Source organism: Beta vulgaris, chromosome 4, assembly GCF_026745355.1.
Source record: "Beta vulgaris subsp. vulgaris cultivar EL10 chromosome 4, EL10.2, whole genome shotgun sequence".
Classification (NCBI taxonomy): domain Eukaryota; kingdom Viridiplantae; phylum Streptophyta; class Magnoliopsida; order Caryophyllales; family Amaranthaceae; genus Beta; species Beta vulgaris.
In genome coordinates, this window is record NC_079205.1 from 59,200,384 (window position 1) to 59,272,472 (window position 72,089).

The 72,089-nt window shown below is 34.2% G+C and overlaps 6 protein-coding genes, 2 non-coding genes and 1 pseudogene across 23 annotated transcripts; 6 read left to right on the plus strand and 3 right to left on the minus strand.

The window, feature by feature from the left end:
- Positions 1–16,654: 16,654 nt before the first annotated feature.
- LOC104890399 (uncharacterized) lies at positions 16,655–17,626 on the minus strand. Its single transcript, XM_010675871.4, has 2 exons — positions 17,422–17,626; positions 16,655–17,312 (listed from the first exon to the last, which is right to left on the minus strand). Exons 1-2 carry the CDS (start codon positions 17,603–17,605, stop codon positions 16,927–16,929), a joined length of 570 nt encoding a protein of 189 aa, XP_010674173.3. The 5' UTR covers positions 17,606–17,626; the 3' UTR covers positions 16,655–16,926.
- A 2,650-nt stretch (positions 17,627–20,276) lies between these two features.
- Positions 20,277–20,382, plus strand: LOC125497171 (5S ribosomal RNA; annotated as a pseudogene).
- Positions 20,383–38,354: 17,972 nt separating this feature from the next.
- Positions 38,355–43,875, plus strand: LOC104890398 (putative pentatricopeptide repeat-containing protein At1g12700, mitochondrial). Its single transcript, XM_057394470.1, is given in 4 exon segments — positions 38,355–39,032; positions 39,035–39,799; positions 39,802–42,736; positions 43,586–43,875. Coding segments are annotated over 3 exon segments (1,833 nt in total). The 5' UTR covers positions 38,355–38,500; the 3' UTR covers positions 40,338–42,736; positions 43,586–43,875.
- A 2,720-nt stretch (positions 43,876–46,595) lies between these two features.
- Positions 46,596–46,668, plus strand: TRNAA-AGC (transfer RNA alanine (anticodon AGC)). Its single transcript has one exon. It is a non-coding gene; the product is annotated as a tRNA-Ala (tRNA).
- Positions 46,669–46,856: 188 nt separating this feature from the next.
- Positions 46,857–51,222, minus strand: LOC104890396 (pentatricopeptide repeat-containing protein At1g09190). 15 transcript variants are annotated; one of them, XM_048643509.2, is made up of 5 exons: positions 49,196–51,139; positions 48,828–48,947; positions 48,317–48,500; positions 47,992–48,205; positions 46,857–47,370 (listed from the first exon to the last, which is right to left on the minus strand). In XM_048643509.2, the coding sequence occupies exon 1, from the start codon at positions 50,955–50,957 to the stop codon at positions 49,497–49,499; it is 1,461 nt and encodes a 486-aa protein (XP_048499466.1). In that variant the 5' UTR covers positions 50,958–51,139; the 3' UTR covers positions 46,857–47,370; positions 47,992–48,205; positions 48,317–48,500; positions 48,828–48,947; positions 49,196–49,496. The 15 variants fall into 15 exon arrangements, with proteins under 15 accessions (XP_048499466.1, XP_048499469.1, XP_048499465.1 ...); XM_048643512.2 differs by having other exon boundaries at positions 48,317–49,891; positions 49,991–51,222; XM_048643508.2 differs by lacking the exon at positions 48,828–48,947 and having other exon boundaries at positions 48,317–48,496.
- Positions 47,251–48,554, plus strand: LOC104890395 (uncharacterized). Of its 2 annotated transcripts, none has more exons than XM_048643513.2 (4): positions 47,251–47,391; positions 47,504–47,565; positions 47,928–48,159; positions 48,350–48,554. In XM_048643513.2, the coding sequence occupies exons 1-4, from the start codon at positions 47,328–47,330 to the stop codon at positions 48,490–48,492; spliced, it is 501 nt and encodes a 166-aa protein (XP_048499470.1). In that variant the 5' UTR covers positions 47,251–47,327; the 3' UTR covers positions 48,493–48,554. The 2 variants fall into 2 exon arrangements, with proteins under 2 accessions (XP_048499470.1, XP_010674167.1); XM_010675865.4 differs by having other exon boundaries at positions 47,934–48,159.
- A 2,167-nt stretch (positions 51,223–53,389) lies between the features above and the next one.
- LOC104890394 (uncharacterized) lies at positions 53,390–60,492 on the minus strand. Its single transcript, XM_010675864.4, has 10 exons — positions 60,175–60,492; positions 59,973–60,053; positions 59,842–59,869; positions 59,645–59,727; positions 56,809–56,841; positions 55,013–55,091; positions 54,843–54,895; positions 53,983–54,043; positions 53,769–53,851; positions 53,390–53,653 (listed from the first exon to the last, which is right to left on the minus strand). Exons 1-10 carry the CDS (start codon positions 60,193–60,195, stop codon positions 53,561–53,563), a joined length of 615 nt encoding a protein of 204 aa, XP_010674166.1. The 5' UTR covers positions 60,196–60,492; the 3' UTR covers positions 53,390–53,560.
- Positions 60,493–60,503: 11 nt separating this feature from the next.
- On the plus strand, positions 60,504–60,575 carry TRNAP-CGG (transfer RNA proline (anticodon CGG)). The gene has a single exon. It is a non-coding gene; the product is annotated as a tRNA-Pro (tRNA).
- A 2,124-nt stretch (positions 60,576–62,699) lies between these two features.
- On the plus strand, positions 62,700–69,618 carry LOC104890393 (protein disulfide-isomerase like 2-1). The gene is made up of 11 exons (XM_010675863.4): positions 62,700–62,967; positions 64,111–64,195; positions 64,963–65,060; positions 65,170–65,225; positions 65,956–66,073; positions 66,290–66,317; positions 66,407–66,495; positions 66,644–66,800; positions 66,910–67,034; positions 67,166–67,265; positions 69,240–69,618. The coding sequence occupies exons 1-11, from the start codon at positions 62,816–62,818 to the stop codon at positions 69,306–69,308; spliced, it is 1,077 nt and encodes a 358-aa protein (XP_010674165.1). The 5' UTR covers positions 62,700–62,815; the 3' UTR covers positions 69,309–69,618.
- Positions 69,619–72,089: the final 2,471 nt, after the last annotated feature.

Below are 72,089 nucleotides of genomic sequence, written 5' to 3' on the forward strand. Positions count from 1 at the left end.
TCGCCCGATATATCCAAGTATTAAAAACTCATCTTTGAATCAGATTCATGAAGCGCAGTGGCATGGTGCAATAGTGAAAGACTGAAAGTGGTGGGCCTTGGAATATGGATTTCCACCTAAATTTCATTAGGAATGCTCGGCAAAAATAAACACTTGAATTTTATATTAATAATTATATTGATAATATTTAAAACATAAATATTGATTATTATTCGGTAATCTATATTATATAAATCAAACTCTTTCATTCTATTAATATTCAATGATTTAAACATGGTACCCAAATTCTTCCACTTTATTTGAACATAACCTTGTCTTTTTTATTATTTACTTCCTTCAATATATGAACAAATAAATAACTAAAAAGACCAATAAAAAATTGATTTAAGAAAAACATATCTAAAAAAGTAAAAATAATTATAAATATCTATTCGAATTAAATTTTTTGTAATACTAATGAATAATGAATCTAAAAAAAATGTTAATATGACATACACGTAAAGGCATTCCCGCTAAACATCTTAACAAAGAAGTGACCTTTGTCCGATTTTAGTAGCTAAAAATCTAACTCAAGATTGGCCAAAAACTCTTTAAATCACCTTGCCACGCTGTTTTCTTGAGCATTACAAATTCAATCACTATAATTCATTTCTACAGTTCTACCAACTAACTTTCAAAATCCCAAAATTCAGTTAAACAAAGTCATCAAACAATAAACAAACACATTCTGTTGTAGTTTCTACTTTCTACTCTCCAATGGAACCACCACCTGAACAACCGTGTTCCAGTACCAGTAGCACCGCCGCCAATTTCGCCACAATCGACGAAAACCCCTCTCCATTCTCCAATCTTCCGAACAATGTTGGCCATATCTTCATGACGAACCAAAACCAAGAAACTCATTTTAAGGTTCCAAATCTTGACAATAATAGCGACAGTCCTAAACTCTTCCTTCGTCAATCTTGTTTCTATCTTATTTATCCTCCTATTTCTGCTGATGGTGTGCCATGGTTGGTCCGAATGATCAAACTCGGGCCCCGAAAATGGCAACTGATCAACCCAGTAATTGATGAAATAACGCCCGATTACTTCATTGCTGATCCCCCCATTACTGCAAAAATCAATCTGTCGGATTTTCGGGTTCTTGAACTTGCTAAATCGTTCTGTTTAGTTCGTAATTTGAATTATGCAACCATACCTGTATCCAAGAAAGTTGTGGGCGGGATGGTTCGATATCGAGACTCGAGTGATGAGAAATTTACTGCCTTGGTGCAACTTCAAGAAAATGAAAGAAGTGATGAGGTATTATTATGGAAATCAGGGGATCAACAATGGACCAGAATTCGAGTCGGGCCTACACTTGAACAAATAGAAGAAAAACTGCAATGCCAATTCAAGATACTTGATATGGTATTTCATAATGGGAAATTTTATATCTTCTATAGTACATCAATAAATGAATGGGAAATTGGTGTTATCGACCCAGATAATAATAGTTGTTCAATATTATCTTATCCATTGCAATTCATCGGTTACAAACCGGAAGATGAATTTGTAATGATGCAATACATCGATAACATAAGGTTAACATCAACTAATGATGGATTGTACTTCTTTTACAAAGAATCAATGTCCGCGTTCTTGATAAAGGATAATGAACTAGGAGGAGAAGAAAAGAGTTATTGGGAATGTGAACGTTTGTATAACTTAGGTGATCAGACATTCTTTCTTGGATTTGGTGATAATGTTTCATTTGCACTTCAATCTTCAGCTGAGAAATTACCACAATGGGAGCCTGGTACAATTTGCTGGTTTGATAGAAATGATTTTATTGTTGATTTAGATGGACATGGTGTCGAAAGAAGGTTTCGGATGCCGGATGGAGTTAAGAGTCTTAGGAGTGTGGAGTACCCATACTACCATCTGTATTTCACGATGGCCATTACTGATGAAGAGATAAGAGGGCATGTTTCGACATATCGAGCCATGACAAGGGAGAATCAAGAAATGTATACTAGACTCTTCTTTCCGCCTCCTAATTGGGTTCGTTGGTACTGTCCTACCCTTGATGTTGAGGTTAAATTAGATGGCTTACAATTTCATGAACTTGGTTATAATCGTTAGTTGATGATACAATGATGATGATGAGGATGCATAGGAAGGAGTATCCATTTAAGAATTAGTAGTAGATTTTAGAAGATTGTATTATTTGGTTTACAAGTTAAATGGTGAATACGAAGTTGTCTTCTGTTGCGATATGAGGACTTTAATATAGGTAAACTGTAGATAGAAATTCATCTACTTGATTGATAGTTCATCTTGGTTAAGAGTTAGTAATCGAAGTTCTTTCAAATTAGAGACTCTGACTTTGGAAGGATGTTTACTAGATCTTGTAAGAAAAATGAAATTAGAAATTTTGTGTTGCTACGTGCTACGGTGCTAGAGTTTTTAGTGTTAGTAGTGGAATAAACAAGGTTGTACGTATTTGAAGATCAGTGATAGTATATCTCTTTTTAGTTATGAAAAAAGTTTTTTTTGTTTTGTTTTGTTGCATCGATACTGTGTGTGTTTACTTTGCATTGGGGTGAATTCTTGTCACTAACCCAAATTTCAAAGCAATTTCATTCTAATCTCTAACTTTTTGGGTGGGAAATATTGTTAGAAAATATTGTTACATAAAAATTTCAAATGGAAATACAATTATAAATAAGTTTTCCTGTATGTGCAATCCATACAAGAATATGGAGGGGAGAGGATAGGAAGAACAAGATTTTGTGTTTCAATCATTTTCATTTTTGTTTTCAGTGAATATAATATACTAAGCTACATATTAGAGATAAATGGAAATTGACCAAGTCCAATAAGCTAGCCTCATGCTACACTGGGCTCGGTTGGAATGGGCGAAATAGAATTCGTGTTGGACTCATACCAAGTTTCTAATATGCGTGAATATGTATCGTCGGACGTACTTAAAGAGGCAAAGTCAGGTCGTGTTATATCGGCAGGATCCTCTTCATAATGCCAAGATATTCCTTCGGTTGAGAATGAGTGAATCAATAGGGGATTCAACCCATATTGTGCTTGTGTGGGTCTTGCTTAATCTTAAAAACCATACCCATGAACGGCCTATGGTCCACCATCGTGTCGTATCGACCTAGCTAGTGCAAGTTGTAACAGTCAACTTTTTGTCAGCTCGATCTATTCCCAACTCTATTACATACTCCAATAACGATGTGTAACTTAATCGTTAGTAGTGGATGTGATGTTCACGCATGCAACAATTACATAACACAGAAGTTTTCATATCAACATCGCACGATTTTTATAAGATTGTCTAATAGGTTGTTTAGAGTGACTTTTAGTACATACAAAAATAGACCCAAAATATTCTTAATTAGAAGCTTTTTTGCATGTACAAAAATTATTAAAAAAGACGGTTTAATTTTAATATAAAAGTAGACCTAGTCACTAAATGTATTATACTAGTCACCGAAAGAAATTAACTTAGTCACTATTGGACTAATTTTCTTTTTAATATTGGACTTACCATTGTCTAATTTTAATTTAAAAGTAGACGGTCTCTTACAAGAGAAACTCTTACATGTAAACTTGTTTATTCTTTCTTTAGAATATGCTCAAATGCTCTTCAACTGTTGATACGCATTGACATGAATACTTGTGTGTCTCTGTACTTCGGTACAATTTCTATATTATGGACCTAAACACGCAATTACCAATCTTTGCTCAAGGTCACTACTTTATTTAAGACGTTCCCGTGCTTAATAGTAGGAAACTAGGAATAGACATAATTGGGAAATCTGATAATGCATGTTGCAATATATATTTGATGACAAAAGTAATCAAAATTTAAGAAAAATATATGCAACATTTTTAATCTACAGAAAGGGGACAATACCCACTTAGGATGCGTTCTCTTCAACTTAAAAAAATTAAGTTTTAGGTTCAATAAGTTCAGATAAGTTGCAATCAGGTCCAATCAAGACAATAAGTTCCAATTAGGTCTAATAAGGTCTAGTAAAATCTAATCAGGTGCAATAAGTTTCAATCAGGTCTAATCGGGTCCAATAAGGTCCAAATAGTCAATGTTCAATAAACATTTGTATTATTGTCCATTATTATATTATTCATATCACTATTAGCTAATTATGTTATTATTAGAATTTTAATTAAAGTACCACAATAATTATATAATATTATAGTTGTATTATTGTCTATAATTTTATTAAATATTTGTATTATTGTCTATCATTTTATTATTCATATTACTATTAGCTTATTATGTTATTATTAGAATTTTTTATTAAAGTACCACAATGTATAATATTATACTTGTATTATTGTCTATTATTTGATTATTCGTATTACTATTAACTGATTATATTATTATTAAAAAATATTATAATCATGGTCAAATAAGGTCAAATTATGTTAACATTTTGAGGGGTAGTATTTACGTTAGGGGTAATATTTATGTTATTACTCGTCAATTTTTTTTGTCTTTTTTTTTTTTTTTGGTGAACTACGGATGCATTACATAAATAAAAACGAGTTTATGGCCGCAGCCTTGTTACAAAGTCTGTCCATAGGTGCAAAATATAACTAGGGGGGGTGGGGATAATCCTAGTTACATTAATATCTAAAACATCTTTTCTTCCTTCCTTAGCTAGTTTATCCGCGACGGCATTGTACGTCCTTGGGCAGTATTGGATCTTCATTTGCTGGAAATATTGGCTGTGATCCCTGCATTGCATAAGAATGTGATCAAGCATGTGAGGTGAGTGGTTAGTTTGTGCCATTAACGCAATTGCTTTGGAACAGTCCGAGAAGATATTTAGGTGGGTTGTTTCTTGCTCTTTGGCTATCGATAGCGCATACAATATTCCCAATAGCTCCGCGTGAAGACTGTCATTTGCGTAAACTCTACGCTGAAAGCCCGAGATCCAATGGCCTGCACTATCAAATATAAATCCAGCAACACACGCTGGGTCCGAGAGGCTAGAAAAGGACGCATCAACCATGATGTGAGACCAAGGGGGTGGGCTTATACTTTGACGGGGAGGAAAAGGTAACTGATGGTTAGAGGGTGGATGGGCCTTGATGAACTCTAATGCATTTCGTGTAGCTTTTTGGATAGTGATGCTCGGTGATGGGATGATCGTGTTTTCAAAAACTTTTTTATTTCGCTGCACCCAGATTTCCCAACAAATGAACGCGAAGAGAGTACCTGTTGGGATATTGTAAACTTGGTGGTGGCTTTTCAGATTTTGGGCTAGCCAATCCGTGGTGTTATGGTCCTGAAGGTTGGCCTGCTGCCACACTTGTGAGGCTACGCTACAGTCCCTAAGTGCATGGAGGGAGTTTTCATCTCGGTGTGAACACAATGGGCACAAAGGGGACGTGCTTATCTTTCTTTGATTAAGGAGTGCGTTTGTGGGTAGGCGGTCCCACCAAGCCAACCACAGGAAAAATTTTATTTTTGGAGCAGTGTGACTTTGCCATAGCCAGTCTAAGTTTTGGGAAGGTTTCCTAGGATTTGTGAGGGTTGTATAGGCTTCCTTAAGGGAGAACTTATTATCACTAACGAAAATGGAGAGAGGGAGATCGGGTTTTCGAAGACTCATGGGGGGGATTGGAATGACGACGATACGGAAGGCAATGAAATCCGGAAGGGGGTAGGATAAGAGATTTAAGTTCCATGTGTTGTTATTCCACAACTCGCACACTCTTTGTGTTTGGTCCATTTTTTGGAGCGGGTAAGGTCAAATAAGTTCCAATTGGGTCCAATAAGGTCTAATAAGTTTCAATGAGGTCAAGTAAGGTCTAATAAATTCCAATCAGGTCTAATAAGTTCCAATCAGGTCAATAAGTTTCAATCAGGTCCAATAAGTTCCAATAAGGTTCAATCAGGTCCAATAAGTTGAATCAGATCCAATCAGGTCTAATAAGTTCAGTTCAGGTCCAATAAATTAAGTTCAAATAAGTTCAAGGTTATTCAGGTGAAGAGAATGCACTTGTATTATTGTACATCATTTTATATTCATATCACTATTAACTGATTATGTTATTATCATAATTTTAGTTAAAGTACCACAATGATTATTGTATGAATAAAACTAGTACCGCAAGTGCACAGTGTACGATATAACACAAATAGCAAATACGGGCCAAACCCACAAGGATATTGTTATTAAATCGTATTACCCACCTACTTATATGAATTTAGCCACTTAGAGTCAACTACAATTACTATAGCAAGAAATCATCTATTAGGAATAGAGCGAGAAAGTTAACTAAGACTAAAACTAAAAGTAAAAATATAGCAAATGCTAAAGAAACTACCAAATCAAATCCAAAGAGAAACCAAATAAAAATAATGATAGAACACCACTAGGAACTAAACTAATGAACTAACAATCAAACTTATCCATAGGAACCATTAATCATAATGTAAGTTGAGATAAGACAAACACAACAACAATCCAAATATCATAAAGCCCTTAAGATTCAAATTATAAGACCAAAGATCGTGGTGAATGAAGGAAGAGACTAAATGACGCAGCAAATAAATTAACCAAAAACAAGAGCAGATGAAAAATTAACTTTGATACTGCGTGCCAAAGTTCGCAATGATTTACCAATAATTAAAAACAACAAACTAGAAAATGATAAAGCAAAACTAGAACAAAATCAATTAAAGCAAGGAACGAAAATACTAGAGATCTTCAAATTAAACTAGAAACAAGAATCTGAACCAAACTATTGTATTTTCGCCACTGTCACCCACGGAATGATTAACAACCAAGTCTAAATTAAAAAAAAAAAACTAAACCTAAACTATTGTGAGAAACTGAGAATGTGTTTCTTTTTGTATACTGCTTTTTTTCCCTCCTTGCTGTTGCTGCCTCTTTTATGGGATTGATTAGCAAGCCCTAATACTCTTTGCTCAGTCAGTTATGTGACTTATGTCGGTCAAGCCCAAATTAAAGTTGGTTTATTTTACACAAATAAAAGCTGCTACGTTGTAGTGCAATTTAGACCCACTAAATGATTGATTTAGCTCTTTTCTATCTCACACAAAGTTGTAGGGCTCTAACTCAAATTTCCATAGCCACTTAAATCGTCTCGTTTCGACTTCGCATGAGTGAGATATGGCGAATATACGACAATACCCCTGCACATTTATTTCATAAAACACGAATTAAACACATCTTTAGACCTTTAGTATAAATTAGTGATCACTTAATAAATAAAATAGATATAAATACATATTTTCAGCACTAAAATAATAAACAAGTGACCAAACCCAAACTATTACAAAAGTATAATATTTAGCCCAGATAACTTAACAGACGACACTAAAAATATCATATTAGAGGGTATAAATATGCAAAAATAAGCACTCATCAATTATATCGTATTATAATTGTATGATTGTCTATTATTTTATTAAATGTTTTTATTATTGTCTATTATTTTATTAAATATTTTTATTATTGTCTATTATTTTACTATTCGTATTACTATTAGCTGATAATGTTATTATTAAAAATTTTAATTAAAGTACCAAATGTATAGTATTATACTTGTATTATTGTCTATTATTTTATTATTCATATTACTATTAGCTGATTATATTATTATTAAAAAATAATATAATCTTGGTCAAATAAGGTTAACAATAATAATCATCATAATTACAATATTTTGCAATTCGTCTTTAAATAACTAGAGATAACATGTTTTCACAAGCAACAAGTGAGAGATGAAACTGGAGTGAGATATAAGGAGTTAATTAATGAATTCTACAACCTTCAAGTAAATGAAAGTGGAGTGAGAGTTGACGAGTTCTACTAGTTTAGTCATAAAACTGAAGGGGGTGACAGAGTTAACGAGTTCTACTAGATCCAATAAGGTCTAATAAGTTTCAATCAGGTCCAATAAGGTCTAATAAGTTTCAATCAGGTCCAATAAGGTCTAATAAGTTTCAATCAGGTCCAACATGGCCTAATAAGTTACAATCAGGTCAATAAGTTTTAATCAGGTCCAATAAGTTCTAATAAGGTTCAATCAGGTCCAATAAGTTGAATTAGGTCCAATCAAATCTAATAAGTTTTATTTGTGTAATAATAATGTAATTCTTTCTCCATCCTTTATTTTTATTTCACATTACCATTTAATTAAAACTAGTTTTTAGTTCCAAACTATGCTTCGGTTAATTGTATCTTTTATTTATCAATATTTTACTTTTAAGTAATAACATATGCTTCTGATCACGGGATCAAATCTTGGTTTAGTGGTTAAGACATTAGTATATATACTTGTGATCACGGGATCAAATTTTATACAATGCATTTTCTATTATTTTTTTATTATACGTGGATTACATCGTATGGATCAAATTTCCTCCACTTTTTTTTGTTTTTGTTTTTGTATTTGAGATATATAATTAGCATTTTATTGACTTTTTACAATATTAATATAACTTAATCTAATCATATACTTTTTTTTTAGGAGACTAACCATATACTTTTTACCAATAACAACAACTATTATCTTAGTATATATTATTTCTAAAATCTTAAATGACTATACTTTTTACAAATAATTAAATTAAAAATATCTATAATTGAAGTATGGCCAGCATTAAAAAAAGTTGATATGATACCGCTAAAATATAGGAAAGATTGTATTATAGTCAATCATCTCTCGCTTAGTATACTCTTCCAATTTCTAAATTCGTGCTTAACATAGTACTCGCACTATATATACACCCAAACCATTAAATCCACCTGTCATTTACATTTCGTTCCTTTCTTGTCATTCTTGATGCTTGTAAATCCAATTCCCTGAATTCATTCATTCCCAATTTGTACCAACTAATTTTCCCGCTTAAATAATGAAAAAAGAAACACCAGCTGAACAACTGTGTTCTAGTAACACCGCCGCCAATGCCGCCGCCAACGACGACGAAAACCACCAAAACACCTCCTCCCCATGGTCTAATCTTCCAATATTCATAATGTTCAATATCATGCAATTCCTTGATTTCGAAACGGATAGTTTTCGGATTCGATTGGTTCACCCATCTTGGAGATTCGCATTGGATCAACTTCGCCAACGTAAAACCCATTATTTGAAGGTTCCAAGTCTTAGCAATGGCGGCAAACTCTTCCTTCTCGAAAGCCGATTCTACTTGATCTCTCCTCGCAACGCTGCTGATGGTCGTCCATGGTTGGTCTGAATGCGTAAACTAAGACCCAATAAATGGCGCCTGCTTAACCCAGTCAATGATGAAATTATGCAAGATTACTTCATTCCTGAACCACACATTCAAGGCCAAGTAGATTTTTCCGATTTTTGGGTTCTTGAACTTGCTAAATCCATTTCTTTGGTTGATAGCTTAGATTATACTACATATCGCATTCTCATATCCAAGAAAGTTGTGGGTGGACAGGTATTATTCAACTCAACTTACAAATTTACTGCGTTAGTACAACTTGCAAATGAAAGTGGTGATCATCATGATCATGATGATCAGCTACGTTTATGGAGATCAGGGGATAAAAAATGGTCCAGAATTCTAGTCGGGCCTACATATGAACAAGGTCCTCATGACTCATATGAGAAACTTGATATCGCATTTCACAATGGAAAATTTTATGTCTTCCGGTTTATCCGATCATAAGAAGAATGGGAATTTGGTCTTATCAACTTAGTAAACAATTCCTTAGTATTATCTCCAATGAAATTCATGAATAACAACGTTAACCCATAAGATGATTCTTGTTAAGTTTAGGTTAATGTTATGTGTAATCATCTCATTATTCATCAATCAAGTATATATATACCTCCAGCATCTAGGAACCCTATTAGGGATAACATGTTATCCCTCAAGTCTATCTTAAACATATAAAGATAATTCCTAACACCCTCCCTGAAGTGGGAGCATGCAAATCACGAATGCCCAACTTGGACAATAAAAATTCAAACTGAGCCCTACCAAGTGCTTTGGTAAAAATATCGGCCAGTGAAACTTAGTAGGAACATAGGACGGACTCACAAGACCTTCAGTCACAGCATCACGAACGAAATGACAATCTGCCTCAATGTGTTTTGTACGTTCATGAAACATCGGATTCTGTGCAATATAAAGCAGATTGGCTATCACAATATAGTCGCATGCCTGCAGGATGTTCAATTCCGAGATCACCTAATAACTGCTTCAACCACCTTAATTCACACACAATAGCAGCCATCGAACGATATTCTGCCTCTACAGATGATCGAGAACCTGTAGGGTGCTTCTTAGTCTTCCAGGAAATAGGAGAATATCCCAACACTACAAACCACCCACTCACAGATCTCCTAGTAATAGGACAACTAGCCCAATCTGAATCACACCATCCCTCCAGGCGTAGATCACTGTCAGAACGAAATAATATGCCATGTCCTAGATTTTTCTTCAAATATCGAACTACGCGTAACACAGCCTCCCAATGAACCACCTTAGGCACCTGCATAAACTGTGATAAAATGTGAACAGAGTATGCCAGATCAGGTCTCATAACAGCAAGATATATCAATCGGCCCATCAATCTACGATATTTCTTCGGATCATCAAACACAGGACCCTCTGCCACAGCCAGCTGATGGTGCTGCTCCATAGGAAACTCTGCAGGTTTCGCCCCAACCCTGCCTCCACAATGATATCCAATGCATACTTCCTTTAACTCATAAAAATTCCCTGTGGCCCCCTGGCAAACTCAAGATCAAGAAAATATTTCAAAGCTCCCAAATCCTTCATTTTGAAACATTTCCCAAGGTAAGCTTTGAAGTTCAGTAAAGCTTTTTTTATCATTTTCTGCAATAATCATGTCATCCACATAGATGAGAACATTCAACTGAATATTATTCCTAGTAAACGTAAACAAGAAATAGTCAGAATAGGACTGCTTAAATCCATATGTTTTCAAAGCAGTGGCCAATTTTTGCAAACCAACATCTAGGTGCCTGCTTCAAGCCATACAATGATTTCTTCATCCTGCACACTAGATTAGACTTATGTCCCTGAAAGCCAGGTGGAATTTTCATGTACACTTCTTCCTCCAAATCTTCATGTAAGAAGGCATTATGGACATCCATATGATGAATGTCCCATTTCTTGACTGATGCAACGGCCAGGAAAGTATGAACAATAATCATTTTTGCTACTGGGGTAAACGTTTCGTTATAATCAAGCCCTTCCACCTGATGATGGCCAAAGATAACCAATCGTGCCTTCAGTCTCTGAAGGTTTCCTTTCTCATCCATATTTTTTTGTTACACCCACTTACTCCCAATGCCTTTTTTCCTGGAGGAAGTGGTTGTAATTCCCAGGTGCCCTGATTTTCCAGAGCTTGTATCTCAACTCCCATGGCCTCACGCCACCCTTCATGTTTTATGGCATCTTTAAATAATTTTGGAGGATCCCTTGAAATTATAGCAGCTAGAAACCTGCGATAGTTAGCAGAAAACTGTTCACAGCTAACATAATGTGTGATAGGATAGGGGTACCTGAGGACGTTGTCGAAGCAGGTGCCTGAGTTGATAAACTTTTCTTTTTCACTACCGTATGAGTAACAAAATCCTGTAACTTTTTATTCGATATTTTGGTTCGTTTTCCTCTTCCCAAATCCTCCACATCTCCTGTTCTACACCCTCCCTGGATAAGGGCTGGTTCATTTCCCATTGTAGGCGCCACCTCCGGCCGCCCACGTTGGAGGTTCCGCCAATCCCGGCGTCGCCCCACCCTCCGATCCCCAAGAGGACCAACCACCGATCCTGGTGTGTCCACAAGAGGCATACTCATCTCCTCATAATAAACCACATTATCAGGAACTGCAGGTGACACAGGTACAGGTGCAAGCTCACTAAAGGGGAATTTATGTTCAATGAATTTCACGTCGCGGGAAACAAAGTATTTCAGGGTGTCTAAATCATATAATTTCCAACCCTTTTCAGTATAAGAATATCCCAGAAACACACACCTTCTGCTCCTACTAGTAAATTTATCACCCCCATGTGAAATATTATAGGCATAACACAAACACCCAAAGATCTTGATATCGGTCATGGTAGGGGCTTATCAAACAAGCACTCATAGGGGGTTTTATAATTAAGGACGACAGAGGGGGTTCGATTTATCAAATGACAAGCTGCCTGCACACAATCCCCAAAAATTTAAAAGGAAGATTAGCCTGAAGTCTCAATGCCCGGGCAACATTTAAAATATGGCCATGTTTTCTCTCCACTCTACCATTCTGTTGGGGGGTTTTAACACATGATGTTTCAAAGATAATTCCTTGTTGCAAAAAATATGGTTTTAGGCAATTAAATTTTGTGCCATTATCACTGCGCACATATTTAATTTTCTGGTCAAATTGGCGATCAATCAAAGCCACAAAATGCAAGAACATTGTTTCAACCTCCAATTTATTATATAGCAAATAAGTCCATACAGAACGAGAATAATCATCAACTAATGTCAAAAAATAAAATGCACCACAAGTAGACTTCGTTCTATAAGGGCCCCACAAATCACAATGAACTAAATCAAACATCCGACTAGCTCTAATATTACTCCTAGGAAAACTTGTTCTAGGTTGATGAGCACGAAAACACACATCACACCCATCTTTATTGCAACTACTAACATCAGAAGGACTCACACACGGTAAATGCCTCAAAACTTTCTCCGAAGGGTGACCCAAACGCTTATGCCAAATATCAATAGATGCCAGGCCTTCCACAACATTGATTTTCACCTTTGGAACGCCCCGGAAAAAGAAAAGTTCATCTTCCCGCTCACCCGCTCCAATCAGCGTCCTCGTCCTGCGATCCTGTAATACACACAATGTTTTAGTGAACTATACAATTCTCCGAATCTACTAACTGCGGAATGAAAATCAAATTACAATCCAGGTTAGGAACAAATAAAACATTATATAGTTTCAGATTTCCAGGAAGTATAACATCTCCCTCATCGGTACCTTCCGCAGAACTACGATCTGCCAAACCGACTGGACATCCAGGAATTTTCCATACAACACATAAATGCGAAAACTTTCCTGTCACATGATGTGTAGCACCCGTATCAATTATCCACAAACACTCACCAGTCACACGATCTGTCGGTTTAGGCATGTTCAGCAAGTCTAAGAGATTCTGCCAGTGGTTAGGCGAGATGCCTGCCAATCCTGCCCCAGCAGGGTCGCATGGTTGAGAGGCAGCAACCCCCCCACCACTGGACTTGTCTTGTGTACCGCCGCCCGCCACCGCTTTATTTGCGCGGGCTGGTGGTGTGCCGCGACCCCCACGGCTGCGTCCTGTCCGGCCACCCCGCTGCACCGAGCCACCTCGTCGGCCTCGTGGGCGGTCCCCCCACCACTCGGGGTATCCAATTAATTCAAAACATCCACTGCTCTCATGGCCTTCAAGATGACGGTGAGTGCAAACCAGCAAATCCGTAGGTAAACGTGGTTTAGAACGAGCATCAAGTTTAAAAGCCAAGGCGTCACTTGGCGTGGAAGAAGAGCGTGGACCCCGCAAATGCTCCTCCTAGGCTATAATCTGATAGGCGCGAGCAACCGTGGGAAAAGGGGTCTGCGCGAGAAGATGGGAACGAAGAGGCCCATAACAATCATCTAGGCCAATCAAAAAACGATGCAGACGATCATCTGCACGTTGTTGTTCAAGGAACTGAACCACCTCACAGGACGCGCCCCCTCTAGAGCAATGAGGCGCCACTTCCTATGAGAACAACTCGTCCCACAGGCGAGTCAAGCGGCCAAAATAATCGGCCAAAGTTTCCGTCTTTTGCTGCTTACAATCACTAATCTGCGATTTTAGGTGACAAATCCGGGGGCCATCCGAAACACAATAACGTTCCTGCAAATGAGCCCATAATTCATGTGTCGTTTCATAGAACGAAAATGAGTTGCGAATCGATGGAGAAATCGTGTTGAGGAGCCACGACACAAGCATAGAGTGAACAGTGCTCCAGTCAACCAATTTTTCGGGGGTCGTAGGCTTGGGAATTGTTCCCTGCAAGAAGCGTAATTTTCATTTAGCATTCAGAGACATGCGAATTGCACTTGTCCATTCATCAAAGTTGTCATCTTTCAACTGAATCGGAGTGATTAAGTTGCCTGGGTTATCATTTGAGCCAAGAAAATAAGCGGGATCGGGTTTGGGAATGTTTGTTTCGATAGATTTGGTCATGGTGGTGAAATTTTTTTCGAGAAAAACGTTCTATTCTTCGGTTTGTTTGATGTGTTTTGGTTTTTATTTTATTTTTTTCGATCTATTTTCGTGGGTGGAGAGAATATTTCTCAAGTTTGGCTCTTGATACCATGGTAAGTTTAGGTTAATGTTATGTGTGATAATCTCATTCATCAATCAAGTATATATATACATCTTGCATCTAGGAGTCCAATTAGGGATAACATGCTATCCCTCAAGTCTATCTTAAACATATATAAAGATAATTCCTAACAATTCTTCAATTATATCTTCAGCATGGCAATTCATCGGTGCACCAGTTTGGGTCTATACCTTGAAGTTAGCATCATTGAACAATGGATTATACATCTTTGTCGATGCAACAACGTTATTAGAAGATGGTGAAGGAGGAACGAGAAATATGATGGTGTTCTTGATGAATGAGAATCAAGAAGAAGAAGAAAGAGTATGGAGATGAGAACTTTTGTCAAACATAGGTGATCGAATATTCTTCATTGGATTTGGAGATGATGTTTTATTTGCACTTGAATCTCCAACTGAAAATCTACCACAATGGCATCCTGGTACAATCTTTTGGGTTCTTAGTAGGGGTGTAAGTGTATACCATGAAGTAGGCAGCTGGGATCGTTCATATTATCCAATGCCCGCCAGGGCGGAGTGTCTTAGCAGTGTGGGTTATCCGTATTACCATGTGTATTTCATGATGGCGTGCATAGTAGGAAAATCATAGAAGAGGGTGTGTTTGGTTATTTGGACAGTTTCAAATGGAGGAAGATGAAGAGCTCATCTATACTGGACTCTTCCTTTCCACCCCTACTTGGGTTCAATGGACTTGTCCTAGCCTTCACAATTGTCAGGTTAGGTTAGATGGATTGCAACTTTCTCCTCTTATTCATGATATCGTATATGATGCTGGTGATGGTGATGGTGGGGAGGAGGATCAGTAATTCAAACCTAGCTAGCTAGTAGTACTAGAATAAAAACATGTTGTATTGTAGTTTTATTAGTGGATGATGATAGATGATTGATGATGAGATGATGGCATGCATGTCTTGTTATTAAACCATAGGTAAATTCTAATAACTTTAGACATCATGTGCTTGATACTTGGTACTTCATACTTGATTGTTATTAATACACTAGTCAAATATAGTTGCTAATGCTGGATCTTAGTTGGATTTAGTAACTTGAGATTTTGAATTAGAGGAAGGTACTTGTTTACTAAGATTTTTCATTTTTAAAAAAATATTAAATGTTGTGTTGTTGCCTACTAGAGTTTGATACCGTCTCTTTTAGATTATGATAAACTTTGGTTTTAGAGGGTTTTTTTTCCGGTTGTTACCATCTTCACTTTTGGGTAAGGGTATCAAGAACAATATTATAAGGAAGTTAAGGGTATTATGTCCTTAATTGGATAGCTATTTTTATATCACTTTTCCGAAAGAATAGATATAGACAAACATTCGTCTGATAGCATTAAAGATTCCAAAGAAGAAACCATTAGAAAAAAAAAGTTGGCATGGAACATGGATCCTTCGAAAATTGTCTTGATAGTGTATCGGCTCTCCAAACTATTAATTAACTGAAACAAAATTGGATGAAGTAAAACCCAACTAAAAACACTAAGAAATTATAATACGATACCAGGTAGTCTTCATATATGGTGCCTAACATCAAGATATGTAGTGATATATAGTGTTGATGTTTTGTGATGTAGTGTTTGTGTTAATAACATAGAAGTATAATGTTTGTAAAAACAACTCAATAAGAGAGAAATATTTACCAAAATGAGAGAAATGTTTGTCAATTCACATACACTTTGCAAAATAGAAAAATAAGAGAGAAATATGTTTTCCAAAAGTGAGAAAAATGTTTACCTTTTCACAAATAAACATTATATGTCATCAGCACAAATACTATATTGCAGAACATACACACATATATTTTGGTATTAGCCGACATAATGACCACTATTGCTATCACTTCTCTAAAATAAAACACCACCTAATAATCATTTATTTCTTAAATATATACTTCTAGCTCACTTATCTAAAAACCGTGTTATTTTCCTCATATATAATGACCATTAACTATTATTGTTTTAACGTCACTTCTCTATAATTACCATGTTATTTTTTATTCTAGAGCCACCAAGTATATCATCACCAAACATGGTTAATTTTTTCTATCTAGCTCACTTTTTACTCTAAACAACCCAACTTAAACAACAGTAAAATAAATTTTCACATTCAAGCGAAGAGGTAACAATCTTTTTTCTAACAAAATAAAAGGTACACAATCTTACCAAACCATTCATGACTTCATTAAAAGAAAACAATCTTTAAATCAACACCTAAACACAAACTACTCCCTAAAAATGCACTTCCTAACTTACAATTTTTCCTCAGCTTCAAGCATATAGAACTATGTACGTACAAGTAAGCTAGCATCCGTCGTCGGTCATTATCAGCTAATGAAACACGTTTGCGACCACAAATTGATTATTTTTATAGTGGTCGCTAAAACCCTAGTCACAAATTGACTATTATACAAAAAAAACAGTTCCTATGAAATATATTGCTTGTACTGTCATTACGTTAGAAGGAACTTTTCTGATGCTCTGTACTAATTCTGATAATACTGATTTCCTCCTGCATCATGATAATACTGATTCTGATAACCATAACTAGAATGATCAAGAAAATCTTGCATAAAAGGAAGACTATTATTCCCAAGTTGTGTCATCTGCTGCGTGGAATTGTCATAGCCTAGTGTATATTGTCCTATATTATTTTCCATGGTCGCATGTACACTACTGGAATGTACGTAACCAGCTTGCTGATGTGTAGTCCCCAGGTTCGCCGACGACATAAGGCTGAATTGTGATTGGTCGTTCATGTAGTAGGGTTGTTCATCATTAATGGAGGAAAGATCATAATAACCTGGATTATTTCCACTTGTAGAGATATTGCTTGGAGAGTTGCTCATACTATGTCCCGAGAAATTCATGACTAGATGTATCAAAGAAAGTAAGCCAAGAAGTGTGATCAATGAGTGAATGATGAATTTAATGAAAGTAAACAAATTGAAATCAGATTGATTGAAATAATGTAAAAATACCTGAAGGATTATTTGAAGGAATAGGTGGAGGAAGCGCGACTGGAGTATTATCGAAACAAATAAGCTGGTTCGAAAAATGAATCTCATTGAAGTACATACTAGCATGATAGGGAAAAGGTTGTTGGCTTATAGAATACAGTTTAGAGTCAGCTTGTATTATTTTGTTGTAATGTTTTTCCAACATTCCTGGACCAAATACAAGCCTATGTTTCCTGCAATGAATAAGATTCCAAAAATGAAGATCATTAATTAAGCAAAGGTTATATATACTACCTCCGTACTTTTTTAGTTGTACCATTTGATTTTATGGCACTATTCATCAACCAATTTTGTTAAGCTATCGTTAGATTCGTTTCAATGCGAGAATTCCAAATATCAAATTTTTGTAATTTTTACTTACACCCAATAAGAGATATTAATGTTAAAAGAATCGTCTCGGCAAGTGTAAAAAAACAAATTGTACAACTAAAAAATATAGAGGTAGTATAAACATACTATAGTTTTTCAGTGTGTAGTTAGATTGATAATAAACCATTCATCAATAAGATATGTTGGTTAACTTAAAGAAACCAAGGTATATATACATTAATGACTAATCCGAATTGATCGATACCTTATTAAGGAAGCTTGTTGTTCTGTGAAATCTCCACATTGTTCCCAATTAGTATGCTTTCTAGGCTGAGGGTTAACTTCATGGAAGAATAACGGTGGCTTTTCCAACTACAAATAGTAAAAAAGGAAAAACAAGTGTTAGAGATGAAATTAGTTACGTGCGATCTTGTTTGATTCTCTCGTTAAAATTAGATATAAAAAATACTACTTACTGTTTTTTGTTTTAACAGAAAAATAAATGAGGAATGTGGGAGATGATCAGAAAACTAACCATGATATCAAGAACTCCTCCCTCATTTGGGTGAAAAGTAGCTTTAATGGCTGCAATATTAGACCATGAAAACTCAATCTTGTTCTTCAGGTTGCCGTTTAAAACTTCCCAGACTAATTGCCTTTTTTTGAAGTAACACTTGGCTATCAAATCTCCTTCATGCCTGGAGATTTTCTGTCAAATTCAATAGATCACATCTGTTATATTAGTATCATACATACTATATAGAAAACAATCATGGTCTAATTAAGCAGAACAATTACTAGTTACCACTTTACTTTACATGCAGCCATTTTCACGTTTAGGAAATTCTACAAGAATTCTTAGCTTAGGTCATATGCAACGAATTACACCCTCCGTTTTTTAGACGCGACATTTCCCTTTTTGGTGGGTGGATTAAACTAATCAAATGTTGCATCTAAATACAACAGATGACGATAACTTTAAAAAAAATCTAGGAAGTTGACAAATTAAAGCAGAAAAATTACCATCCAAGAGCCAATTTGGAGAGATAAAGCAGAGAAATTAGCCGCTTTCAGTTTATCCGCTGAAGCAAAGCCATCATCTGTTTGAGAGGTAACTCTACTAAACAAATTCATCAATGATGCTGTCTTAGTCAGCTTCAAACCAAGTTTTTGTTCACCTTTTTTAGCAGCCTCTATTTCTTCTCTCTGCCAAACACCAAAATATGTGCGCGATAATTAATTAAACTGCATAATACTTCTCTTCAATACAAAATTTAAACATATGATAAAAACTTTATCAAGCAAATATATATACATCAAACCTACTGCACAAAAATTATAAATGCATGCAAATTACAAACCAAATTAAACGCTCATGTCTCTCAATAAGAAACTAGCATATCAATCTTTCTTGCCTTTTAATTTCTAAAATCAATAAATTTTTTTATTTTATATTTTTAGTTTTTTCACTCACATACTTTATAGTAGTAGTTGAATCTGCATGCCTTTAACTTTGATCTATGTCTATCATTTTCAGACCCATAATTAACCATTTTGAAAAGAAAAAAATTAACTTTTGTGCATATGAATGAATTTCTTGATTTTTCTTATACACCCCCATAAAAAAGAACCAAAAAAACAGGAAATGAAAACAAAAACCAGAGGAAAAAAAAGAAGAAGCATGAAACTAAAAAAGAAGTAAAATGATGGTAATGAACTTTTTCATAATTTTGTGCAATGGGGAAGAACTAAGAAGTAGCAAAGTGAAAAAAGAAGTAAAATGAATGCGAAAGATAGAAGTAGTACCGTAAGAGATTTGGGGCGTTGAATCTCAGACGAAGTATCAGCAAATATAGACGAATAACAGGGTAGTAACTCATTATTTGTACTAGCACAAAATACATTTTCCCCATTAATGTTGTTGTTATAGTAATATTCTTCATCAGGTGTGGAGTAATATGAACTATAATCACTATTATAGTTGCTCATCTTCTTTATTCTATGACTTATCCCAGAATTTTATGGGTTTTTGACACTAATGAAAATAAATGTTGTAAAATTATAATCTGGGTCGAAAATCTTGGAAATGTTTTTGCGTTGATGATTTTCAGGATATTCTGAGGGAATATAGGAGAGAAAGAGAAATATAGAAGAAAGATAAGTTTTTGATGAGCCAATGATAGTTGTATTGACTCTTTCTTAACTCGTTTGCTTCTTTTATAATCACATAGCGGCGCACGTTTCTTTTTATATATTTTATTTTGTTTTATCTCTTTGATGGATAGTTTTTCCGTTTTGTTTAGTCACTTATAAAGAAAAAAGAGTGGGGCACACATTTCTATTAGGATCTGATTCAATTACATTAGCGTAATAGCTAATTGTTGATAATATTAATTGATTGTTTATTGTATTAGTTGATTTAACTAACTGATTGTCCTAGTTGTTTGTAAAGGATTTTGGTGAAGCTAATATATAGCCGATGAATTTTAAGCATAATTATTGGGTGCGATCATACCAGCATTAATGCACCGGATCCCATCAGAACTCTGCAGTTAAGCGTGTTTGGGCGAGAGTAGCACTAGGATGGGTGACCTCCTGGGAAGTCCTCGTGTTAAGGATAGGAGTTAGCTCAAGTGGGTAGAGCGCTCCCGCTTGGCCCTTGAGGTCAGGGGTTCGATCTTTACCCCAGCATTATGCTGGGGTATTTTCTTAGCATGCTATGCATGCCTTACCAGCCAATGTATTGGTGTTTCCTACAAGTTAGTAGCCTTGTAGGGGTTAGCCCTTGAGCTGACTTAATTTCCTAATAAAAAGAATTAAAAACATAATTATTAACCATTTCAACTTAATATGTTGAATCCTTTTACCAAAAAGCTCCTCATACCAATAATTCAAAATTAGAATTATTGGTCCAAAACAACTCTCCAAATATGGGATCTTTAGTTATTAAGGATTTTTTTCTCCTACTCTAGTTGATTAAAGGACTATCTTTATGCAAAACTATCTACCTTTTTCACTTCCTTAAAACCCAAATTCATAGTTACTGATAGAGTATAAAGTATAAACTATTCCTAGGACTTCCAACCATCAGCTTAAGCTTTTGGTTGAGTTGGTCCTTTGACATGGTATTAGAGCATTGGGCTGAAATCACATTGCATTAACATCTGCAAGGACCATCGCGATGCTTTGTTTTAATTAAATACTCGGATTCCCCTTGTTCGTACGCTCGGAGAAGACCCCCGAAGGCGTCGTTCCTAGTCCGTCCCATTACCGGCGCACGGCGACCCGCTCTCACCGCGCGAGCAGTCCACCGACAGCATACGGGTTCAGGACTGGGACCCCGGTGCTCAGCCCTTAGAGCCAATCCTTTTAACCCGAAGTTACGGATCCATTTTACCGACTTCCCTTGCCTACATTGTTCCATCGACCAGAGGTTGTTCACCTTGGAGACCTTATGTGGTTATGATGAGTTCAACTAGGCGTGGTCGGCACTCAGTCCTTCGGATTTTCAAGGGCCACTGAGGGCGCACCGGACACCACGCAACGTGCGGTGCTCTTTCAGGCTCTGGACCCTACCTCCGGCTGAGCCGTTTTCAGGGTGGGCAGGTTGTTAAACATAAAAGATAGAAAAAGAATGGAGAAATTATTTACAAAACATCAATAGTAAAAGATTTTATTAGTCAATCCTCGTATCTACAATGGGTTAGACGTATTCTAAATAAATAACTCTTCGTCATTTTGTAACAAGTGAATTTTTTGATGTTTTTCTTAGCTAACTAAATTTTTTTCCTTGTTTATTAAAGAAATATGAAACATTACTTTCTTTGTTTAAGTTTTTATCAAAGATGTGACCATAAGAGTAAATAAATTTCCTAATGAAGAAGGGAGAGGCATAGGTATAATTCGCCTAATAAAAATAATGGACTCTACTCACAGTCTTTTCTAAGTTAGTTTTAAGTACCCCTCAAAAAAAGTTGGTTTTTATTAATTTTTTTTCACCCATTTCTAATATTATTTGATATTTCGATATAATATGATTGGATAATTGAGATAATTGTAAAAATAAATACTCGTATTTTTTTCTTTCACTTTTGTGTTAAGGTGTTATGAAATGTTTATGACTAATAAATAGGCTAATTGCAATTATTATTAGAAAACTAACATTTTTGTGTTAAGGTGCTATGAAATGTTTATGATTTTTTTTTTTGAGGGGAAAGAGAAGTGCATTAATCAAAGGGACAAGGTGTCCATAAGTACATAGGGTGTTACAACACTAGGACAATGACGCTCCCAACATTGCTCTACACCAAACGGCACTACTCTAGCGAGGTTATGGGCAACAGAATTCCCATCCCTTCTAACATGAGAAAAAAATGTTTATGACTTATAAATAGGCTAATTGCAATTATTATTATAGAACTAACATTTTTGTGTTAAGGTGTTATGAAACGTTTATGACTTATAAATAGGCTAATTGCAATTATTATTGGAAAACTAAGTCTTATTCTTTTTTTTCATCCCTTCGACATCTTATCTCGGATTTTTTAATTAAAGCCCTAATCTAATCCCTAATTTATATCATAATCTATATATTATATTACTTATCTTATATGCATAACTACATTTTTCTAAACTTGGTTACATAAGCCTCGTTCTTTTGAACTGAGAGAAACTGAACTGAAAATATTCTTCCTTTTACTTCATGCATATTCCAACATGATAGGAGATCACACTTTGTAAAGAGGAGGAAATAGATAAAGATAAGATAAATAAAAAGTAAGACTTTTTTTATAATATATAGGATATATCAAGAACAGCTTTGACGTTTAATTCCGGCTTTGCACCTGGAACAAGAAAAGGAGCATATTTGCCAATATGCTATTGTTATACTCCTTATGTCTGTGATATCGTGCTTGTTTTCTTTTCAGATGGTATTCAAGACATATATTTGACGTTTAATATCTTCAATTTCGTATTAATAAAAAATATAAAAAAGTTGATATTATGAAAATACACGCGAATCTAACTAAAATCCTGCATGAGTATGTTTTTTTATATATACTAATGAAAATATTTGAGCAAAAATTTTAAAGTTTGATCTGAAGGAGAAAAAAACAAACACTATATTATAAAACGAAGGAAATATTTGTTTTTTAAAAAAAAGTTTATCATTTGTATAAGATCCGTAAATGTTTGCACATCCTAATAAGCATCACTAATCATCATACAGATGAATAAAGCAGCAAAATGCTAAATAGGCTGTCAAACTGCTGCTTTTTGAAATTCCCTCGCCAATTCAATATAATCATTAGCATACTTGGACCTTAATGTGTAATGATAGGGATCGTGAAATGAAATTGCGGATGAATACTGAAAATGACGCAAATAGATGAAGAAAAAGCCACGAGTGCCGGAAAGTTTTGGCCACGTATTTGACGGCTGACAATGACCAGTCATTGCTTCTCTCACAAACCACTTACAGCAGCCGTCAAGCTCAAGCCCGCGATAAAAGTATGGCTAAACATTTTTTTAAAGTGGTTAAATTTTCATCCCTTTTTCACTTTATTTTTGCTTATTTCAGATCAGATCAGATCAGATCAGAAAAATAAGTTCGGATCAGATCATATCAGTTCAGATCATGCTTATATTTAAAAATCATTATATCTTTCCTTACATATTAGTAAAAATTATAATAATTGAATATTAATAAAATACTATGTGAGACGAATCAAATAAGACCATGACTATATTTTTTCTTATATATTGAGAAAAATCTAAAAGATAAGATTTTGTAATCAGATCAGATCAAATCAGTTCAAATCAAATCAGATCAGAAAAAATAAGTACAAATCAGATCAGATAAGTTCAAATCAGAAAATTTTAGGTGAACTAAACAGAGCCTTAGTTGTGATATTTTTATAATCACATACTTCTAGATAATTTTTGAAGAGAGAGATAGAGCAAGAAAATAAAGGGTTTTAGGTACTAGGACCGAGATAAAGATAAGTTTTTAACCAAAATGAAAGTGTTACAACTAGATCGAAACTTTCTAAAATAGAAAGTATCACAATTAAATTGAGAAAAAAACTAATATGAACCCGGTGCACACTTACTTAGTGTTCACCTTATCCATCTCACGTGAGTTTTAATGATTACAAATTTCCGTTTTTGCCACTTTCAATCTTCCGCTCTTTTCTCTCTCCTGATAACTTCTCTCTCCTCTGATAACTTCACTCTGCTGATAGTGTATTTTTAAAATAATATAGTGTATCTTGAAATAACATAGTGTATTCTAAAATCATAGTGTTTTGCTGAGCATTTTGGCATGATAGTGTTACATGTTATAGTGTATATTGACATGATATAGTGTATTTTGAAATGATATAGTGTATTTTGACATGATAGTGTTTTGCTGTATTTTTTAATATGATAGTGTTGCATGATATAGTGTGTTTTAACATAAAATAGTGTATTTTGAAATCTTATAGTGCAGTTTATTTGTATATTACAAAAAATTATCATAATCGATCGTTATAGTGGCTGGCATGATAGTGTATTTTGACATGATACAGTGTATTTTAAAATGATATAGTATATATATGATTGTTCTAAATAACTGTTTTTGTTAAAATTTTAGGGCGAGAGAATCTTATTGAAGAGAGACAAAATCGCGCGGATTTTGGAAAGCGGGAGTGACTAGTTTGTAGTGGGGCACGTGCCTTGGCCTGATCCACACTATTTTTAATGTGAACTGGGTCTACACGAGACGGATTGCTAAATTGAAATGGAGGAAGTAAAAGGAATATTATGTGGGTCAAAATGGGTTGATTTCTTTTAACCTGACCCGAGCCACGTATATTAATAATAAGTTTATTTAGTTCATTCATCATAAAGCTGAGTGTATCATGTATATGATAAATTAAATATTTTTTTGTTTATTTTGAACTCTCATTTTTTTAGTACAATTTGCTAATTTGGATGACTTTAATTGAGTAATGAACAAAAAAAAATCTTAGATGTACCATGCTCACAGTTCACCCGGGTGTATGCTAAAAAAATTGATCAATTGTATATCTCCTATCGATCTTTATATGCATTTAAAAGTTTAAAGTGGGAGGAGAAAATAGTATTATTATAAAAAATATATTTTTTTTTCTTTGCTCAAATTAGAAATTAAATTTCTGAATAATATGTAGTTTGATGTAGTTATTTAATTATAAAAAGTCGTTGTAAACTTAAAATAGCTTAGATAATAAAATATACTCCCTCCGTCCCATAATATAGTGCTTGTTTCTTTTTTCACGGTCTCCAAAACGTAACTTTGACCTTTGATATCTTCAATTCCTTATTAATAAAAAAATATAAAAAGTTGATATTATGAAACTACACATTGAGACGAATCTAACAAGATCCTACATGAATATGTTTTTTTATATATACAAATGAGAATATTCGGTCAAAGATTTTAAAGTTTGACCACCAAAAATGAAATAGGCACTATATTATGGGACGGAGGGAGTAGTTGATGAAAGTCTAGAAGGTTATAGCAAATATTTTGGATCTTATAAAGTTATATTAACGTATATCTATATATTCTGCATATCATAAAGATGGAAAATTACATATTCTGTGCACAGAAAGTTACTATAAAAAGATGTTAAGAGTAGTTAGGATTTGATTCCTACTAATTAATAAGTTGTTGCATATAATTGGATTAATTAAATGCCACTCAAGGAGTAGCACAATAGAAGGATAAAGGATTTCAAAATATGCAAGATTGATGGCAAATAATTAGCCAATTAACAGATAGAGGCTGATAGTTTATCTTCAGGCCTAAGATAATAGGGACAGAGAATATTTTGCTTCGTCTAATGGCGATTTTATGCAGTAACCCACTACATTAATACATTAACAGCATCAAATTTACACGTATATATATCATATATGTGACTTAATAACTAAGTAGGGTGCTAATCAGCTGATGTATGTTTGCTGACTTATTGTAGACTCTTCTGATTATGTAACGAGAACGTATTATTTTAAAATTCTAAGAACAAAAGTCCTTGTATGTGAATCTGTTCTTTTTTTAGGTAGGACGAAAATATCGTAAGTTAGGGGTAATTTGGATTTCTCACTTTGCGAAGGACAAAAATCAAACATATCATTTTAAATTAATATTTATAAAAGTATCTATTTTTTTTATCAAAATCAAAGTAGTGTTGTTTCGATGTTGAAACGGTGGCGGACCTCTGAGATGTTTGTCAAAGATTATGAGGCCTCCGAGATTGGAAGGTTGCAAGAGAACAAACGTAAACTACCTCGGGGGATGCGAGGAAACCATACTCTATTCATACTCTAAAACAGCAAATTACAAGCATTTTCAAAGAAAACGTTTTAAATAGTAATACTTAAAGAATAACATACTCTATTCATTCCATGAAATATACTAAAAGATATCGACAAATCTTTATCTAGTTATATTAAAGGAAAACCATTATAAACTATGATGTTGCTAAATTCATTTTATTGTGTATTTTATACGAGCAATGATATTCCCATACCGGGTATGAGCCAATACTATGACATTTATGTAATTTTTATGACAAAAGTAATATTGAAAAATTATAAATTTTTTGTTTTTCATATTTTTTGGGGGGCTTGTTAGTTGAAATCTTATATCATATCTTAACAATATCTTATCATATTAATTAGGGTGCGTTCTGTTCAACTTAAAAAATTAAGTTTCAGGTCCAATAAGTTCAGATAAGTTCAGATAAGTTCAGATAAGTTGCAATAAGGTCTAATAAGTGCAATAAGTTCCAATAAGGTCTAATAAGGTCCAATAAGTTCCAATCAGGTGCAATAAGTTCCAATCAGGTGCAATAAGTTCCAATCAGGTCTAATAAGGTTCAATAAGTTCCAATCAGGTCTAATAAGGTCCAATAAGGTCCAAATAGTCAATGTTTAATAAACATTTGTATTATTGTCCACTATTTTGTTATTCATAATTTCATATCACTATTAGCGGATTATGTTATTATTAGAATTATAATTAAAGTACCACAATGATTATATAGTATTATACTTGTATTAGTGTCTATTATTTTATTATTTATTTGTATTATGTCTATTATTTTATTATTTATTTGTATTATGTCTATTATTTTATTATTCATATTACTATTAGCTGATTATGTTATTATTAGAATTTTTTATTAAAGTACCACAATGTATAGTATTATACTTGTATTATTGTCTATTATTTGATTATTCATATTGCTATTGAATAATATTATAATCATGGTCAAATAATTAAGGTTAACAATAATAATAATAATAATTACATATAATAATATAATAATAATAATAATAATAATTACATAATAATAATTAAAGTTAACAATAATTATAATCATGGTCAAATAATTAAGGTTAACAATAATAATAATAATAATAATAATAATAATAATAATAATAATAATAATAATAATAATTACTAATAATAATTAAGGTTAACAATAATAATAATGATTATTAATTTTTTGATTTTCTACTAGTGTTTTATAAAATTAAAACAACACTATTAGATATATTAGTGATGAAAGTTATGTATAGGCAAATATATAAATAGTAATTTTTTGTTAAATTAATTATCATAAGAGATAATTAATAATCATTATTTTTAAAGGACGAATTATAATAATTATTATTCCATAAAAAATTTTGAGGGTAGTATTTACGTTAGTGGTAATATTTATGTTATTCATGGTCAATGTTTTTGTCTAATAAGGTCAAATAAGTTTCAATCAGGTTCAATAAGGTCTAATAAGTTTCAATCAGGTCCAATAAGGTCTAATAAGTTTCAATCAGGGTCAATAAGTTCCAATAAGGTCCAATAAGGTCAACAGGTTCAATCAGGTCCAATAAGTTCCAATCAGGTTCAATCAGGTCCAATAAGTTGAATCAGGTGCAATCAGGTCCAATCAGGTTTAATAAGTTCCAATAAGTTCAGTTCAGGTTCAATAAGTTCAGTTCAGATAAGTTCCAATAAGTTCAGGTCCAATAAGTTGAATAGAACGCACCCTTAGCCATTAAATTATATCTGGACTACATCTAATCATATCAAGTAAATAGTATGGGAAAAGTTTCCCCATACCGAATATGGGAATATACTTTCTCTATTTTACACCCTTTCTTTGACTAACACATGTTCAATAGTATCAATGATCAAATTTTTGTATAGGTAAAAACATAACATTCCTGAATATTATGATATGAAATGAAAGTATTGGATAATATTATATGTAAAGAGATAATATTATATTGTAAAGGGTAGAATGGTACTCTCATAGTCAGGGATCTGTATTATAAACACTATATATATATTAAATGTCAGGTTAACCTACAACAGATTAACACAATTATTTTCCCACACTTGTACAGAAAGCAAAATACGTCAAACAAAGTAATCCGGAAGTCCGGAGTAGTAGTTACATCACTATCTAGCATCTATAGCGGGGTACTTCCTGTGCCAGCGAACTTCACCTCCTTTTTTTTGTTTTGATTTGACACGCAGCGAATTTCACTTGATTTAGCACCACCACAAAATGTGTAGGGATAGTAGAAAGCAACATTTTCTTCTGAAATCTGGATGAAGTTTTTGTGCGTGGTTAGCATTTCATTTTTAGTTTTCACGCCCTGTGCAATCATGTGCTTGTAATTTGCATAAAGTGGTAGTCAACCAAGAGAAAGCACTCACATATGAGGAATATTTCAAAGTGGGATTCAAACCTGGTAGGACGGCTAACATTGACTACTTGAGGAATATGTATGGTACATTGATGAATTAAGTCTTCCTATGCTATTGTACCAATTATAGTAATTATTCTCTTTGTTACTTTTTATTCTTCCTATTTCAAATACTGACTTTACTAAGAAGCACTTTGAAGAAATCTTGATAAATGTGTGATATTTTATGTATATTTTTTACTTCTGGATAATGTAATAGGAGATTAATCATACTCCATAACTAAAAGGTAAAAACACATTCGAACATAAATAGTCGAATGTTAACAAGTAATATTAAGTTTTAACAATCCTATAAAAAATTAAGTTTTAACAGATTTAACATTCAATAATAACAGAAAATATAATTTTTTTAAACTTACATAAGTATTAAATTACTCAAAAAATGCGACACAAAGAATATAAAAAACAGCAAAACAAATTCGAAAAATATATAATTCAACATAAAAAATACCAAAAACAACAGAATAAATGATAAAGAAAAGATTATGTATGAGTCCGCTTATAGAACAAAAAGTGGTTCCACAAAAAGAAAATTTTCAAAATAAAAAATATTAGAGTATGAAAAACTTTCTGGAAATAAACGAGTTAAAAAGAGAAACAAAAACGAAAAAGAAATGTAGGAAGTATTAGTATAAAATGTCATTTTTGTTATTATTTGATAGTAAAAGACAAAGCTTTCACTTTATAATCTAAATTAACTTCTTGTTTTTACTATATTGTATATTAATTTTAGGATATAACCTACTCTAGATGTTTATTATAATTTGTTTAGTTGGTAACATACAGTCACAACTATATGTTAACTAGAGGTTCGAATCTTATATGTTGATCTATATATTCATAAAATGGAATAAGTGATGATGTGGTGTGGCATAAAGTGATGCTTCTAGAAATATGTCTTTGATTTTTCTTAAGACGGTGGGTGGGTAGGACTAATAGGTGTTACTGTTAACCATGCACACCAATTACTTTTGAAAATGCAATCACTAATTATTGTTACAACCAAAACAAAAGTAAGTTTTTTTAATTAAATTACTTAAATGTGCAAGCTATGTATGATAGTTCTATGAGCGCAGCTAATAAACACATAGGGATGGGGTGTGTGAGGTTATAATGGGCCTCTAAATGAGGAGCATGTACGAGGACAATTCATAGTATTTCTTCTTACATTTTTTTTCAAAAAGCTAAGAATACATACAATAACTACTTCATATACAACAATAATGTTACTAATATATATATAAAAAAGTAGCGATTAAGGCACCAAATATTTGAGATCGTGTACAATCATCTACATCGCGCATGTCTAGCATAACACCTGATTTCATAATACAAATTTTAGAATGAGATGCATACACAACAAGTTATTCTAAGAAGGGGTTTAACTTTTAAAGGCTAATAAAAACACTTATATGTGTGCGTGAGTCATGACTCGTCCCTCATGTAAGGTAAAAAGTGAGTCTAAAAGTAATCCATTTTGACTTAGAAAGTGACCCTTTCAAACTAAATTATAGAAAATCTATCATACATCTTATGCATGCAAGATTTTCATTAATTCATTCATATATGTTAATAGTCTAACAACTTGTATTTGACGTACCAACTTTTTGTAAAGTAAATATAGTTAATCACACTGATCTATACATAAATGCATTATGGAACTGTTACTTGGAAGAACTTCTGATATGAAGTATTTTATAATTCAAGTAGTATAATATCACTCGTGTGGAAGATCTGATAGTAGATAAAGTAGGATAGGATAGTCACTAAATTAGTATATATGAAGATCTCCGACGTGCAAACACTTTCCAAGTAGGATACTCTATATTCATGTTCACACTTGAGTATGAATGAGTGTGTGATTTGGGGTCACAAAGAAAAGAAAATGATAAAAAAAAGTCGGCAGCACTTATAGATTACTAAAGAAGATGAGATATAGATAGGCGCATTAGTATTGACGAAAATGACATGCTTACACGAGACGAGAGTAAAAGAAGAAAGTTGGAGTTTGAATTTGACACTTTGAAAGATCAATTTCCACATCTTCCAATCATTTATGTGATGCCATCAACGTCTCTTTACAGATGATGGAATATGAAGGGAACCTTTTTTTTTGGGTATTTTCAAGAAATAGTAGTAAGTTTGATTGGTCACTTTCTCTTTCTAAAACAGGTACAAAGTTGCACTCCTCATCGCTTGTCATTTTCATTTGTTAGTTCTAGTGGAAATATGACTTAAATTGGCCCCCATCATATCTTCACTCTTTAGTTTCTCCCCTAAAAGCAACAACCATTCTTCCCCCCCAAAACCACACCCTCCCCCCAAAAAAAAACTTTCACTTAGATTGTACTATTTCTTCAATTTCTTGTTACCTACCATTATTAAATTTTTTCACTATTCATCTATTAACTTTATGATTTTTTATAAGATATTGTTATGATCAATTTTCTATACAAGTTTAGACCAAGATAGCGACTGTCAGTTCGTCTCGACAGTATGATTATGCAGCTTGTCTAGACTAAGTCTATAACTAGTGGCCTAGAATTATGGACGGCTAAGTCAACTAGGAGGCACGTGCAAATGGGAGCAGAATAAAATTCAAACGAAGTCTAAAAGCTGTTGGGATTTTCCCATGAATCTTAACTTTATTGGCGAAAAAACCCTAACATGCAGCCAAGAGTATAAAAGGAAGTCTAACCTAAGGGCGTGCTCAGGACTATATGACATTTTTTCTACACTAAGTCATTGAGAGAACACTTACAAGCACACATTGTTTTCTACTTCAAGTGAATTGTACTAGCATTATTCAATTTGATTCATTTACAATTGTTAGTGATAGATTTGTATTGATTATCATATTTTATTGACGATTGTTGCATTAGTGAATTGGTGGATTCATAGACAGGCCACACGTGGTTTTTTACCCATCTTCATTGGGATTTTTCCGCGTCAATATTTACTGGCGTTCTTTCCCTGTTTTCTCCTTCGTCCATCTCACTAGTTCTTCACATAATCTAGTTGTCGTCGTCCCCCGATCGACATTACCTTAGGGCAAATTTTCACCTAAACAGATAAGCTTCACCATATTAAGCTTTTTCTGGAAAAAAAAGAGCCAAATATGTTCAGTCATATAATTACACGATTACAATTTAAGGCATCTTCATCAAATTTCTAACAATCATCAAGGTCAGAAGATCATCTTGTTACATGCACTATAACCAGAGGGGGGGGGGGGAACTATGCAGGGTTTCGGGTAGCACGTGCTCGACTAATTTATTTTTTTAAAAAATAGTACCTTTGGGGGAAATGAACAAAAATAAAAGAGAAAGCTACAAGGTGGATATGTGTTACGTCAACTACAAGAGCAAACATAATAGAATAGTGAAAAAGACAACAAGAAGAGTGAAATAACAGAAAAGTGAATAACGTGGGGAGAAGAAGAGTTAAATTTACGAAAAAATGAAAAAGGTGGAGAGAAAATAAATAAAAGTGAGAGAGATATGTTATATAGTGGGCCAACCTATCATTGAAGAAAAAAGGATCAAATATCTTGATTAATTAAAAAATTACCCCTAAATAACAAAAAAGTTCAAATTGAAAAAGTAGGACGCATAACTATATAATGCATCAACTAAATTGTAAGGGAATAGCAATCTCACTTCTCACATGATTTGTTCTTCAGTTTTTAGTCTGTGGATCACACGAACTAAAAAGTTTTTAGTCATTAACAAAAGCATTAGTATCTGGTACCTTGTTAAAGATTTCCTTTCCATTTCCATTGAATGTTGACGTGTCTGTCATCATCCATCTTATCTAATTCAGTAATTCTACCAGTCTATATTATTAGTTAGCTATTAACAAATAATAACAAGTTTGACAAATCTAACACCTTCACAGAGTGCCTATTATCTTAAATCTATACAAATATATTGAAAGACGTGCATAAACAAGAAACTTTGACATGTGGCGCTCTCCCTAGTAAGTTTTAGTTCATGTAATCCATGTACAATAAAAAATTTAGAAATTGCATAGTATAGGGTTTGATCTCGAGACCTCAAGTCTTAATCAGTAGGCTAAGTTGTATTTAGTGTTATTATCATAAAGTATTATATTAATAAATGAAATTTTTTCTTACCTGAGGTATAGCCTGGACCTAATAACTAGTTAAAGATTAAACTGTGTATTAATACGTATTATTACTAAAAGCCTCCTACTATATATAACCAACAATGTGTATACGAGAGCCGAGTAGTACATAGTTCAAATATGAAACAGAAGTGTTTGATGCAATATAATTGGAAATTGATGCAAGTATATAAAGATGATAAATTTGAAAAGATCTTTGCATGCGTAATAGAGATTTAGAGAATAAAGATGAAAAAAAAAGTTTATCAAGTCACTAAAAGGTGGCACCCAAAAAGATCCCGCAATCATTTCATTATTAAGTAAGTATTACAATTAGATTAAGATGAAGGGACAAATAAAAATAGAGTTGCATCTTAATTCTTATATATTTATTAAAGTAGTATTGGGCATTCGGGCAAATGCTCATACTCTTCGTGAAAAAGATGTAGATTTTTGAAATTTTTACATATCCTATTTAATCGTATTTTATTGTATTTTTTTTATAACTGTCATTTTCTTTATAGAATATAAAATCAAGGATATCAATGATCAGGTTTTTCAATGTCAAAAATTATGGAAAAACGATATAATTATTTTGGTATTTCATTTTATTTCTTTTATTAATTGGTTTTCAATAAAAAAAATATACTTATAATTTAATGAGTGAAAATTCCGATTTTTTTTAGTTTGATTGGTTAAATATATAATAATAAAAAAAACTTATATAACGATTCATTTTGGACTCATGAAGTAACCTGACAATATATGAGAAAAAAATATCAGGACGATTAAGACATGAAGGTAAAAATTATTTGGAGTTCTGCTTCTTTATTTTTCTTTTTCTTTTTCTGTAAGCTCCATGTCACCAAAATGGACAACAATATCTTAAATTTAATTTGACTCTTTATTGATGGAAGAAGAAGAAACATGTTAATGACTATTTCATTTGGTAGATAGAATGAACTCTAGCCTAGTTTGGTCGGGTCTTTTTTTTATTTCATCTATTTGTGTGGATCTTTTCTTCATTTCATACGGTTTATAGATCTAATAGGTGTAAAAATTTTAAATATTTTTTCTTGCATTATTTTTAATGGTTGTAATTGCATTTGGTGTAGGTTGTTTGAGTTTAATGTAATTTTTTATGATTTGGTTTGGAATATAATGGTTGCATTTGGTGTAGGTTGTTTGAGTTTGATGTAGGTTTTTTAAGTGATTGATTAAGTATCAGTTTTATAAATTAAGGGTGAGATAGTGATAAACTCACAATATTGGTTGCACAAAGTCTAACATTTAAGTCCAATAATTAGAAAGACAAAAAAGAAAATGGAAACCAATTCTATCTATAGGCAAAAATGTTCAAATTTGTTGCACACCAAACTGTTTGATTTTGATTTTGATTTTGATTTTTAGAAAAAACAGAGATTAAAATATAGAGAGGAGAGAGTAAGCGCAAAAGAGGTGACCCAAAGGATAGAAGAGAAAAAAAAAATTGAGAAAGAAGATTATAATTCATGTGCATAACTGCAATTCCTAAAATTAAAACATCTCGTAAAAATGAAATTTCCCATATTCTATCTTTTATGTTTATTGTTTGAATTTTTGTAGATTATTTTAATACATTATTACTTTAATTTCTCATGGTTTATAGAAAAGTTGGAGTTCAGAACACAACTCTAGATGTAATTGCAATAGGTTAGTTTAATATATTAATGTACAAAATATATGTTCTCATACATCATTTTTTTAAAAGAAAAACTTCTTATGCATCTTCTAATTCTAACATGAATGAGATTTGTAGAAAAGTTGGAGTTGAAAACAAATCACTAATTCTTATTGGGTAGCATCAGTAGGTTACTTTAATACAGTAGTATAGTAAATATTTCTTCTTATACATTACTCTAATACAGAGTTGAAAAATATTATAATTAATGGATCTTAATTATATATAACTTTGATTATTCTAATTCAATTCAAATATGAAAAGGTTTTGTAGAAAATCCCTCTAATTGCAGTAGGTTAATTTAGTACGTTTATTTCTTCTTATATGTTACCCTGATATAAAATTTTAAATATAATATAAATGGATCTCATTTTAAAGTATTATTATATACTTTTCAATGATACGAAAATTATAATTTTTAGAATTATATATTAAAAGTTATAATTGATATACTCTACTTAAGTTTTTCATTGTAGGCCAAATCTATCTACTCTTATCCTAGACTCTATTTAATGTTTTTTTTATCAATTTAGAACACTATTTATTTTAAAATATTTTGACATGACACTTAATAAACGCGACAAATAACGTCGAATAAGAACGTCAAATGTCGCGGCCTCGTAAGTTGGCTTTTGAACTCTGCTTTATGTATTAGTTATATGATGGGTTAAAATGTGATAATGTGGAGCTATATTTGAGAATCGGAAATAAAAATGGTGAAATTACCTCTACGATTCCCCTAATGAATTCCACCCATCTTCAGTCAATCTTGGTGAAATTAAAGCATATTATTGAAATCGCTGGCTCATCATGGATTGTTCATATGATTTCATTATCCACATTTTTGTTTAAGAATTTTTAATCTTATTTTTAGTCATACTCAAAATAATCATGTTTAATTTTATGTTTTCTATATTTTATTTTTACTTTGATAATATACAAAACATGAAAATAAAAATGATAACAAGCATAACCCACATTTAGAGCTTTGTTTAGTTAAGTTTATACTTCTGTGTCCGTGTTTGTAATATGGTAAGTAGGGGTGCTTATCGATTGAGCCCAGTCTCAACTCTTGTTAACTTGGCTTGTGTTCATTACAGTTTATTTGAACTCGAGCAGAGCTCGAAACTTGACGAACCGAGTTGTGATCGAGCCGAGCATTGACCAAACGTTGACCGAGCCGGTATCAAAATGTTCATGAACAGGCTTGACCTATTGACTTATTATTATGTAATATCTAGAATAAATATATTTATGTATATATACATAATACATTATTTTCATATATAAAAATAATCGAGCTTGTTCATTAGACTTTCGAGCCGAGTTTATTACAATTCAACCCGTCTCGTTAAGGTCTCGAGTCGAACCTGAACTCGAGCCGAGCCACAACGAGGCAAGCTTTGAGTCTTTGACCGAACTTTGAACGAGCCAAGCTCAAACTGTTCACGAACAGATCAGACTCATTATCACCCCAGACTAAGATTAACTATTTTTGGTTTTCTACTATTCTATTTTTTACTTTGACAATTTACTAAAAATGAAATGATAACAACCATAACATTTAACAATTTTTCTATGTTAAATGGTATTTGGCATATTACAGATTTATTACTTGAAAATTCTTAGTTGGTCATAAATACTTGTATAACTATGACTACGCATTTCAAGATATCATGATATCTTATTTATAATAAAATATAGAATAATATTGTATTTCAGTAATATCTCCCTAGTTTTTAATACGATCTTAAAAAAATCTAGTCGTTAAATCCCATCTTGTTAATTATAAGACAGTAAATTAGCTAGATTGACTGGATTTTTCTAGATGAGTTGTTATTTCATGAAATGAATATGGGATGAAGATGGATAAAGAAAGATAACACTTGAATAATTGAGAAATAATTGTGAAGGGATGATTTCACGTATAATGTTCATTGAATTGGGCTCAATGGAATTAGCATATCATTCATGAAATGATTTTAGGGCCCATGGTGAGTTTGGGCTGAGCCTTTAAGTGCTAAGAGATATGGCATGTCCAGTTGTTAAACAATTGTATATTGCAATCTCAAATCCAACGAGTGAAAATTGAGACCCAATAGAAATATAGAATAATACCCATATGAAATATTTAGTATCAACAAATGTACTTCCTCCGTTTCTTTTTACTCGCTACACTTCTCATTTCACGGACTCCTAGGCAATTTTCGGAGAAGAGAGAGGTAGATAGTAAAAAGAAAAGGGACCCATGTGGGAGGAGAGAGATAGAGAGAGTTTATTGCCCAAAAAAGAAGTGTAGCAAGTAATGTGAAACTTTCCATAATGAAAAATATAGCGAGTAAAAAGAAACGAAGGAAGTAGTAGTTATTGCGGTAATAAATTTATTGTGACCAATTGAGTAATTGACCATTGTAGATCTTCTTTGGAAGAAGATGGTCAATAGGAATTTTTTAGGAATATAGTAGAAATAATTTCAAGTTTCAAGTGTTGAACTTGTATTTAGGTTCGGACGATTTTCCGGAGTTTTTCCGTGCTACAATATAGTAGTAGTTAAATAAGTCATCTCATACTCATTTAAAAAAGTCATCTCATTCATTATATGAAATTCAAAAGTTCTCCATTCATATATCATCATTAGTTTTGATTAAATAAATTATAATATTATGGTGGAGTGATGGTTGGATCTTTTTCTTTCATACTTGAGATTGTGGGTTCGGATCTTCACATTAACAATGTTTTTTTTTATCTATACTATATATTTATATTTTGAGTTTTTTTTATTTTCTCTCTTCTCATGCTTCAAACGCACTAACTCACTGAGTGATACTCCCTCCGTTTCCTAAAGATCTTCCCACTTACTGTTCCTACAGATACCAAGGAAAATCAAGTTGTGTGGGGCATGGTGTGAGTAAAGTAAGAGAGAGAAAGGGGTTAAGATAAATAAACAAATAAAAGGGGTTAAAGTAGGAGAGAGAAAGGGAGTAAAATTGAATTAATAATGTAATGGTGGACCATATGATAGTGACATGAGAGGGTAAATAGGGAAATTTGTTTTGCCAAATAAGGAATAAAGCAAAAGAGGGAAGATCTTTTGGAAACACCCTTAAACGGAAAGAGGGGAGATCTTTAGGAAACGGAGGGAGTATGATGCATGTCGCTTTTTTATTTTGTGATCCTACAAACTAAAAAGGGAAGGAAAAAATATCAAAATATTACCTCTGTTTTTTTATTTGCTATATTATTTTGCATGGTTTTGAAGGTATTATTTAACCCTTAATATCTCTTATTTCGTTTAAGTAAAAATTATAAAATTTTAATATTATGAATCTACATACATGTCAAGACAAATTTAACAAGACCACACATTAGTATATTCTCACTTATAAAATAATCTTTCAAAATTAGTAACTTCATTCTCAAAGCAATAATGTAGAAAATAAAAAAATCGAGGGAGTAAAGCTTAGGGCCAGTTCGATATTACTGTGGTTTTCTTTTTTTGGTTTTTTAATACTCAAATTCATATGATATATGTCCTATAATGTATAAAAAAATAATCAAATTTATTGGGAACATGATGCTTTTGAAAACTGACAACTAAAAAGTGAAAAACACTTTAGGACCCGTTAGGTATTATTGTTGTTTTCTATTTTTTGGTTTTCAAAATCATATGATATACGTCTTATAATGAATAAAAAATTAGTTAAATTTATTGGAAACATGATGATTTTGAAAATTGACAACCAAAAAATGAAAACCACTTTTTCTAATTTCCTGTTTTTGGTTTTTAGTTTTCAAAAAACTGAAAAGAAAAAATGATAACAAACCGATCCTTAATTCCCTGTTTTTGATTTTTAATTTTAAAAAAACTGAAAACTGAATACAAAAGACGATAACAACTAACCTTTAGAAGTCAGAAACTCAGAATAGCTAGTTCAGTTTCCAATTGATAGGCGAAGAAGGTGATCGTTTTTCTTATAGTAAAACAAGCTTCATACTTCTATCATTTTCATATTTTCATATACATTTTACTCATTTGCGGAATCAGAAAAAGGAAAAGGGAAAAAAAAGAAGAGGGAGATGAAGATTAAATCTGTTGTATTAGTTAATCAAAATTCTTCAGTTGTCTTCTTCAATGGTTACTGTAAGCTTCTTAATTTTCCTTCTCATTTACCCCTTTTTAATGGTTATTCTTCTGATCATTATGCAAAAGAGAATATTGATGTTGTTGTTGATGATCCTCAATTATTCCTTAAATATGTGAGACATTAATGCAAGTTAGGGTTTTACAATATTGATCATCCCATTTCTCTCTTTGATGCTATGATTTCATTGCACCCTCTTCCTTCAATTGTTGATTTCTGTATGCTTTTTACAGCAATGTGTAAGATTAAACCCCACCCCCCTTTTTCAACTGTTATCTCTCTCCTCAGCCAACTTCATCTTTCCGGCATCCCACCCAATCTTTATTCCCTCAACATCCTTGCCAAATTTTATTGTCGCTCCGGTCGTGTTGATTTTGGATTCTCTGTTCTAGCCAAGCTGTTGAAGATGGGACATTTACCCAGTATCGTCACTTTCACTACCTTCATTAATGGCCTTATTCATTCGGATTGCTTGATGAAGCTGTTCAATTGCTCGATAAGACTATCAAGCTTGGCTTCCAACCTACTATTGTTACCTATGGGACTATGCTTAAAGGTCTTTGCAAACGAGGAAACAATGTTGGTGCTCTTAAGTTGCTTAGGACTATGGAATCTAATGGCCATTTCCTGCCTGATGTTGTCATATATAATACCATCATTGATAGTCTCTGTAAAGACCAGGCTTTACCTCAAGCTCTCCAACTTTTTGAGGAGATGAAAACCAAGCGCATTTTACCCAATGTATTCACTTATCATTCTCTAATTCGAGGTATGTGCACTGTGGGGAAGTGGAAAGATGCTGAAGACATGTTGACTCAGATGTTGGACAACAATATAGCTGCTAATGTGGAGACCTACAACATGTTGATTGACATGTATTGTAAAGAAGGGATGGTTGGTCAACCTAGAGATTTGTTTGAGTACATGATTGACAAAGGTCAGGTTCCCAATATCATCACTTACAGTGCTTTACTAGATGGATATTGTTTACGTGGTGAGATGGAAGAGGCATAAAAGCTAGTTAATATGATGGTAGAACATGGCTGTGAACCTGAACTTTTTACTTTTAACAGCTTAATCAATGGATATGCCAAGTCTAAAAAGCTTGAGATAGCTTTGCGTCTTTTCCAAGAAATGCCACATAAAGGACTAACTCCTAATGTTGTCACATATAACACTCTTATTGATTCCCTGTGCAAGGACAATCAAGTACAATGTGCACGGTAGCTCTTTAAAGAATGGAATCTCATGGCTTAAAGCCCAACGTAGTCACTTATAGTTCATTGATTGATGGTCTATGTCACAATGCATTGATTGACGAGGCAATACATTTGTTCAAACACATGAAGCATAGTGGTGTGCTCCCCGATATCTTCATGTACACTATTCTAATTGATGGGTTGTGTGAAGCTGGGCGACTTGAAGAGGCTTTGAATATCTTTTCCTTTCTAGTAGCCAAGGGGTTACTTCTAAGTGTGCGTACCTACACAGTTCTGATCAAAGGCCTCTGTAAAAAAGGGCTACTAGCTAATGCCAACGAGTTATTGAAGAAAATGGTAGATGATGGATGTCCTCCAAACGAGTACACCTACAATATAATTATTAGGGGATTTCTTCATGGTAATGATATCAGCAAGTCTTTGGAGCTTGTGAGCATTATGACCACCAACGGGTTTGCAGCTGATGCTCACACTAATTCGGTATTTGTTGACTTACTCATTGATCCCAGAGTTAGCAAAGAAAACAAGGCATTGCTTCAGAAGGAGAAATGAGTAAGTCCTTTGTAGATGCATAAGTTTTCATAGTTAGTCTTAACTCTTACCTCTGTTTATCAAATTTCTGAGTGAAAGTCAATTTATGGAGGCAGAGATCTTCATTTTGATGGCTTGCGTTCCTTCCCTACACTTGCCCACGTTCAAATAAAATGTACTATCAATGTATTTCCTAAATTTGTTTGCATTTGTAAAAGTGGAATATGTTTAATCTCACTAGCCAAAATTGATTAAGAAACTTTTGTACTAAGAACTATGAATATACTTTCTAGAGCTAGTGGGCATTAACTTGATGCTTAAATTTTCATCAGTACAAGGATAGCTGCATCCTCCTTTCTACACCATGTTACAGAGTTATTTACTAGAATATACTTAGTGTTTGTGCTATGTTCTTGATTGCTTTAGTTCAAGCTACAGGGCGTGAACCTTTGATTGGAAATGGAAATGCATCTAGTGTTCTGTTTGGCATTGTTAGATCCGAATTAATGATGATGCAGCAAATTGAATCCTAGTCGCAGGTGCAAAGATGTTTTTCATCACTTTCTTCCTTTTTGCCGAGCTCTTCTTTGATCTTCTCTCTTAGGCTATGTTTAGTTCACCTGAAATTTTCTGATCTGAACTTATCTGATCTGATCTGAACTTATTTTTTCTGATCTGATCTGATCTGAACTTATTTTTTCTGATCTGATCTGATCTGAACTTATTTTTTCTGATCTGATCTGAACTGATCTGATCTGATTACAAGATCTTATCTTTTAGATTTTTCTCAATATATAAGAAAAAATATAGTCATGTGGGGTCTTGTTTGATTCGTCTCAATGAGTACTTTATTAATATTCAATCATTATAATTTTTACTAATATGTAATGAAAAATATTTAATAGTATAATGATTGTTAAATATAAGCAAGATCTGATCTGAACTTATTTTTTCTGATCTGACCTGATCTGATTAGATCTAAAATAAGCAAAAATGAGGTGAACTGAACATAACCTTAATATGTATGAGTTGATTCTTCATATCTTCTTCTTTGTTTAGGATTTACTGATTAGATTCAATTTTGAGTTTCATTGATTTAAAAAATGAGGCTTACTTGGGATTCATGAAAATATGGCATTGGATAGCAGAGTGGAAGGAGAGAATCTATGCTGATGACATGACTTTATTTCTTGTGTTCTACAACATTTCTCCTTAGAGTGTTTTTACATAATCCTAGTGCATATACTATCATGAATGGTAGCACTGACGGCCCGTTTGGTAGTTGGTCATAAATGGTGGTAATGGGAATGAATTTATGTGTAAATTTGTGAAAAATATCATTGTCCATTTCCATGGTAATGCTAATTTATCCTAAAATGTCCACTTTCCTTCTTGAATTTTCATTCCCATCCAATACCACCTTGTAAGGTGGTAATGAGTGGAAATGAAAATTGCTTCCCCTTGGAGACAAAAACACAAGTTTAGGAGTGAAATTGATTGCTCATGGAGAAAAAATGTCTCCCCATGGAGATTTTAAAGGTGATTCCCTAATAAAATTACACTTAAAATTCATTCCCATTACCGCAATTTATTAACGTCTATCAAACGGGCCGTGAGAACAGTTATCGTTTCCCTAGGACCAATTCTTATACTTTTAGTAGCAGTTCTGTCGAATCAGGTTCTTCTGGCTTGACGAGATTGCAAAACCTTGGAAATACATGTTTTATGAACAATGCACTTATGTGCCTAGCACACACATCAAAACTTGTCTGCTATTTTAGCAAGAATTTCCAGGAACATTTCGTTTCTGAGCAGAAGAGTCGTTCATGGAGATTACAATAACGAAATTGATCATGACAATCCATTGGGGTGACCGCTGATATATGTCTCTTTTTCCATCAACAGACTCTAATCTGCTTGTTTTTTTCTATGCTGAAGTTATAAATATTGTGAAAATAATGTTTCTACCTTCTCTCTACGGTGAGATTGCTTTGGCTTTTGGAGATGTAATTTGGAAGTTGTAAGCTCCTGGTGCGACTCCAGTAGCACCACAGACATTTAAATTGAAGCTCTGCCGTTTTGCTCCTCAATTTAGTGGCTTCAATCAGCATGATCACAAGTTAGTATATATGGCGTTATATCCGGAAATTTTTGGCATCTCTTCTTCTCATTCCTCCTACTTCAATTAAGTGATAATTTGAAGAATAAATCATTCTTGATGGAGGATTTTAATGAATTTGAACATATAAGAATTTCTAGCTTTTTTGTTGGACGGACTCCATGAAGATCTGAATCGCGTGAAGTTAAAGCCTTATGTTGAAGCTTAGGATGGAGATGGTCAACCAGACGAGGATGTAGCTGATGAGCATTGGCGGAATCATTTAGCTCCGAATGAGACTATCATTGTTGATATTTATCAAGTAAGTTTAAGAGAAAGTATGCTACATTTTGTGTGATAAAGTATAAATCTATTCCTGGGGCCTCAATCATAAGCTTAAGCTTTTGGTTGAGGCCCCAGGAATAGATTTATACTCTATCATTGTGTACGATTTAAATGTGGAGATAGGCTTGAAAATTAAAATGGTGGATCGAATATGAGCTGCTTCTTGACTCTTGCATATGTGCTCTCTATTGATTAGAGATGTTTATGCGTGCGAGCCTTAATATTACTAATATTAGAATGTTGTGATAAGTATAAAAACACAGTACAACTAGTGTCTTTCATGCCTCAGAATGCCTGGAGTAACCTTTGCAAAGTACACAGAATCACAAGGAGTCCTGTCGTGTAAGGTGTAATGCTTAGCCATACTTAAGAGCAAGTTTATTTTTGGTACTTCGTTCTTACTTTTTGTTGTCCAAATAATGCAACATTCTCTATAGTAAGGACTTTTAGGAACGTACCAATGAGGAAAACAAGAATAACAAATAGGAATGGAGAGAGTATATTGTTTATTAGGAATTATGCCTTTTTTTTTTTTTTGAGACAAGAAAATACTCCAATTTAGTTCAACTATCAATTTAAATGGATAATTTGGTTTTTAATTAGAAAATAGAAGTAAGCAGATTAAATTGAACTATTTTTTTTAATCATGCTAGGTTGTTACTTTTCCTAGTTATGCTACCATGTTAATAGAAAACAATAATTTAGTATAACTATTAATATAATTAATTATCCTAATTGGTGCTCTATATGTTCTCGAAAATTTCCTCCTTCAAACTCGTGAAGCTATAAAACTAAAGAATTTAAATACTTGTGCGAAATTGTTCAGTTATCGATGCAAGATTAGATGATAGTCTACAATAACGAGAAAACTATGATCGGATGGGGATCGTCCAACTTTCGAAAAATTTCACAAAAGGAAGGCAGCGCAGTTGCATTATGAAGGTTATATCTGTGGATAGCTTTGTAATTGTTTGATATGTAAAAAGTTTACTGAACAATACAAGATGGCAGGCATTAGAAGTTGTAAGTAGACATTATTCTTGTCATGTATATAAGTATATTAGATTCATTATATTAACATTGTTGTGTTGGGGGAAAAAACACTTCTTATTATGTATCAGGTTCATGTTTAATAAAGACAAGAATAAAGACTGTAATTCAGTAACATTTTACCTCAATTTCAGAACAGAAGGCATATGGATACAATTAGGTAGGTCATGTTACAGACAAGAATAAACACTTCTGAATTGTTTTCCAGATTACCTCTCTCTTCTCGTCACCGTGTAATGTGATTTTTGGTACTACTTCCTCCATTTCGTTTTAAATGCAACAAATAAATATTTTGTCTCTCACAAATAATACCTCTTTATTGCATTTAAAATGAAACGGAGGAAGTACAAATTTATGTGTATATGGTCAACGCAATTCATTGATGGACTAATGTTTTTTAAGTACTTGATAAATAGACATAAATTCCACATGATGTAAATGTTCTTATTTAGTGAATGTGTGGAACTTTTAGTTCTTGCGTTAACGGTTTATTTACACTTTCACAAAAATCAAACTTCCTTTGAATTGCAATGATCCAAGATGTGTGATTTTATGCGTTTAATCAAATTACCACGAACTTGGACTCCTTGCTCTATGGGTTTGCGATATATATGGAATAAACGTGGTAACAAAACTATATCATAGAAAAGTAGATTAAAATACATTGTTCTTCAATACAACTTTTTAGAGTATTACATTTACATATATATAGACGTGATAGAACATAATTCAAGAAAAGTAGATGGATCACAAAATTATCACATTGGTTTATACTCCATCCTACAAGATTGTTCCATTGGAGTAATTTTATACTTTTAAAGTTTTGGTTGTATACTTGTATAGAGTTGATGAGAAAGGAAATTGGCGGAACTAAGAGTATAATGGTAGTCCCTCGTAAACCATTTATGCTATGGGGCAAACTTAAGGGACAATTGAAAGGAGATTGGTGTACTGGGAGTATATTTGATTGACTTGCAATATATGCCTCTTTTTAAAGGATTGGATCATTCCATGATATTGTCCTTTATAACACTTCAATTGATACCAAGTTTTCAGGAGGCATTTGATTCATATAGTGGTATGAGTTTGGAATCGGGAATGAAATCAAGGTGGTATAGGTTTGGAACTTGATACCTAATATCATGTGTTTGGTTTTATTTGAAATTTTTTCTTAAATTTAATACCTAGAGGTATTGTATAAGCCAAACCCACCTCCCTCCTTTGATTTCTAAACCCCATATCTTATGGATATGAGGTGTGGGTTTTGAATATATCAAATTATTAAACAACCACTAGGTATGGACTTTGCTCATTCTAAACTCATACCTCATACTAAAATCATATGAACCAAACACTCCTTCAAGGGTAGTGATGGCCACTGGTGCGTGCTGGGCAGGCCGGACCGTGGGCCGTAGTGGGCTGGGCTGAGATTTCACGGTCTAGGACCGGACCGTGAAATTCATGGGTTGGGCATGCTGGTCCGCGGGTGAAATCTAGCCACACCGGTCTGTTTCCGATTTTCACGGTTCGGAAAGCGGTTCGTGGGTCTACTAGGCTGGATCGGGCTGGCGGGCCGGCATGAGAATTTTTTTTTTCAAAATTATCTAATCGTTGAAATTATTCATTATTGTTACATAAAATCTTTAAAATGAATTAAAATATATACAATTATTAATATTAATGAATAATTTCATTATTTTAAAATTTGATTGAATTATAATATATGCAATTTGATTAAAATATATAAAATTTGGTTCAATGTTTACTTGGACTGGGCTGATCCGGTTCATGGGCCGACGTGGACCGGTTTCGTGGCCCGAGCTGAGCAGGTTTTAGTAGCGGGTTTTAGTGGGCTGGGCTCAAGAAATCTGGCCCACGACCCACCTACCAATTTCACGATTCGAGTTGGGCTGGACCGGGCTTTTTGCAGTCCCAACCCACATGGCCCACGAGGTGGGATGGGCTGGATTGGCCCGTACTGTTGGCCATCTCTACTCAAGGGAATGGAAACTCGTAATGGACTTATACCAGATCTAATCACTTGTCCTTCCTGCTTCATCGTTTCTTTGCACTTAGTCTATTCATAAATTGTGATATACATGCACCCAGGTGTATGTAGATTATGGTGCACCTTCTTCTAAACTACGTCGTTTTATCATTCTTAGAGTATAATTTTAAAAAATTGTTGTTAATTGTTTCCCTAAATTTTGCAATTAAAGATTTATTTTTCAAATTTAAATTTAAATTTAAAAGGTATACTTCCTCCATTTTTTTTTAGATGTTACACTTTCTATTTTAGGAAGTTTTAAATTAGATGTTACACTTTTATTTTGGGTAATAACTTCTCTCTATCTCTCTCCTATCACATGCTCACATGAGACCCTTTTGTTTTTCATTCTATCTATCTCTCTCCTCTCCAAAATTCACCTAGGAGTCTGTGATTTGAAAAGTGTAACATCTAATAAAAAACGGAGGAAGTATGTTCTTTTACCTTAAGTATAGATGTTCATTTACTATATGTTCTTTTCATTATAACCTATATTCTTTTATAAATATAGATTTACATGTTTTTGTAATTTTAAGTCATGTGTTCTTTTTTAAAGTAAAGAAGTTCTTGAAAAAAATTCATATTCTTTTACGTAAATGGTATATTCTTTTTTGGTGCACAATGTTAATCTACGCTTTCATCTGATGGTAAAACAAATTAGAATCGAGGTTAAGAGTGCCTTAGTTGCTTGTGTTTCAAAACTAGAATATATAACGACAAATTCCTTATATATTAATCAGGGGATGTAGCTCAGATGGTAGAGCGCTCGCTTAGCATGCGAGAGGTACGGGGATCGATACCCCGCATCTCCAATTTTGTTGCGATATTTTTAATAAAGATCATCTTTCTCTTTTGACCCCTGCGTAACAGAGACTTTTGAATCTTACTTGCATCTTTCTTTTTTTGTGAAATGCCCTACTAACCCCTAACTTAGAATCTGATGATCACTTAACCCCTCTTTCACAATAATAAATACTATTCAAAACCAGGAAGAACATAATCAAACAAACAGGTAGTAAGATTTAAAATAAAGTAGTTGGGTTAGTCTAACTGCCTTCTTTCTTTTGTTTGTATGTTCTCAACTACAACATCAAACTTACAAACACAATAAAATTAATACTCCCCACTAATACAAGTATACATTCTTACACAAGTACTTACTATTTATGGGGAGATTCAGTTTTTTTTTCCATTGTCAGTTAAGAAAATGGAGCTCATAAATTGATTATTTTTTCCTACCAGAAAACATGACTGCAGAAAAAAACAGATGGTAACTAGAAGTAATACTATAAACCAATAGTTTTTGACCAAATGCAATGACAAAAACAGCTCAGATGTTTCACTTCTTATAAATTGGCATATTGCCCATGTCAAGATACTTCCACTTAAGATACATTGCTTGTTAAAATCTATCTGAAGGAAGTCCCTCGGTCTTGTATGCTTCACATTCCGTTCCTCGAGACCTTCTGTAATGGAAAGATGTGCGCTTGTTTATGCTGTTCTCGTCGTCACTTCTGCAATATGTTGCAGAACAGGTTAGCATAGTGGAGAAACATCTTTCTTTTTCTAGAAGTGAAAAAGATCTGCATATGTTCAATGAGTTTTACATCTCAATCTTGTAGCTATTGATTCTCCTTTTCTAAACAGGCTATGCACAGGATCCAGGACAAATTGTTACAAAAGCATTGTCATGCTTTAATGCCAACAATGTAATCGAGCTCGTACCTTTCTTGCACATTTTTTACAAATACGTAATTAGAAATATAAGTGGTTGAAGTATGCATTAGAAACTGTCAAAAACCAACTAGAAAAAATGAAAAGAAGACGGTCATGACTCTGCAAATGATGTAGCGCATAGGTGGCAAAATATATGGCCTTAAATTAGGTGATTCTAAACATAATCAGATTACCAATTATAGATTTCTCTGATATATAAAACCCTCGTCCCCAGACCCCAGCCCCCAAGCAGTTGATGATAATCCGTCAGTCCTATATATTATGAATTATGAATGCATGGGAAATATGTATAATTTACAAAGTTATATATTCTTTAGCACTGATGGAAAGTCAGGTGCAGATTTATACTAGGTGCAATGAAGGATACAGACTAACCCAGAGTGGATACCTCAACATACCTCCTGCTGCAACAGATCAGTTCTGCTATGGTCCTTGTTTGGCAGAAACACACTTCGTCCTTGACTGTGTTGAGCATTCTCTATCCACCTTTGTATTCTACAACAAGGCCACAATTAATGACATACGATCAACACTTCAAGCAGCTTGTGGCCATACGCATAGAAGAGGTACAAAGCTTACATTCCCTTTCCTCACAGTATAAGAAGTGAAATCCTATACAACGTGCAGACATATATGACATCATAAAAAAGATTTTAACACAAGATCAAAGAAAAAAAATCAGAAATACAATCCCGAAATCATCATTTTTTATATAAATTTTACATGATTTGTGGTGTCTTGGAATATTTTGTGCAGCCAACTTCAATGTAGAAGAATACATGCAAGGCTATTTGCAAGAAGAATGGAGCAGCGCAAGTCTACCTCCTCCACCAAACAACTTGTTCACCTTAATTTTCATTTCTTCAATGCTAATTCTCATGATCAGAGAAGCTCTATGATGTCCTGTCTGACAAGAGGTCAACAATTAATTAGAAATATTAAGACTTGAATAGGTTGGCTTCTTTATATTTGCAACTAAATGAATGAGAGAAGCCTCCATGAACATATACATACTTTGAGCATCAAGCCATATTGCCCACCATGTGTAATATAATAGTAATATTTACTACAATGAGAACTTTGTGTTAATAGTGATATTAACTCGACGAGATTAATGATGCTCACCAAACACTTGCCAAATTAAAGATAATATATTTTTAACAGATTATAAATCCTGAAGAGAACATTGAGCAACCCAATTTCTCTGAATTTCAACAAAGCAGGTAACTCTCACCGAAAGCAGACCACACGATAACGTGGCACCTACCAAATAGCTTATCCCCTTCTCGTGACTCATGATTGAATTACAGAATCCCAAAAAAGACATTGTGCTTCAACTCCTGCTCCCTGACCCCTTCAATCCCCCACAGAGCAAGTTTAGAGTTGCAACTCCAATATGATAGAAGGGGCAAAGCTATAGTCTCCATGCAATGCAAACAAAAGTTCTTTATTATGTTCTAATATTCATAAATCACATCTTCTCACAGAAGTTAAAATATGACGTGGGGACAAGAAAGTACATTTCGTTATATATGTGTATATAAGTAGTAAAGTGTTGAACTTTCTTGTTTTAGGAAGATTGAAGTGTCAAAGTGTCCATACCCATTCGGAGAGAGAAGTATATAATGCAGATACTTGAGCTATAATAAAGAGCCTAATCATCAAATTGTAACTCCCTTGAAGAAGTTGGTGGGTCTCCCCAGAAAAAATACCAAGATCCTCAGGTCTATATTCGTCCCCCTAAGATGCTAAGTCTATCAGCTGCGTAATTCAATTGAGAAAACCAGCCCAATGAATATCCTCATGTCTGATGATTGAATGATACGTTCTCCCCAAGCAACTTCTTACGCCATAGACAAACATGCCTGATGCCTGAGGCTCCACTACCAAACTAGACTGTTGATCATAATCTAACCAAGCTGAGCCCAATGGACTTTCTGACACTTCTTCCCTTCATTAATTCTCTTAACTTATCAACTTCACTCCATCTTCCTTCTTCTGCATAGATATTGGATAATTGTACGTAGTTACCAGAATTCCATGGCTCGAGATGGATTAGCTCTTTAAGAGCATGTTCTGCAAGTTGAACATCACCAATATTCCGTGAAGCACTAAGCAGGGAACCCCACAACACCGCATTTGGCCTCATAGGCATATCTTTTACCAGGTCATATGCCTCACTCAGACATCCACTTCGGCCAAGTAGGTCTACCATACATCCATAATGCTCAAGCTTGGGAAGAATTTTGTGTTGGGCCATCATCGATGAAAAAAAGTGCCGACCTTTCTGTAACAACCCTGCATGGACACAACAGGTTAAAACCCCTACATAGCTTGAATCGTTAGGCTTTGTACCTCTACTTAGCATTTCTTCAAACAAATCAACCCCAAGCTCACCTTTCCCATTAAAAGCAAGACCTGAGATCAGGGTGTTCCAGGAAATCACATTTTTCCTAGGCATTTCACTGAAGACTTGGTGAGCCGTTTCCAAATCTCCACATTTGCAATAGAAATTCACTATTGAGTTACCCACTGTGATGAAATCTCTAAAAAGTCCACTAGATTGAGTATATGAGTGCAGACGATTCCCAACATCAAAAGCACCCATACGACCACATACAGGTAGCACAGTGACCACAGTAGCCTCATCTGGCTCAAAACAACCATCAATTTGCATTTGATTAAACAGTTCCAAGGCCTCCCTATCCCTCCCACACTTTGCCAACGAAGCTATCATCGAATTCCACGACACAATGCTCCTTTCTCTCATCTGCCTAAACAAAATCAAACCCATATCAACATCTCCCTTCTTGCAAAACCCACGAATCATCAAATTCCATACTATCACATCTTTGTGAGACATTTCATCAAACACCTTCTTTGCATCCTCCATCTTCTCACAACTCGCATAAAACTCCACAATCCCAATTCTCAAAGAACTACAACGCTCAAGCCCCACCTTTATCGTTTCGCTATGAACACATTTTCCAACCCTTGAATCACAGATATTACAACAAGACTTAATTAAAGGCGCAAATGTAAATTCATTGGGTAAAACCCCACTATTTTTCATAAGGGAAAATAAAGATAATGATTTCTGAAAAGGCCCAGAAACAGAATAACCCTTAATCATGGAATTAAAAAGGATAAGATCAGGAAATTGGGCTTGCTGAAATACAAGCTCAGCATACCGTATTTTTCCGTGGGACCTACAAACGGAGACGAAATGAGAGAGAACTTGATTTGATTGGTGGAGTTCATGGCGGAGAAAATGGGCGTGAATTTCGATGAGATGTTTTCGGTTTCTTCGATCATGGAGATGGCGGAGGATTTTTCGTTCGATTTCTCTGCTCCCTCTGTTCATTTCTGTGCGTTTGCTATGTGCTCACTATGTGTTCGATGAAATGACTCAGAGAAGTTTTATCTGGTTGGCGCCAACAGAAGTGAACCCAACTGTCGTTTAAAAAGTGGTTTATTCGGAAAGCCCCAATTTTTTTCCTTTTTTACGCTTACAAACTATTGCCAAAAGCAAAATATTAGAAAAAACTGATCTAGAACAATCTCTGAACTTCTATACATCGCCCACCAATTACTTAATAGTGGAAATATTATGTAATATCTAGAGTTACCTTGAATTATCGAGTTGTCTAGTTAAAGTGAAAGTTTACATATCAACTAGAAAAATCTAGATGATCATAAAAAATCTAGCTACACATATGTGGAAGAATGATCTAGATTAGATCACCGATATTACCACTTACTATAAATATTAGTGATGTATGCTTGTTGATGTAAGAAAAAAACTTTACAAAGTGAATATAAGTTAACCAATTTCCCATTTTCCACTTCCACGTCAATTCCATCAACAGAACATAACATTGCTACTCCTAATTAAAATCCGACCAACTTCCTCCTAATTCTAACACAAAAAAACCAATTAAGGTTTGTTTAAAGTAATAAGTTAGAAATTATTAATTACCCATTTTCGATACTGTTAGAGCATAACTAATTGTTGATCCAAAATTTTGAATCATCAAATATTTTAATACTTGCTTTCCTCTCTCTTCCCCACCATGAATGAATAGATAATCTATAATTTTAGATCTTCATATTATCTTTTCTGCTTTCTACCATACTCCACCATATATTCTCTCGTCAATCTCCTCTTCATCCCATCTTTTTATTTATTATTGATTATTTAAGAATCGAATCAATTAATGATTATTAAGTGTAAATAATTTATATGTTTGTGATTAAAAAATATTTGTAAAGAATAATTTCGTTAATATTGTACCTAACAAAATGAGCTTAAAAATAAAATGTATAGAAGTAGCTCAATATTTCTGTTTATAGACAAAAAAATATAGTTGTTGGTGTTGTTTTTTTAAAAAAATATTTAAATTGTACTTATGTCCGTTGCAAAAAATTACAACGTTACTGATTCATTGCAATATAGACCAATATATTGATGATAAGGGGATGGTTAGATTTCTGCCATGCAACAGAAGTGGGGGCCGCAACAGAAATGGGGCCCTTGTCAGATTCATCCTCCTCTCAGCTGGCGCCATGAGGACAATGAACAAACTATTGTTGTTGGGTTTTAGATCGTTGCTCAGGGCTTAGATCCTCCGAAATACCCGCGTCGCGGGCCCGTTAGCCGGGGCTTCTTCCTCGAGTCCTGTCATGATCTGCAAATGAAGATCTCGATTATTATAATAAGATCTTTCGGACGTTGCCACCGCTCAATCCACCCCTGCAAAAAGTTGGTATTCAAGAGACGGAAACTGAAAACTTGTCGTATAATTTCAGGAAATGTTCGGAATAAACTAATGTTCAGTTTTTACTATTTTTATTTGAGCTTGTGTATTATTTCATTCTCTCCGACTTGGAGAATTCCATCGCATAAAACATCGTGTTGTTGACAGAACGTCCTTTCAACGATCTGATCTTCATCCTCTTTCCTCCTTTTTCTTTCTCTCTCCTATTTTCTATTGCTTTTTATTCTCTATCTCCTCATAATCTATAGATTAGATCAACCATTGGCCTTACTCTTAGAAGTACCATTTATATATCTTAGTATTGGTTTTGCATTTATATTGTTGCTAGGTCGGAGTTCTTTGATACTATAAAACATTTAAATGTACGATCAATTTTGTATTGGTACTATAAATGGTTCTAATACTAATACTTTAAAATATTGTATTAATACTACATTTCTTATTAGTACCATCAATAAGTGTTTAAAGTCCAAAGATAATATTTATAGATCAAGGTATTTTCTACACGATATGCCTATATCTTCGGTTTAATCTTCCCTCCATTCTTTATTAATGATCATCTGTTCTAAATGAGGCTATCTTTTTCTTATGGAGTTCATCATCCTTTTCTTATCTCTCAATCACATTAACCACCTTTCTTCTTCATCTCAATACTTCAACTATAAACTGTCTTTGTGTCAAAATGTGGAAAACTCTGTCGTAAAGTTTTTGTGCTTATTGCTTAGGTTTACATTTTTAACCTTGCACATTTGTTTGAACTGGATAGGTCTTTGGTAAGACAGTCTGACGTTAAGCTTAACTTCAGTCTTGTTAACAATAATAACTAATTGAACAAAAAATTATAACTATTAACCCGAAAATCATAACTAATGACTACACAATCATAACTTTTATTCTAAACATAATAACTAAACGTGCAAAAAGTATAACTAATTGCTCAAAAAATATAACTAATGGCGTCTAATGTTAAGCTCAACGTCAGACGGTCTTCTATAAGAATTTGTGAAAGAGCATAGAGTAGAGTAATGAAAATTGGATGTATTAAATATGGAACTGATAATTCACTCCAAATTTTCCTTGATACTCTCTCCTCTACAACAAAGCGAGTATAGAGAATACAATGTGATTAACCTCGAACCCCCCTATGTAAAGCTACAGCAACAAATTCAGAAAAAGGGTGCATTTGAATTCATTTTTTAGAAGAGCCAAAACCACCAAACCCCATCATAGCAGCCACATCAGGATCCATCTCAGGCTCCTCTTCTCCGGCGGCCTTCTCCTTCTGGTACAAAAAACAACCAGTAAAAAAATATAGGACAATGAGAAGATCGATTCCATGAAGAGCGATGGAAGAGAGTACAATTGACAAATAAAAAAAGTAATTTCACAGCACGAACCTTCTTTTCTTTCTTCCTCTCCCGACGTTGACGTTTTCTCTCCTCCTCTTCTTCTTGTTGCTTTAAGATTCTATCGTCGAGATCTAAATGCAAAAAGGTAGCGCTTACGTTAGAGCACGATAATGATGATGAGTGTCTCATTACATGATAGGTTATTTGTTGGAATAAACAATATGAGAATTCTGCTTAATTACACAAATGCACTTATTCTGACCTTGCTCAGAAAAACTGCCAGTAGTTTTCCGCTTCTTGAGAACCTCAAACCGCTGTCTCACCTGTGACATTGTTAATTTGATATAGCAACAAAAACCAGTATAAGTCCAATAGTAGAGTTTCTCTAAACAAGTTTGGGCCCTATATTTCTCTATGGTTTGTGAGGGCAAATCTAGAGAATAAGCGAGATACTGACTGAGCGCCGATAAACAGATAGATTGTCCTATGAAAATTTTCGATTTCACACATCATTTTTCTTTCTCTTTTTTTGTAATCATGGGGAAAACGGCTATTCAGGTGCCACATATTCATGCCCGAAAACCTTTCTCAAATGACCACAGCTCATCCACTAGCCAAAGAGGACCGAACTGCTTTTGATAGGAAAACACTAGAATACTAACTAAAACTTACAAACCAGAAAAATGATCATAGACCACTATTGGAAATTGTCTGACAGCATACACAAAACTATTTATCATATAACATCACCATATACTTTTGTATATTCATTTATAACAAGTCAAGCCAGTGATATTACGATCACCAAGATGTACCGAGACAGCATATACAAATAAAGGGGAGCAGAACTATATTTTCAAAGGCAAATTGCAACAGCAATGCACAATGATGTATAACAGGCTTAACAGCAGAAGTCAGAAAAGCAAAACTATTATGAAAAATTACAATTTCATCAACTCATCATACATACCAAAAAGAAAAAGTGATCAAGTTCAAATAAATCCTTGACCATAAGGCCCTAAAGCTCTTGCAAATATTTCTTCCATTATAATTCAGTCACCACGAATTCTCTATCATATAACCGATTTACGCTAAACAAAAAAAACTGCAACCAAGGCTTACCTGATCAAGAGTTGCTCGTTCTGATCGCATAGACATACCCAACGCCCTTTGATCTGAATATAAGCCAATAATCAGACAAGAGTGAGATACAGTCCAGTGTAGACGTAAATAAAATGCTAACAGAAGGAACAGAGAGGGAGAGAAATCAGCAGATCCCGCGAGTAGCTTACGTTTCTTTCCATTGATGTGGTCCAAGTAATTTGCTGAATCCTTTACCACACATTCACAAACTGAACAATAATAACCAGCCTGCAACAAGACAGATTAAGTGAGCGCACAAGCAGTGTCATAATGAAGACATCAATGTTTCAATTGAATAAAAAGCACCATACAACTATGCTTGTATTTATCAAACAGCAAATTGTTCACGGCTTGAGGAAACCAATATGAAGACAGAGACAGGCATATATCATCTTGAAGCAGTCTAAAGCATCTCTACTTTTTAAAGACTATTGGTCCCATGAAGAGCTACCCAAGTTAAGCTAAGGAGACAGGTTGAAACTGCAGCTAAAATGCAAAGGACATCAGTTACGACCACCAACACCCCCACAAAAGATACTTAAACTAATAGGAAAAGAGAGCATGCTTAATAAAGATAAGAAGCGCTGACAAGGGGGGAAAGCTATATTGCTTTGACTCTTCATTTCATCTCAAGTATCCGTGTCAGATCCTCGACACTCGGACATGGATAGGACACTTGAACACTTTGTTTTGGGCCAAAAAAATTGAAAAAGTTCCAAAAAATAACCGGGTCGGACACTTGGACACGTATCCATGCCGGACATGGGTACCTGAGTCCGAGCAACATAGGGGGAAACAGTAAAAGTCATACAACTGAAGGTGTTTAACTGATTGTGTCTACTGAGATACGGAAGTAATGACACCAGTAAGCATCCAGACTCCAGCTGAGGTCAAGGAACAATAAGCTTTGGCAATGCAGCTACAAAAACTTATAATGATCTCTCTTTCTTTATATAGAGCACTAATTAGGATTTTAGATGACATTCCCCCTCCATCCAAGAAAAGTAAGAGAGGTAAACATGTCTGAGAAACATGATTTAGGATTGAATACACACAACCCCAAACCGCAGTTTCCCCTAGTAAGTTTTACTAACCTAGTATCAAATACCTGAACCAGCAATTTCTTTTTTAAGTCTTGTCTTCCTATCAAAACATAAGACAGGATTTCTATGAAACAAATCATTTAGGCTAATATCAATCAGATGGTGCCATTCTCTTTCAATATCTCTCGTCACCAGGTTCAAGAGAGGCATTGCCACACAGCATAGCTCAGGGGAGGGTAATACAAAAATATATCGTAAGACTTCATGAGTTTGTAGTTCAATTGTAGCTTTGGATTTCTCATTACCTACAACAAAACGAGTCTTCAAACTTGGCAATAAACAGCAAAAACCTTTTTGCAGACAGTTAACCACCAATTGCAAACATAATTCTTTCATAAATTTTAACATTGATCAAGATTATATCTTTCCAAATTCAACTCTACAGAACACAACATGAAATGAACTATAATTCTAAACATGATCCATCTTTAATGGTGTTCAGAACAAAAACTACACATAACACATAGGATATGCTATCCAACTTAAGAAATGAATCAAAAGATGTAATCTCTAACTACATAGACCACCTGATAACTCAAGAACATCTAATATTCAGAAAAGCATACTAATAACCCAATGTACAAACTAAAGGCACAACTGCTCAAGCTAGACAGAACAATAGAGTATCCAGGCAAGCAATTAAAGGCCCAAGCTCTAGCACCCCACCCCACCAACCCCCACCAAAAAAAGAACCGAAAATTCCCCAAAACTAGAAGAAAAAAGACAGAATGTATACATGTTGGCATAACAGCTCAATTAACAAAATTCAAACATGAACAGGACAGTAGTACAGAACTGAACCCAGAAACAATACCAAAAAAAATTAACAAAATAGTATATACCTGCTGGCTTAGCGGTGCTATTGGTGTGACAACCTACAAGAAAAAAATTTACAAGTCTTAGTATCAGGATGAGAAATGTAAAGAATAGCCCTAAAATAATCCTTACTGATGAAAGCAAGTCATAGTATCAGGATGAGAAATGTAAAGAATGGCCTTAACATAATCCTTATTGATGAAAGCAATGAAATTTAAGATGTAGTACATACAACTATTACTCATATTTTTTTGCTAAGACAGGAGTATTTATCTTGGACTTGCGCACTAGATCCCTAAATGCTCGGATTTAGTTTATTTTCTACAAACATATAGGTGTTTGATTCAGAGTCTCCAAACATCATATCATATCATATTAAAGTGACATGGGTCAGATATGGGTAGTTTACCTGGGTCCAAGGACAAGGTTAACATTAACTATGATCATTTGAAATCAATAGGTCGCCAAGCACACATATATGTTAGCATAAGACAGCAATATTTGAAGCGAACAAAAAAATAATGCATAATAAATGGATATAGCGCATAAGAAGTTTCAAATACTTCCTCGTTTCTAAATAAGTGCAACATTTGCATAGTATTTACCATTCACAGTTTAAACTTTAATTAGCTTTGGTGATTTACATTTTAGGAAAAAAATAGTCATGTGGGATCTTGTTAGATTCGTCTGAATTTGAATTTATTTTAATATCAACTTTTTATAATTTTTACTTATTGATAATTGAAGATATTAATGGTTAAAATAAAGCATTGGCGAACGTGAAAACAAAAAGTGTTGCACTTATTTAGAAACGGAGGAAGTATAATACTATATATAAAAAGTAAATAAATCCATTAGGAAAAAGAGTTAATCACTCTAGAATATGGACAGAAATTCTCAGTTTTAAATCAGTGTGCAAAGTTCGCACCCACCAGGTAAAGGGATACTTACTGCAACACAAAATTTTGTGCACAAGAATCTCCTCCTCCCAAAATAAGAAGTTTGGTATTCATAATCCTTTGCATCTTTACCAATCATGCCCTCAAACTCTTCCCCAACAGCCCATCCCACCGCCAAAATCAATCACGAGTCATATTCCTAAGATTCATGCCTTCTTCCCCTCCCTCTGTCCTCTTTCTCAACGTCACACCCAGTCTATCAGCATTTATTAAAAAGAACATTAACACAATCCAACAGTACAAAAGTACCATTGATAAGGTGTAACTAAAGTACTCCAGCTCCTACATCGCTACCCTAACCACCCACCTCCTAAGAATGATTGGAGGAGAAGACTCTACATGTGCACAGGAGTAGAGCAAAATTACATCAAAAAAGCTATTCACATCTCCATTCTACATCTACCAACACTTGAAACAATCTCCCTAAACAGTATTTCACTATACAAACATTTTCGTGCAAAATTTTTGTTATTCCTACAACTGTGGACTGCATTTTGTGATTGTTGTCTCTGCAGCTATAACAGCATTAACCTTGCACAATACTTTTAATCTTTCGATTTGTCCTTCTCCATTGTAACTGAGTTTAGGTCAGATAAGGAGCTGCATACAACAATGTTAAACTTGGCATGACAAGGTCTAGGGAGGTCTAGATGTACACATTCTTACCCCTAAATACTTATAAACTGAATTTTGGTCGAGATATTATCTGAAAATATAGAGATTTCAACATGCAATGCATATCCACAAAGAGCTTCCTTGATCTGCTTGCTGAAAACATGCGACTGTACTTAATTTACCCTATACTCCTGAGTATTGACTACATCACTAGGGTTGAGTAGACAGGGGACATGTGGGTTGAGAACTTCTTCTATTTTCCAAACATGTAAGCAAAGAATTCACACACTTGACTTTTCTTATAGCAAGAGACTAGCCATCTTTAACGAAGCACATAAGCAAGTGGTTACATGATCAGACACAAAACTTCCCATCTCTCAATCCCTGTGAGCCCTTAGTACTGAGTAGACTAGCTTGTATTTGCTTAGTTGCAGCCCAAACGAACCTTATTAGCTTATCACCTGGATCTGAGCTAATATAGTTCCACAAGTTGGAATTGAATTCAAACTGCTAGGACAACATAGAAGCGAAGCAAATTTCCTGCTTAGCCTAATGGTGAATATGTCCCAAATTCTAATTTTACTAAACTGCATCAATCATCTATAAGTCATTCTCTTGAAAATGAGACATGAAGCAACCAAACAGTTGCCAAAAATCCCTATGTTACTTCGGCACCATTATTTACTACAAAAATCGTGTGTCATGTTGTATCATGTCCGACACGACAGTTCACTTGGATACTTGATTTCAAACTAAAACTGGATTTTTTTTTCTACAAAATAATTGTGTCGGACACTGGATAACTGTGTCTGGATAATGCATAAAAATCCTAATTTTGAATTCCACTAAACATCATCAACCAGCATCATCTGTCAGCCAATTCTTCTTTACGAGTGAGACAGGAACTCGCGAAGCCATAAATAATACAAAACCTCTAAGTCACTTGAACCCTGATGCTAGACTGCTACACAACTGATAAAAGTATAGAACCAATGGCACAAAGTCCGTCGATTTTCTTATAAGCTCTGCAGTACATAACAATGCAGCTTATACTATCAAATGCTAAGTGACATTTAGTACAAAGTACTACAATGACAGCCTAACATCACCAATTCTTTAACATTCTCTTTGCCTAAAATTAGCCAAAATACTACACACAAAAGCATGACACTGGCAATGCCATTATGCAGCATTTAGTACAATGTACTACACTCTCTTTATCATATAAAATAAACGAAACCGAAAACCAAATCAGATAATGAAAGTAAGACAGAACACAAATACTAACCTGTGTCTTCCCCAAACGCGACTCGAGATCAACTTCATAATCCCTGTGCTTCAATGGCTTCCTCTGCACTGGAGGTCCTTTAGCTGCACAAACATACTCAATTTTTTATACATTATTCCACCATACAATAAATCCACAAGATCATTCATTTCAGCACAAAAAACCTTCACCCAAGAAAATAAAGAAATTCAACTTACATTTAGATTTCAACCGTCCATCCTTTTCCTGTAATAAATGTACCACCCAAAAATTCAAAATAATTAGAAACAATTAACCACATAATTAAATTCACATTTTGAAAACAATAATGATTTCGAAATCCCAAAACCTTCTCTTCACGCTCTCGAGCTCGTTGCAAATATTCTTCACGATCGAACTTCCGCCTAAATGTGTTATCAACTCCAACTGCCTACATACCACCCACAAAGCATATAATCAAAGTTTTAATTTTTTTTTTGGGTAGCATAAAATTTCCAGTAATAACTCCATTTCTTGTAATTTAAGGAAAAGAAGGAGTTGAATGAACTTACTTTATTACTCGATTCAGACATTTTGGGAACTATTATCAGTTAAAACCCTAAATTTGCGCACAAAAGAATTAAAATTTCAACCCTAAATTGGTTTAAAGTTGGAACTATATATAAGTAGGAAGAACAAAAGTGATACGAGGTTGATAGAGATTTAGACAGATTTAATGAAGTTGATGTGTTAAATTTGAAGGAATTTGCCCGTTTTTTTGTTGCTTTGGTGATGATGGAGGTATTGACGAATCTGGAATCAGAGAGTCTGCAAAATTTCGTGGAAAATAAATCGAGTTCTATATGCGGATTAACTTGCAATTAAAATTTTGGATCAATGTGGGCGTTTGGTCTAGTGGTATGATTCTCGCTTCGGGTGCGAGAGGTCGTGAGTTCGATTCTCGCAACGCCCCTAAATTCCCATAGGAGTTTTGGATCATTTAGGTTTTTAACGATTTTTTTTACCTCTAATAATAATACTCCCTCCGTCCCATAATAGCTTACTTTATTTTTTGTGGATCAAACTTTAAAATCTTTGATCGAATATCCTCATCTGTATATATATAAAAAAAAACATATTCATGTGTGATCTTGTTAGATTCGTCTCAATGTGTAGTTTCATAATATCAACTTTTTATATTTTTTTATTGATACGAAATTGAATATATTAAAGGTCAAAGTTACGTATTGGAGACCGTGTAAAAAAAAACAAGCATTATACTATGGGACGGAGGAAGTACTATACATATGTATTAAAATGTCTATAAATGTCATTTTACGCAAACAAATGGCAATAATTTTTTAGCAATCATTTAATTTTTACCAAACATATTTATAAAAAAAAGTTGTCAAATCAGCAGTCAAATCTGCCGAACAAAAAGTTAAAACTCTAACAGCAAACTTCAAACTCTAACAACTAAACTCTAAACTTTATTTGTCAAACAGGGCCATGATTTATTATATTCTTAGTAGGGTAAAGATAATGTTTGAGCCTTGAAGTAAGTCCATTTTGTATTATTCTACTCACTTTTTATATACTTTATTTTAACTATCATTTGTGATTTATACCTAATGAAAAGTATATTCATAGGGGTTTTTAAATATTAGTGGTCAAAACTTTACATCGGCAAGCGTAAAAGTGAAATTGTGTAGATTAAAAAGTAACAGATGTAACACTTTGGAAGTCTATGTCATGGCCTTGATATAGATAACACGTTTGAGAACCTAACAAGTTAATTGATAACGGAGTATAATATCATGTCTCTTATAATTTAATTTAGGAAACTTCTGGTAAAAAGAGCTTTTAATCAGCTAACTAGGTAAAAAAAAAAATCTCTTTTTCGAAAAAACGGGATGGAGGAGCTATTAGAGGTTTGGAAATGAGTAGGCCAATTACAATTATGTGTTAAAGTTGTTGAAAATTACATTAATAAACCATAAAAGGTACAATAATAGATTATGCACATGTCCTTATTGATTATTTTACATAATTATGTAGCAATCACCTATCAGCTATTTACCAAACACCTTTAGAGCATCTACAATGGGGTGGGTTGGTCTTACTTGATCTTAGAGTTTTTTTTTTCTCTCTCCTTTCCTCCTTCTTATACCTCACATCCCACTAAAACTCCCACAAACTCATCTTTTTTTTTTGTCACAATGGTGTGGTTGGTCTTACTTGGTTTTTCTATTTCTCTCTCTTACTTTTACCAAACCCCACCATATACTCTCTTTCCTACTTTTACCAAATCCCACCGTATACAATGTTTATTTTTTATTTAAAATAGATGATTTATATAAAATAGATGCTTTTTGTGCACACCATCCCATGCTCATATGGTCTGGATTTCCAGACCAACCAAGCCAAAGAGTCAAGTTCCACAACAACAAAACCAAGTAAAACTAGTTTTACTATTTGCTAGACCAAGCTAAACCCACCCCATTGTAGATGCTCTTATACAAATATATCTAATACACTCAACTAGTCAAATCAACTAATAAAACCTGCTATTATCTAATACAATAAGCTAACCTCTAACCACTAACCACTAATTGTCAAACAGTGACAAAAACTTATCTTTGAAGTACTTCCTCCGTTTTTTTATTAAATGTTACACTTTTCAAATCACGGACTCCTAGGTGATTTTTGGAGAGGAGAAAGATAGAGAGAATGAAAAAAAAAGGGCCCCATGTGAACATGTGATAGGAGAGAGATAGAAAGAAGTTATTACCCAAAATAAAAGTGTAACATCTAATTTAAAACTTTCTAAAATAAAAAGTATAACATCTAAAAATACGGATAAAGTACTCAAAAGTTGTGGAAATAGTATTGGGGGATAATTAGGTGAGAAGAACAAGAACTTATTACTCGTCACCTGTTGCTTGACGTGGCATCATTCAAGTGGGTGCATTGTCCAAGTTCGAGTCATTTTTTGCCACATTGGACATACATACTTCAAGACTACGACAAAGGCCCAAATTCACAAACTTAAATTAAAATATCCGCTGGAAGCAGGTTTCTATAAAAGGATCAACGCTCAACTCAACTGCTCCTCTATTTGTCTCTTTTCACACATCCAACACTGAAAAAAAAAAACTCCACAAGAGAAGCCGAGAAATACTGAAATTCAATCATACCTCTGAAAAATCAGTAATGGCGAAATCTCAGATCTGGTTCGTCGGAACCCTAGCTTTGCTCCTTGTTGCATCAGCTTTCGCCGATGATGTCGTCGTTTTGACGCAGGAAAATTTCGATAAGGAGGTCGGTCAAGATCGTGCTGCTCTCATTGAATTCTACGCTCCATGGTAAAACACTTGTGAAGCTCAAATTTGCATAGTAGTAGTAGTAGTTGTTTTCAATCGAGAGGTAATTGATCGTTGATGTTTCAGTTTGATCTGTTGATTTACTTTGATTACTAGATCCGATTGCTTTGTTTTGCTTGTGTTTGTAAAAATAATGAAATGCGATTTAGGTTTTGGTTTGATAGTTAGCTAAAAGAGGTTAAGGACGAAGGATGATCTTCATTTTTTCGCTTACTTTGAAAATTAGAGAACGGATTGCAGTTTGAATATAAATATAAATTTTATTTGTTGTATTATTCGGAGCTGAGAGTTAGCTTTTTTCTTCTTTTTTTTTTTGGAAAAGGTGAACTTCATTTTACGAAGTACTAATTGAAATGAAAGCTTCATGTGTTTGGAACACGTTTGCATGGTATTTTAGATTTAGATCGGTATAATTGATGGTAAACTCAACAATGGTATAGCTGACGGAAAATCATGTTGATTTATGCAATAATGTGACGTTCATGGCGTAGAATTCTTTTTAGAGGTGCAATATATGAATAAAAGAGAGAAGATCATTTGAATGATTTAGGCATCAGTGAGCGATACTAGATTAAGCACCGAAGCTTTATTAAATCATATGATTCATGTACAATGTAATCTTTGCTTTAAATTTTTACTTGTGCTCATCTCGTCTATGAACTAGCTATCAGACTTGCTCCTCTTATTTGGTTTATGAAGAGGTAGTCGAGAATTTGTTCTCTTGCTTTTGGGGAAAATAGACCTATGTAAGCCCTCCTTAGCATTGGGTGGTGGATTCTTTATGATGCTTATTGCTTAACACTTCTGAAAGATCCAAAATGGTGGTGGAATGTGATTGCATTTCTGTGCAATGTATCATGACTAATTTTCGGAATCTGCAATGTTAATACAATTAGGCTATGAAAATTGACAATTACAGGTTCTATCTTGTTCCTTTTTTTTATATACATATAATTTCTTACTATTTCAAGTCTTATGAAGAGACGTGGAGAGGCATGTTGTCTTTCAATGTGTTTTGTGCATCATATAAATTTTGCTCTAAGTCAATATTGCCAAAGTGCACGAATTTTACAATATGTTCTTCATTGTTGCCTGGTTAATACTGATTGACTGCATCCTTTACAGGTGTGGGCACTGTAAGAAACTCGCCCCAGAATATGAAAAGCTTGGGGCAAGTTTCAAAAAGGCCAAGTCTGTTTTGATTGGAAAGGTTAGCCATGCACATTACCAATATTTTTTGACTTTTATGTATTTGTTTATGTTATTAAAGCATAGAACCAGTCTCTCACTGAAGTGTATACTAGAGTGTAAGGCATTGATGATTGCTCGTACTTTCATCTGATAGAAGTGACATGTTGTAGACTTGTAGTAACATTGATTGTTTGACACATGGCTCTTTAGAGGAACTTAAGTGGGTTTTATTCTTAGTTTTATTTGTTTGTAATTATTTATTATTACTATGATTTATTTTTCGTGTTTGTGTGTGTGGGGAGGAGGGGGGAATGGGGAGACGCAGTTGCCTCCTTCAGTCAACCATGCTCAGAACATTGTTGCTTCTTAGCTTTTCTTGAACCTTTTATGGTCCCAATAAGTATTTAAATTATGTAGATATGAAGTGCAGCTTTAAAATTGATAAGTAAACTTTCCTGATAACTTGGTCATAAAAAGTTACTACATTCACATGGCTAGCTTTTAATGAAGGTTTTTAGGTCCTATACATTCTAACTATTGCTCATCAGATGCACCAACTTGAAGTTCATTTCCCTCCAGTTTTACTGATTTGAGCATATGAGCTCAAGGTGTTTTGATTAGATTAAGTTGTTCCATCCTGTTGATTTTGTAAAAGAAGTATATTTTATTTGCACTGTATGTCATTGCTATTTGCTAGTCTTTCTTCAGCATCATCTGCTTCAATGTCTCCATTACTCAGTGTAGGGAATACATTGATTTCTAATTAGGTGGTTAATTTCCTTACAGGTCGATTGTGATGACCAGAAAGACCTGTGTGGCAAATTTGAGGTTCAAGGATATCCCACAATTAAGTGGTTTCCAAAGGGATCCTTGGAGCCCAAGAAGTGAGTTTGTCTGTACTACCACCTGAAGTTGGTAGTCATTGCTAAATAACAGATATGTAATTGTTACAGAAGTACTCTTTATTTAATTGTAAATGTTCCCTTTATGCAGGTATGAAGGTGCACGTACTGCTGAAGCACTTGCTGAATATATTAACACTGAAGGAGGTATGTAGTAACTTGATTAAAATGTATTAAAACAATGTGGTGAACTTTTTGATCTATTGGTTTTTTGCTGGATTGTCTATCATAGTAATTGAAAGTACTTTGGATTATATATAGCTTTTTGTGTCATATCTTTTGTTTGCATGGTGTATCCTTGTTTAAACAGCTTTTTTTTTTTACTCTGTGTCACTGAGAAATCATTATATTTTGAGTTTTGTGGGTCACTTATACTAGTTAATGCTGGATTCTGTTTGTATGTCTTATGTGCGCTGATCATTAATGTTATGGCCTTCATGTAGTATTTTACAGTAGCTCATCCTGTCAGTAACTAACAGGAAAAGGTGTATCTATAAATGGTTTTGAGGTGAGGGGTGGCATTTTTGTAGCAGAACATCTTCTATGTAATTCAAATACAGTACACCTCTCTCATTCATGGAACTTGAATTGCATGTGACCCTTTAGTGCTCTAAAAGATGCCCATTTGACCTCCAGAAACCCACTTAACCTCAAAGTTTTTCGAAGGCAAGATGAGACAGATTTGGTGTTAAAGTAGTTACTGAAAGGGTTCCCCCTTCCCCCCTCTCCCCCCCCCCCTCGAAGGGAAAAATCAAATAAAGGAAAAAGAATTCCACTTCTTTCGTGCGTCGCACTTGTTACTTTGTGAAAAACTATCTTTCATATGAAATTGATGAGCTGCTTCCCTTTCTTACATGTCTTCATTTGCTTCATTCAGGGACCAATGTGAAGATTTCTGCTCCTCCATCGAACGTGGTGATACTTACACCTGATAACTTTGATGAAGTTGTTATGGATAAATCGAAAGATGTTCTAGTTGAATTCTACGCTCCATGGTTAGTTATGCTTCGGTCTTTGTACTTCATTACCCGTAAATCTTGTCATAATTGAGTGTATTTGATAATTAAATACAATCAATTGGCTACTCTAGTTACTGATGGTAGAAGTTTAGCTTTGGGTCAAACAATTTGGCTCTGAAGCAGATTCTTCTTTATGTATGTTTTTTTTAAATAAAAATTATTATGTATCTCACTTATGCTTTTACTGTTCAGGTGTGGTCACTGCAAGTCATTGGCTCCAGTAAGTACCTTATTTGCTGTTCACGTTGTATCTAGTGGGTTTATCAACATTGTTTTGATTCTTGAGTCTTTTATCTTGCCATGTTGTAGATCTACGAAAAGGTTGCAACTGCATTTAAATCGGACGATGTGGTGATTGCAAGTCTTGATGCTGATAACTACAAAGATTTGGCAGAGAAGTTAGTCCTACTATTTCTCTCGGTCATCTCAAATTTCATTGTGTTCTGAGTATTGCAATTTGCCTTAAGATTGTATGCAGCTATATTGGATTCTGTTTACTTCTTTTCATGTTTAATTTGTTGACACACAATGAGTTGCTTCATGCAGGTATGGCATAAGTGGCTTCCCAACATTGAAATTTTTCCCCAAGAACAACAAAGATGGTGAAGATTATGAAGGTGGCCGAGATTTGGATGAGTTTGTAAGCTTTATCAATGAGAAGTGTGGCACCAGTCGCAACAGTAAGGGACAGCTTACCTCAACGGTGAGTGATGTGCTTCGTTACTGGTTAATATGAATCTCTTATTAGAAAGCAACTGAAACGATAACAAGGAAAAGATCCATATAGCCTGACATTGCTCTCCAAAAATTAGGCTGGTATTGTTGCATCCTTGGAAAATCTGGTAAAGGAATTTGTAAGTGCGACCAATGAGGAGAAGAAGGCCGTCTTTAACCGATTTGAGGAAGAAGTTGGCAAGCTTGAGGGTTCTGCGGCAAGGTTGTAAGAATATTTTTTATTTATTGGTTGTCCATTGATTGCCTAAACCCTTTTCAGGCTGGCTTCACAAGCATGCAATAGTTGTCATGCTGCTCTTTTCGCTTCTGTTTAATCTCAAATTTATTTTCCAGGTATGGCAAGATCTATACCAAGGTTGCCAAAAGCTGCATGGAAAAGGGTGCTGACTATACGACAAAAGAAATCCAGAGGCTTGAACGGATGCTTAGCAAGGTAAATGTATATTATTGCTAGATTGTCTGCTAGTTTCTCAATGACAAAGTTGTGCTAGTTGTAGTTGAAGTTGGCAAGCTGTTTTAGTGTCTTTTTTTTTTTTGTATTATTGCTTTTAGGTTGATAAAGCATCAATGCTACTGTTATGATTTCACAACATGGACATATTGTGTGATTTGTTATTTTGCTTGCTGTAGCGTTTCTGTGTTCTCCCATAGTTCCATAGTACTGAGCCATAGTCAGGTCTGCTTCTTGTGTTCTCATGATTGCCAGCTTTGGAGATAGTTGCTTGCCACACTATAAGTATTATGTGTTACTGAAAGCAGCTGTAATGAGAAAGAAAATGGGGTAGAGTTGAATTGAATGTTTCTATCAGCATGCTTAAGATTTAGCATTCTATTGTGAAGTGAGCCTGGGACAAATTAATATCTTTTGGTCTGGTGTGTCTATGTTGCTATCACAGTTAAGGACTTAGGCCATACTATGGAATCAATTTAGGGGGTAATATCTAATTGCCCATGGTAATACAACTTTATCCCTAATGATCCATTTGATAGACAGGTGATAGTTGTGGTATTGCTAATAATTTCATAAGTAGTTCTACATAGTAAGTTTAAAGTTCATTGTAATGCTTATCCACCTCCATATTTGTGATTTTCTTCATATATATCCACTACAACTTCAGAAGTGGAATTGAGTGGGAATGAAAATTTGTGCAGAAAATCGCATGTTTAGGGATAGGATTCATTACCATAGCAATAAATAAAGAATATTTGCTTGCAAATCGCATATGATTTTATTAACATATGCCAGTTAAGCCTATCAAATGGGCAACAAGTCTTCAAGTGGTGGTATTGAGTGGTAATAGGAATCCATGAATAAAAACACATACTTAAAGGGGGAGAAACATCACCACAGCATTGCCATGAGACTTTCCTTTGCAAAATTAAATACAAATTCATTATCATTACTGGTATTTATTAACGTTGACGCCATATGTAATTGTCAACCAAAAGGGTCATTAGTTTACTAGTAGCAAATAAGGTAATAGATTCCTGCACCAAGTCTTGGCAACTACTACGGGCCTGTTCTCCCCAGCTTATTTTCAGTTCAGATCAGTTCAATTCAATTCAGTTCAATTCAGTTCAGTTCAATTCAGTTCAGATCAGTTCAGTTCAGACCAGTTCAGTTCAGCTCTTGACCATACTTTTACTCTCACATATCACTATTCATTTCAGTTCAATTCAGTTCAGATCAGTTCAGTTCAGTTCAACTGTTTTATGCCGAAGAGAACAGGCCCTACCTTCACCCATCTACCACCACCCCATCATCTTAATTTTCTAAAACATTTGCTTCTTTTTAAGCGTTGCATTGACCAAAATTTAGAAGAATCAAATGCATTTTGAGTTTGACGGATGTATTTAACTTCTCCATGTAAGATGGCCCAAGAGAGTTTATTGGTATCATCATCTAATGTTTCTGCAGATATAAACATTTGACAATCCTTTCTGTGATGAGATTGCTTTTAACAGAACTAATTGACTGAGAATATTTTATGATAATAACCTAAATTTCTTAAAGGGATACTAGTAAATTTGTTGTGGAATATATCTGCACTTTGCATAGTTTGTTTCTCGGTTGTTGGGGGAGGATTTGAGGTGGTAAAAAAACAGAGACGTCCCTTGATGCTAGCATGATGTAACTGCCAATTGGGCACTTTCCTACCCATTGTGAAATGAAAAACTCTATTTAGCTAATGTTCGTTGGCTAACAAGAGATGGAAAGGCTATAGACCCCACACAAAGTGAAGTTATGAACATACCCCCACTGGACTCGTATTAGGAACAAAGGCAAATAGCTGTTTTCTTGGGAAGTTATGGAGCTGAAATTTATGTTGTGTCTTGAGAGTTATGCTTCGATGCATTTGTTCACACTTCATCTTTACTAACTTATTATCGCTGGTTGTTCATGCAGGCAATCAGCTCCTCGAAGGCTGATGAGTTCACTCTAAAGAAGAATATCTTGTCCGCTTTTGCCGCTTGATCTACTGGCTTTTATGTATAATGTTGGTAGAACATTTATACCCCGAGGGGCTGATCTTGCGGATACTATGTCGGAGGGAAGAGGTTACTTACTACTAAGTGATTTTCCCCGGTGCACGTTTTTGCTGCACATTTTTGCACCTCGAGCTTAACTGTACTAGTAGAATCTATAGTTTTTGTTACATGATTAGAAATAATACACTTTGGAGGAATGTTTACGGCGTCGATAGGATTAGGAGGTGCCAATGACTTCGTCTTGCTTCGTTTGATACATTTGGTTTCACTCTAATAGGAATGCATTTTAATTTCAATGTCATCCATACCAAGCTGCTGCAATTTAGATCTGGCATGGATGACACCCTTGAAAGATAGCCTAATCTATTGCGGACCTCAAATTTTCACCAAAATAACCCCAAATATGATTAATGACTCATGATATCATTAATGAAGTGAATTCAACTGAAAATAAGTTGGGGAGAATTGACTCTTAATTAAGTTTTCATGTAGGCCAACCAAAGAAACTAAAAATAAAGCTTATATTGTTCATTTGATTTCATTTTCCAAAATAACCCCAATATGATCCAATGGCTTATGATATTATTAATGGCTCATCGCGTCATCCCCTCCTGAGTAAAATAACTACTCCCAAATCATAGTAAATTATTAAATAAAATAAACAACTAAAAACATGGAGTGAAATTGACATAAAAATAAGTTAATGAAACAACAAAATATGAGAGAGACTCAGAAATTCTCAACAAATTTATAAGGAGTCTCCAAATCTTCAAATTTCCTTCTAAGATTCTTCAAATTCCATTCTTTTAAACAAGTTTCTCTCACTTCTCTCTCTAGAAGATGGGAGTTTTTCTCTCTAAAAACCCTAAGTAAAAACCTCTAACTAAGCTTATGTAGGCTAGTGCTCCTTCTCCCCTTCAAAAAAAGTACGGGGTCCGTCATTTAAAAAGATTTAAACATTAAATCATTAAGTGGGTCGAAAAACAGGAATTTTCGCAAAATTCAAGTGGAGCAGGAGATCCATATAGTTTGGGGGCGGGCTTTCTATAAAATTTCACGCATGCAGAAAGTTTCAGGGCTTCTGGAGTGGGCGCTTTAAACAACACGGAGCGGTGCTCCGTCTTTGGCAGACGCGCCAGACTTCAAATAGCCATATCTATTTTATTTTACATCGGAATCGGGATTTTGACCACTCTTTGGAAAGGAATCGAGCTAAAATTTCATCTCCAACTTGAATCACTGAAAAATATTATATGTGATGAAAGTTATGGTCGTTTTAATGTGACCCTTGTGTACAAAATCATTCCAAAAGCTCTTATTTTACCAAAATTGCTCCACTATATACTTGGTGTGTGGTATGGAAACGTTTAAGGTTGATCCTACAACATCAAACACAAATAAGCATTACCAAATCCTATATAAATAGCCAAAATAACTAATATTCACATTTAAGCTACAAATAACTCATTTATTTTAAATTATGCAAAATAAGCTAGAAAATTATAAATGAAGAGAAAAAATGACTTTAAAATTACCAAACTTAAAGAAATTTGAAAGAGAGAGATGAGAGAGAGCGAGAGAATTCCTAGAGAGAGAAACCCATGGATAACTGTCACTCGGAGAAAAACCAAAACACACCAGAGTCAAGCCTCACGAACTTGCTTTGTCAATCATCTACCCCCATACACAACCACTTCAGATTTAGCCAAGGTCTTCAGAATCCATGGAGCTATTGACAACATCTACATACCAGCATCACAAAAGAACCCAAACCATAAATTTGCTTTTGTTCAGTTCATGTATCCACAATCTCTTGCCACTGCCATTCATGATGAAAATGGCAGGAGGTATGGGAATTCAATAATCACTGTTTTCCCAGCGAAGTATGACAAAGTATCAAACCAACACAAACATCCCAATCCAAGCAACACATACTACAATGCCCAGCCTAGAATAAACCCCTTGCCTAGACAAACTCCAAAACCCAATTCTTTCCGAGACAACAGGACCTACAAAGAAGCAGCTAATGCAGAAGGAGGAGAGGAGGTTGTAAAACAAGGAGAAGCTGCAAATGAAAACCCTGAACCAAACCATAAACTAATCAAGCCAAACCCAACAACACACCGAATAATGAACTCACGAGTTCTTGGAGAGGATACAGAACAAATCCGAAATTCTCTGGGTGAGATTGATGTAGATAGTGATATAGCTGCTGCAATAAAAGGAGATGTATGTGAGGAGAATAAAGTATGGATAGAGAGAAGTGCCATAGCGATTTCACATTCACTACAACCGTCAGAGATAATTCAAGAACACATCTTCTCAGAGGGTGTAAATTGCCTTACAATCAAATCAATGGGGGGAATGCAACATTTGATAACATTTGACTCGACTGAAGACAAACACTCAATGATTGAAAGTAAATGGCTCGAGAGATGGTTCATGGCAATCAGAGACGTAAACAAGAAAAGCAAGGCGTTATGGAGAGAAACTTGGATAAACATTTATGGTGTCCCTCTTATAGCATGGGGATATCAAAATTTCTATAAAGTAGGGTGTATCTTTGGAAGAGTGATCTCAGTTCACTACAAACAACTAGACTGCGCATATGTAAAGATATGCACAGATTGCATGTTCGACATCAACTGCAAAATAGCTATGGACATAGAGGAAACTCAATATCATGTCTTTATTTCAGAAAAACAACGTCAAGGGGCGATGACAAATGATGATATAAAAGATGATGCGAAAGCCAATAGCCCAGTGA

What these genes read in the sequence shown, in the direction of transcription:
- LOC104890399 (XM_010675871.4), bottom strand. Translation starts at nt 17,605, where the DNA reads ATGTTGGAAAAACATTACAACAAAATAATACAAGCTGACTCTAAACTG. An exon ending in TCCTTCAAATAATCCTTCAG is followed by an intron (nt 17,313 to 17,421) that starts GTATTTTTACAT and finishes TGATACATCTAG; the next exon opens with TCATGAATTTCTCGGGACAT.
- LOC104890395 (XM_048643513.2), top strand. Translation starts at nt 47,328, where the DNA reads ATGGAAAGATGTGCGCTTGTTTATGCTGTTCTCGTCGTCACTTCTGCA. An exon ending in TGCAATATGTTGCAGAACAG is followed by an intron (nt 47,392 to 47,503) that starts GTTAGCATAGTG and finishes TTTTCTAAACAG; the next exon opens with GCTATGCACAGGATCCAGGA. An exon ending in TGGCCATACGCATAGAAGAG is followed by an intron (nt 48,160 to 48,349) that starts GTACAAAGCTTA and finishes TATTTTGTGCAG; the next exon opens with CCAACTTCAATGTAGAAGAA.
- LOC104890396 (XM_048643508.2), bottom strand. Translation starts at nt 50,957, where the DNA reads ATGAACAGAGGGAGCAGAGAAATCGAACGAAAAATCCTCCGCCATCTC.
- LOC104890394 (XM_010675864.4), bottom strand. Translation starts at nt 60,195, where the DNA reads ATGTCTGAATCGAGTAATAAA. An exon ending in TGTCTGAATCGAGTAATAAA is followed by an intron (nt 60,054 to 60,174) that starts GTAAGTTCATTC and finishes GGTGGTATGTAG; the next exon opens with GCAGTTGGAGTTGATAACAC. An exon ending in AACGAGCAACTCTTGATCAG is followed by an intron (nt 54,044 to 54,842) that starts GTAAGCCTTGGT and finishes ACAATGTCACAG; the next exon opens with GTGAGACAGCGGTTTGAGGT.
- LOC104890393 (XM_010675863.4), top strand. Translation starts at nt 62,816, where the DNA reads ATGGCGAAATCTCAGATCTGGTTCGTCGGAACCCTAGCTTTGCTCCTT. An exon ending in ATATATTAACACTGAAGGAG is followed by an intron (nt 65,226 to 65,955) that starts GTATGTAGTAAC and finishes TGCTTCATTCAG; the next exon opens with GGACCAATGTGAAGATTTCT. An exon ending in AGGGACAGCTTACCTCAACG is followed by an intron (nt 66,801 to 66,909) that starts GTGAGTGATGTG and finishes TCCAAAAATTAG; the next exon opens with GCTGGTATTGTTGCATCCTT.